The following is a 72,089-nucleotide window of genomic DNA, read 5'->3' on the forward strand; positions in this document are numbered from 1 at the left end:
AGCACCTTTAAATGCACCCAGTGATAACTGATAACTTTCAATTTAACTCCCACCTTGCCCCTCCTTTAAGCCATTCACCTCATGAAATAGTGGCTATAAATGAGCATTTTTACCTTAACGACTGGAGTGATTGAGACGTGCATCATCTCTCCAGACAGTCCTACAAAAGAAATGCAAATGACATTTTCTTCAATGTTTCCATAGTGTTAACCTAAAACCTGATCAATGTTTTGGCACAGTATTTCTATACAAATTGCTTGCAAATATAAGTTAAAACTTTTGTGTGTGGTATAATCTGCAGAAAAATATACCTCAACTTAGTAGCACTTTCTACATTTAATGTCTGAAGAAAGTTGCTAAAGTTGAAGTACACTTTTTACAGGATTCAAAACATAGTATCACCATTCCTCTAAGACAATTTCAACATGCCCCAAATTAATCTCAAACATGTATTATACAATTGATAAATATATCTGGTTGCATATGTCACTTATAACTACCATAACAAATAGCACTTACCAAATTTGAACTAAATTCCACATTGTTTGTTGCATGTGTCACTTATAACTACCTTAATAAATAGCAGTTACCAAATTTTGTTCAACAGGTCAGTGCATTTGTTAAGGTATATACTGTGACGTAGTTGGGAGCTGAATTCCTTGTGTCAATAATTAATTGCATGTAACTCAATTGAAACATTGCTTAAGAATAGCTAAAATGGTTAGAAATTACAATGATCTTTAGCTGAATCTGCAACAGAATCAAAGTCTGCAGAAAATGGAGATGCAAGACACAGATGAAAGTACCACAATTTGGAGCACTTATGGCTATATTTCACATCAGTGCTCCAATTTGAAGTAATCTCAGTGTACACTTCTTAGGGTCCATACTGCATGGTAATGGGAGATGAATTTCACATTGTTTTCAAATACATCTCTGGTAACTAGACTCACTCAGATCTATCTGGAAATCCAGCACTTACCTGGATCTGCCAACAGGTCAGAAGGCTTCTTAGGTCATAAACTGGGGTGATGCTGAATATCTTGCTCCTCTCTTTTTTGCTCAGAGAACAAATCTCCATGTTAATACCCAACCTCACATGTAAGGAAAACTTAAGAATATAATCTGTGTTGGAACAGATTCCTCCTGTATGTTGCATGATCAGAGGTGTAGCACCTTTAAATGCACCCAGTGATAACTGATAACTTTCAATTTAACTCCCACCTTGCCCCTCCTTTAAGCCATTCACCTCATGAAATAGTGGCTATAAATGAGCATTTTTACCTTAACGACTGGAGTGATTGAGACGTGCATCATCTCTCCAGACAGTCCTACAAAAGAAATGCAAATGACATTTTCTTCAATGTTTCCATAGTGTTAACCTAAAACCTGATCAATGTTTTGGCACAGTATTTCTATACAAATTGCTTGCAAATATAAGTTAAAACTTTTGTGTGTGGTATAATCTGCAGAAAAATATACCTCAACTTAGTAGCACTTTCTACATTTAATGTCTGAAGAAAGTTGCTAAAGTTGAAGTACACTTTTTATAGGATTCAAAACATAGTATCACCATTCCTCTAAGACAATTTCAACATGCCCCAAATTAATCTCAAACATGTATTATACAATTGATAAATATATCTGGTTGCATATGTCACTTATAACTACCATAACAAATAGCACTTACCAAATTTGAACTAAATTCCACATTGTTTGTTGCATGTGTCACTTATAACTACCTTAATAAATAGCAGTTACCAAATTTTGTTCAACAGGTCAGTGCATTTGTTAAGGTATATACTGTGACGTAGTTGGGAGCTGAATTCCTTGTGTCAATAATTAATTGCATGTAACTCAATTGAAACATTGCTTAAGAATAGCTAAAATGGTTAGAAATTACAATGATCTTTAGCTGAATCTGCAACAGAATCAAAGTCTGCAGAAAATGGAGATGCAAGACACAGATGAAAGTACCACAATTTGGAGCACTTATGGCTATATTTCACATCAGTGCTCCAATTTGAAGTAATCTCAGTGTACACTTATTAGGGTCCATACTGCATGGTAATGGGAGATGAATTTCACATTGTTTTCAAATACATCTCTGGTAACTAGACTCACTCAGATCTATCTGGGAATCCAGCACTTACCTGGATCTGCCAACAGGTCAGAAGGCTTCTTAGGTCATAAACTGGGGTGATGCTGAATATCTTGCTCCTCTCTTTTTTGCTCAGAGAACAAATCTCCATGTTAATACCCAACCTCACATGTAAGGAAAACTTAAGAATATAATCTGTGTTGGAACAGATTCCTCCTGTATGTTGCATGATCAGAGGTGTAGCACCTTTAAATGCACCCAGTGATAACTGATAACTTTCAATTTAACTCCCACCTTGCCCCTCCTTTAAGCCATTCACCTCATGAAATAGTGGCTATAAATGAGCATTTTTACCTTAACGACTGGAGTGATTGAGACGTGCATCATCTCTCCAGACAGTCCTACAAAAGAAATGCAAATGACATTTTCTTCAATGTTTCCATAGTGTTAACCTAAAACCTGATCAATGTTTTGGCACAGTATTTCTATACAAATTGCTTGCAAATATAAGTTAAAACTTTTGTGTGTGGTATAATCTGCAGAAAAATATACCTCAACTTAGTAGCACTTTCTACATTTAATGTCTGAAGAAAGTTGCTAAAGTTGAAGTACACTTTTTATAGGATTCAAAACATAGTATCACCATTCCTCTAAGACAATTTCAACATGCCCCAAATTAATCTCAAACATGTATTATACAATTGATAAATATATCTGGTTGCATATGTCACTTATAACTACCATAACAAATAGCACTTACCAAATTTGAACTAAATTCCACATTGTTTGTTGCATGTGTCACTTATAACTACCTTAATAAATAGCAGTTACCAAATTTTGTTCAACAGGTCAGTGCATTTGTTAAGGTATATACTGTGACGTAGTTGGGAGCTGAATTCCTTGTGTCAATAATTAATTGCATGTAACTCAATTGAAACATTGCTTAAGAATAGCTAAAATGGTTAGAAATTACAATGATCTTTAGCTGAATCTGCAACAGAATCAAAGTCTGCAGAAAATGGAGATGCAAGACACAGATGAAAGTACCACAATTTGGAGCACTTATGGCTATATTTCACATCAGTGCTCCAATTTGAAGTAATCTCAGTGTACACTTATTAGGGTCCATACTGCATGGTAATGGGAGATGAATTTCACATTGTTTTCAAATACATCTCTGGTAACTAGACTCACTCAGATCTATCTGGGAATCCAGCACTTACCTGGATCTGCCAACAGGTCAGAAGGCTTCTTAGGTCATAAACTGGGATGATGCTGAATATCTTGCTCCTCTCTTTTTTGCTCAGAGAACAAATCTCCATGTTAATACCCAACCTCACATGTAAGGAAAACTTAAGAATGTAGTCTGTGTTGGAACAGATTCCTCCTGTATGTTGCATGATCAGAGGTGTAGCACCTTTAATTGCACCCAGTGATAACTGATAACTTTCAATTTAAATCCCACCTTGCCCCTCCTTTAAGCCATTCACCTCATGAAATAGTGGCTATAAATGAGCATACCTTAACGACTGGAGTGATTGAGACGTGCATCATCTTTCCAGACAGTCCTACAAAAGTAATGCAAATGACATTTTCTTCAATGTTTCCATAGTGTTAACCTAAAACCTTATCAATGTTTTGGCACAGTATTTCTATACAAATTGCTTGCAAATATAAGTTTAAACTTTTGTGTGTGGTATAATCTGCAGAAAAATATACCTCAACTTAGTAGCACTTTCTACATTTAATGTCTGAAGAAAGTTGCTAAAGTTGAAGTACACTTTTTACAGGATTCAAAACATAGTATCACCATTCCTCTAAGACAATTTCAACATGCCCCAAATTAATCTCAAACATGTATTATACAATTGATAAATATATCTGGTTGCATATGTCACTTATAACTACCATAACAAATAGCACTTACCAAATTTGAACTAAATTCCACATTGTTTGTTGCATGTGTCACTTATAACTACCTTAATAAATAGCAGTTACCAAATTTTGTTCAACAGGTCAGTGCATTTGTTAAGGTATATACTGTGACGTAGTTGGGAGCTGAATTCCTTGTGTCAATAATTAATTGCATGTAACTCAATTGAAACATTGCTTAAGAATAGCTAAAATGGTTAGAAATTACAATGATCTTTAGCTGAATCTGCAACAGAATCAAAGTCTGCAGAAAATGGAGATGCAAGACACAGATGAAAGTACCACAATTTGGAGCACTTATGGCTATATTTCACATCAGTGCTCCAATTTGAAGTAATCTCAGTGTACACTTCTTAGGGTCCATACTGCATGGTAATGGGAGATGAATTTCACATTGTTTTCAAATACATCTCTGGTAACTAGACTCACTCAGATCTATCTGGAAATCCAGCACTTACCTGGATCTGCCAACAGGTCAGAAGGCTTCTTAGGTCATAAACTGGGGTGATGCTGAATATCTTGCTCCTCTCTTTTTTGCTCAGAGAACAAATCTCCATGTTAATACCCAACCTCACATGTAAGGAAAACTTAAAAATGTAGTCTGTGTTGGAACAGATTCCTCCTGTATGTTGCATGATCAGAGGTGTAGCACCTTTAAATGCACCCAGTGATAACTGATAACTTTCAATTTAACTCCCACCTTGCCCCTCCTTTAAGCCATTCACCTCATGAAATAGTGGCTATAAATGAGCATTTTTACCTTAACGACTGGAGTGATTGAGACGTGCATCATCTCTCCAGACAGTCCTACAAAAGAAATGCAAATGACATTTTCTTCAATGTTTCCATAGTGTTAACCTAAAACCTGATCAATGTTTTGGCACAGTATTTCTATACAAATTGCTTGCAAATATAAGTTAAAACTTTTGTGTGTGGTATAATCTGCAGAAAAATATACCTCAACTTGGTAGCACTTTCTACATTTAATGTCTGAAGAAAGTTGCTAAAGTTGAAGTACACCTTTTACAGGATTCAAAACATAGTATCACCATTCCTCTAAGACAATTTCAACATGCCCCAAATTAATCTCAAACATGTATTATACAATTGATAAATATATCTGGTTGCATATGTCACTTATAACTACCATAACAAATAGCACTTACCAAATTTGAACTAAATTCCACATTGTTTGTTGCATGTGTCACTTATAACTACCTTAATAAATAGCAGTTACCAAATTTTGTTCAACAGGTCAGTGCATTTGTTAAGGTATATACTGTGACGTAGTTGGGAGCTGAATTCCTTGTGTCAATAATTAATTGCATGTAACTCAATTGAAACATTGCTTAAGAATAGCTAAAATGGTTAGAAATTACAATGATCTTTAGCTGAATCTGCAACAGAATCAAAGTCTGCAGAAAATGGAGATGCAAGACACAGATGAAAGTACCACAATTTGGAGCACTTATGGCTATATTTCACATCAGTGCTCCAATTTGAAGTAATCTCAGTGTACACTTCTTAGGGTCCATACTGCATGGTAATGGGAGATGAATTTCACATTGTTTTCAAATACATCTCTGGTAACTAGACTCACTCAGATCTATCTGGAAATCCAGCACTTACCTGGATCTGCCAACAGGTCAGAAGGCTTCTTAGGTCATAAACTGGGGTGATGCTGAATATCTTGCTCCTCTCTTTTTTGCTCAGAGAACAAATCTCCATGTTAATACCCAACCTCACATGTAAGGAAAACTTAAGAATATAATCTGTGTTGGAACAGATTCCTCCTGTGTGTTGCATGATCAGAGGTGTAGCACCTTTAAATGCACCCAGTGATAATTGATAACTTTCAATTTAACTCCCACCTTGCCCCTCCTTTAAGCCATTCACCTCATGAAATAGTGGCTATAAATGAGCATTTTTACCTTAACGACTGGAGTGATTGAGACGTGCATCATCTCTCCAGACAGTCCTACAAAAGAAATGCAAATGACATTTTCTTCAATGTTTCCATAGTGTTAACCTAAAACCTGATCAATGTTTTGGCACAGTATTTCTATACAAATTGCTTGCAAATATAAGTTAAAACTTTTGTGTGTGGTATAATCTGCAGAAAAATATACCTCAACTTAGTAGCACTTTCTACATTTAATGTCTGAAGAAAGTTGCTAAAGTTGAAGTACACTTTTTACAGGATTCAAAACATAGTATCACCATTCCTCTAAGACAATTTCAACATGCCCCAAATTAATCTCAAACATGTATTATACAATTGATAAATATATCTGGTTGCATATGTCACTTATAACCAGAGGTGGGGACTCGAGTCACATGACTTGGACTCGAGTCAGACTCGAGTCATTAATATTAAGACTTTTGACTTGACTTGAAAAAATATTCAGAGACTTAGACTTGACTTGGACTTTTACACCAATAACTTGGGACTTGAATTGGACTTGAACCTGTTTACTTGCAAAGACTTGATTTTTTTTTACACCAAATCTAAATTTTAAAACGCATATTAATATTTATAAAGTGCGCCCCATTAATTTCATTTCCGTCCTTCTGACGCAGACCAGTCCTCTGCTTTTCCATACTCTGTACGTGTGTGTGCATGAGCTGCAGCACAACCAATCAAATGGGGGGTTGGCGAACGTAAATTTTTACCGGGCGGGGTGTAAAATGGACACAAATTAAGTATTATATCGCGATCGATCGATCGCCAGGGGTTGGTGCCAGAGCGAACTAGTAACTCATTGAATCATAGATGTGGATCAGAGGTAAATAAACTAGATTTTTTTCCGTCGTGAGAAATCGGACGTGTGGCGTGAGAGCGTGTGAAGACGGTCAAATGCGTGTGTCTCACGCTCAATGCGTGAGAGTTGGCAACCCTGGGTTCTGTATCTGAACTCGGGGAAGAGAGCCTCTCTCTGTCACCATCATAATATCCAGTTCTATCTCAGCATGGATTGTGTATTTGAAGACATCTACGTCGAGAAAAAAATATATTGACAAAAGTGGAGCGAGTTTTCAGCTATGGGGACATCATTCATCGTGCACAAATGACATACAGACTTTTGGCCAGGAAATGCAATGCAGAATAGTTTACTGAAATGTCTAAAGTTGCAGATTCCTGTTAATTGTTCAGTTCTTATATTTGTTTGTCTTGTGTCACTCACACATGTTCTCCAAGAAACCAGATAAGAGAAGAGAGGGAAAATGCTGTTATGGTTCTTTGTATTGTACTGTGAAAATATCAGCACTTTTTATTTGAACATGGAGTTCTACTTATGACTTTTTCACAGAATATTTATTTCTGGAAAATTGTAGTTTAAAGTATGAATATTTTTGCAGCTAAGTTTAACAAATTGAACTGTGCAATAAAGAGGTGTAATTTTAATTTTTTTTAATACTTCGTGTTTTCAGTTGCACATGTTTTATCAAGATTTGAGGAGAATACAGATTTTAAAAAGAACGCATGTCTATTATTTACATTTAAAATATACCTGCAACATTGGTAAAAAAAAAAAAAAAAAAAGACTCGAAAGGACTTGAAATTCCAAGTTTCAGACTTGGGACTTGACTTGACTGATGCCTGTCTTGACTCGAGACTTGACTTGACTTGAGTGTCTTTGCTTGAGACTTGACTCGGGACTTGAGGTATAAAGACTTGGACTTACTTGAGACTTGCAAAACACTGACTTGGTCCCACCTCTGCTTATAACTACCATAACAAATAGCACTTACCAAATTTGAACTAAATTCCACATTGTTTGTTGCATGTGTCACTTATAACTACCTTAATAAATAGCAGTTACCAAATTTTGTTCAACAGGTCAGTGCATTTGTTAAGGTATATACTGTGACGTAGTTGGGAGCTGAATTCCTTGTGTCAATAATTAATTGCATGTAACTCAATTGAAACATTGCTTAAGAATAGCTAAAATGGTTAGAAATTACAATGATCTTTAGCTGAATCTGCAACAGAATCAAAGTCTGCAGAAAATGGAGATGCAAGACACAGATGAAAGTACCACAATTTGGAGCACTTATGGCTATATTTCACATCAGTGCTCCAATTTGAAGTAATCTCAGTGTACACTTCTTAGGGTCCATACTGCATGGTAATGGGAGATGAATTTCACATTGTTTTCAAATACATCTCTGGTAACTAGACTCACTCAGATCTATCTGGGAATCCAGCACTTACCTGGATCTGCCAACAGGTCAGAAGGCTTCTTAGGTCATAAACTGGGGTGATGCTGAATATCTTGCTCCTCTCTTTTTTGCTCAGAGAACAAATCTCCATGTTAATACCCAACCTCACATGTAAGGAAAACTTAAGAATGTAGTCTGTGTTGGAACAGATTCCTCCTGTATGTTGCATGATCAGAGGTGTAGCACCTTTAATTGCACCCAGTGATAACTGATAACTTTCAATTTAAATCCCACCTTGCCCCTCCTTTAAGCCATTCACCTCATGAAATAGTGGCTATAAATGAGCATACCTTAACGACTAGAGTGATTGAGACGTGCATCATCTTTCCAGACAGTCCTACAAAAGTAATGCAAATGACATTTTCTTCAATGTTTCCATAGTGTTAACCTAAAACCTTATCAATGTTTTGGCACAGTATTTCTATACAAATTGCTTGCAAATATAAGTTAAAACTTTTGTGTGTGGTATAATCTGCAGAAAAATATACCTCAACTTAGTAGCACTTTCTACATTTAATGTCTGAAGAAAGTTGCTAAAGTTGAAGTACACTTTTTACAGGATTCAAAACATAGTATCACCATTCCTCTAAGACAATTTCAACATGCCCCAAATTAATCTCAAACATGTATTATACAATTGATAAATATATCTGGTTGCATATGTCACTTATAACTACCATAACAAATAGCACTTACCAAATTTGAACTAAATTCCACATTGTTTGTTGCATGTGTCACTTATAACTACCTTAATAAATAGCAGTTACCAAATTTTGTTCAACAGGTCAGTGCATTTGTTAAGGTATATACTGTGACGTAGTTGGGAGCTGAATTCCTTGTGTCAATAATTAATTGCATGTAACTCAATTGAAACATTGCTTAAGAATAGCTAAAATGGTTAGAAATTACAATGATCTTTAGCTGAATCTGCAACAGAATCAAAGTCTGCAGAAAATGGAGATGCAAGACACAGATGAAAGTACCACAATTTGGAGCACTTATGGCTATATTTCACATCAGTGCTCCAATTTGAAGTAATCTCAGTGTACACTTCTTAGGGTCCATACTGCATGGTAATGGGAGATGAATTTCACATTGTTTTCAAATACATCTCTGGTAACTAGACTCACTCAGATCTATCTGGAAATCCAGCACTTACCTGGATCTGCCAACAGGTCAGAAGGCTTCTTAGGTCATAAACTGGGGTGATGCTGAATATCTTGCTCCTCTCTTTTTTGCTCAGAGAACAAATCTCCATGTTAATACCCAACCTCACATGTAAGGAAAACTTAAGAATGTAGTCTGTGTTGGAACAGATTCCTCCTGTATGTTGCATGATCAGAGGTGTAGCACCTTTAAATGCACCCAGTGATAACTGATAACTTTCAATTTAACTCCCACCTTGCCCCTCCTTTAAGCCATTCACCTCATGAAATAGTGGCTATAAATGAGCATTTTTACCTTAACGACTGGAGTGATTGAGACGTGCATCATCTCTCCAGACAGTCCTACAAAAGAAATGCAAATGACATTTTCTTCAATGTTTCCATAGTGTTAACCTAAAACCTGATCAATGTTTTGGCACAGTATTTCTATACAAATTGCTTGCAAATATAAGTTAAAACTTTTGTGTGTGGTATAATCTGCAGAAAAATATACCTCAACTTGGTAGCACTTTCTACATTTAATGTCTGAAGAAAGTTGCTAAAGTTGAAGTACACCTTTTACAGGATTCAAAACATAGTATCACCATTCCTCTAAGACAATTTCAACATGCCCCAAATTAATCTCAAACATGTATTATACAATTGATAAATATATCTGGTTGCATATGTCACTTATAACTACCATAACAAATAGCACTTACCAAATTTGAACTAAATTCCACATTGTTTGTTGCATGTGTCACTTATAACTACCTTAATAAATAGCAGTTACCAAATTTTGTTCAACAGGTCAGTGCATTTGTTAAGGTATATACTGTGACGTAGTTGGGAGCTGAATTCCTTGTGTCAATAATTAATTGCATGTAACTCAATTGAAACATTGCTTAAGAATAGCTAAAATGGTTAGAAATTACAATGATCTTTAGCTGAATCTGCAACAGAATCAAAGTCTGCAGAAAATGGAGATGCAAGACACAGATGAAAGTACCACAATTTGGAGCACTTATGGCTATATTTCACATCAGTGCTCCAATTTGAAGTAATCTCAGTGTACACTTATTAGGGTCCATACTGCATGGTAATGGGAGATGAATTTCACATTGTTTTCAAATACATCTCTGGTAACTAGACTCACTCAGATCTATCTGGAAATCCAGCACTTACCTGGATCTGCCAACAGGTCAGAATGCTTCTTAGGTCATAAACTGGGGTGATGCTGAATATCTTGCTCCTCTCTTTTTTGCTCAGAGAACAAATCTCCATGTTAATACCCAACCTCACATGTAAGGAAAACTTAAGAATGTAGTCTGTGTTGGAACAGATTCCTCCTGTATGTTGCATGATCAGAGGTGTAGCACCTTTAATTGCACCCAGTGATAACTGATAACTTTCAATTTAAATCCCACCTTGCCCCTCCTTTAAGCCATTTACCTCATGAAATAGTGGCTATAAATGAGCATACCTTAACGACTGGAGTGATTGAGACGTGCATCATCTTTCCAGACAGTCCTACAAAAGTAATGCAAATGACATTTTCTTCAATGTTTCCATAGTGTTAACCTAAAACCTGATCAATGTTTTGGCACAGTATTTCTATACAAATTGCTTGCAAATATAAGTTAAAACTTTTGTGTGTGGTATAATCTGCAGAAAAATATACCTCAACTTGGTAGCACTTTCTACATTTAATGTCTGAAGAAAGTTGCTAAAGTTGAAGTACACCTTTTACAGGATTCAAAACATAGTATCACCATTCCTCTAAGACAATTTCAACATGCCCCAAATTAATCTCAAACATGTATTATACAATTGATAAATATATCTGGTTGCATATGTCACTTATAACTACCATAACAAATAGCACTTACCAAATTTGAACTAAATTCCACATTGTTTGTTGCATGTGTCACTTATAACTACCTTAATAAATAGCAGTTACCAAATTTTGTTCAACAGGTCAGTGCATTTGTTAAGGTATATACTGTGACGTAGTTGGGAGCTGAATTCCTTGTGTCAATAATTAATTGCATGTAACTCAATTGAAACATTGCTTAAGAATAGCTAAAATGGTTAGAAATTACAATGATCTTTAGCTGAATCTGCAACAGAATCAAAGTCTGCAGAAAATGGAGATGCAAGACACAGATGAAAGTACCACAATTTGGAGCACTTATGGCTATATTTCACATCAGTGCTCCAATTTGAAGTAATCTCAGTGTACACTTATTAGGGTCCATACTGCATGGTAATGGGAGATGAATTTCACATTGTTTTCAAATACATCTCTGGTAACTAGACTCACTCAGATCTATCTGGAAATCCAGCACTTACCTGGATCTGCCAACAGGTCAGAATGCTTCTTAGGTCATAAACTGGGGTGATGCTGAATATCTTGCTCCTCTCTTTTTTGCTCAGAGAACAAATCTCCATGTTAATACCCAACCTCACATGTAAGGAAAACTTAAGAATGTAGTCTGTGTTGGAACAGATTCCTCCTGTATGTTGCATGATCAGAGGTGTAGCACCTTTAATTGCACCCAGTGATAACTGATAACTTTCAATTTAAATCCCACCTTGCCCCTCCTTTAAGCCATTTACCTCATGAAATAGTGGCTATAAATGAGCATACCTTAACGACTGGAGTGATTGAGACGTGCATCATCTTTCCAGACAGTCCTACAAAAGTAATGCAAATGACATTTTCTTCAATGTTTCCATAGTGTTAACCTAAAACCTGATCAATGTTTGGGCACAGTATTTCTATACAAATTGCTTGCAAATATAAGTTAAAACTTTTGTGTGTGGTATAATCTGCAGAAAAATATACCTCAACTTGGTAGCACTTTCTACATTTAATGTCTGAAGAAAGTTGCTAAAGTTGAAGTACACTTTTTACAGGATTCAAAACATAGTATCACCATTCCTCTAAGACAATTTCAACATGCCCCAAATTAATCTCAAACATGTATTATACAATTGATAAATATATCTGGTTGCATATGTCACTTATAACTACCATAACAAATAGCACTTACCAAATTTGAACTAAATTCCACATTGTTTGTTGCATGTGTCACTTATAACTACCTTAATAAATAGCAGTTACCAAATTTTGTTCAACAGGTCAGTGCATTTGTTAAGGTATATACTGTGACGTAGTTGGGAGCTGAATTCCTTGTGTCAATAATTAATTGCATGTAACTCAATTGAAACATTGCTTAAGAATAGCTAAAATGGTTAGAAATTACAATGATCTTTAGCTGAATCTGCAACAGAATCAAAGTCTGCAGAAAATGGAGATGCAAGACACAGATGAAAGTACCACAATTTGGAGCACTTATGGCTATATTTCACATCAGTGCTCCAATTTGAAGTAATCTCAGTGTACACTTCTTAGGGTCCATACTGCATGGTAATGGGAGATGAATTTCACATTGTTTTCAAATACATCTCTGGTAACTAGACTCACTCAGATCTATCTGGGAATCCAGCACTTACCTGGATCTGCCAACAGGTCAGAAGGCTTCTTAGGTCATAAACTGGGGTGATGCTGAATATCTTGCTCCTCTCTTTTTTGCTCAGAGAACAAATCTCCATGTTAATACCCAACCTCACATGTAAGGAAAACTTAAGAATGTAGTCTGTGTTGGAACAGATTCCTCCTGTATGTTGCATGATCAGAGGTGTAGCACCTTTAATTGCACCCAGTGATAACTGATAACTTTCAATTTAAATCCCACCTTGCCCCTCCTTTAAGCCATTCACCTCATGAAATAGTGGCTATAAATGAGCATACCTTAACGACTGGAGTGATTGAGACGTGCATCATCTCTCCAGACAGTCCTACAAAAGAAATGCAAATGACATTTTCTTCAATGTTTCCATAGTGTTAACCTAAAACCTGATCAATGTTTTGGCACAGTATTTCTATACAAATTGCTTGCAAATATAAGTTAAAACTTTTGTGTGTGGTATAATCTGCAGAAAAATATACCTCAACTTGGTAGCACTTTCTACATTTAATGTCTGAAGAAAGTTGCTAAAGTTGAAGTACACCTTTTACAGGATTCAAAACATAGTATCACCATTCCTCTAAGACAATTTCAACATGCCCCAAATTAATCTCAAACATGTATTATACAATTGATAAATATATCTGGTTGCATATGTCACTTATAACTACCATAACAAATAGCACTTACCAAATTTGAACTAAATTCCACATTGTTTGTTGCATGTGTCACTTATAACTACCTTAATAAATAGCAGTTACCAAATTTTGTTCAACAGGTCAGTGCATTTGTTAAGGTATATACTGTGACGTAGTTGGGAGCTGAATTCCTTGTGTCAATAATTAATTGCATGTAACTCAATTGAAACATTGCTTAAGAATAGCTAAAATGGTTAGAAATTACAATGATCTTTAGCTGAATCTGCAACAGAATCAAAGTCTGCAGAAAATGGAGATGCAAGACACAGATGAAAGTACCACAATTTGGAGCACTTATGGCTATATTTCACATCAGTGCTCCAATTTGAAGTAATCTCAGTGTACACTTCTTAGGGTCCATACTGCATGGTAATGGGAGATGAATTTCACATTGTTTTCAAATACATCTCTGGTAACTAGACTCACTCAGATCTATCTGGAAATCCAGCACTTACCTGGTTCTGCCAACAGGTCAGAAGGCTTCTTAGGTCATAAACTGGGGTGATGCTGAATATCTTGCTCCTCTCTTTTTTGCTCAGAGAACAAATCTCCATGTTAATACCCAACCTCACATGTAAGGAAAACTTAAGAATGTAGTCTGTGTTGGAACAGATTCCTCCTGTATGTTGCATGATCAGAGGTGTAGCACCTTTAATTGCACCCAGTGATAACTGATAACTTTCAATTTAAATCCCACCTTGCCCCTCCTTTAAGCCATTCACCTCATGAAATAGTGGCTATAAATGAGCATACCTTAACGACTGGAGTGATTGAGACGTGCATCATCTTTCCAGACAGTCCTACAAAAGTAATGCAAATGACATTTTCTTCAATGTTTCCATAGTGTTAACCTAAAACCTGATCAATGTTTTGGCACAGTATTTCTATACAAATTGCTTGCAAATATAAGTTAAAACTTTTGTGTGTGGTATAATCTGCAGAAAAATATACCTCAACTTAGTAGCACTTTCTACATTTAATGTCTGAAGAAAGTTGCTAAAGTTGAAGTACACTTTTTACAGGATTCAAAACATAGTATCACCATTCCTCTAAGACAATTTCAACATGCCCCAAATTAATCTCAAACATGTATTATACAATTGATAAATATATCTGGTTGCATATGTCACTTATAACTACCATAACAAATAGCACTTACCAAATTTGAACTAAATTCCACATTGTTTGTTGCATGTGTCACTTATAACTACCTTAATAAATAGCAGTTACCAAATTTTGTTCAACAGGTCAGTGCATTTGTTAAGGTATATACTGTGACGTAGTTGGGAGCTGAATTCCTTGTGTCAATAATTAATTGCATGTAACTCAATTGAAACATTGCTTAAGAATAGCTAAAATGGTTAGAAATTACAATGATCTTTAGCTGAATCTGCAACAGAATCAAAGTCTGCAGAAAATGGAGATGCAAGACACAGATGAAAGTACCACAATTTGGAGCACTTATGGCTATATTTCACATCAGTGCTCCAATTTGAAGTAATCTCAGTGTACACTTCTTAGGGTCCATACTGCATGGTAATGGGAGATGAATTTCACATTGTTTTCAAATACATCTCTGGTAACTAGACTCACTCAGATCTATCTGGAAATCCAGCACTTACCTGGATCTGCCAACAGGTCAGAAGGCTTCTTAGGTCATAAACTGGGGTGATGCTGAATATCTTGCTCCTCTCTTTTTTGCTCAGAGAACAAATCTCCATGTTAATACCCAACCTCACATGTAAGGAAAACTTAAGAATGTAGTCTGTGTTGGAACAGATTCCTCCTGTATGTTGCATGATCAGAGGTGTAGCACCTTTAAATGCACCCAGTGATAACTGATAACTTTCAATTTAACTCCCACCTTGCCCCTCCTTTAAGCCATTCACCTCATGAAATAGTGGCTATAAATGAGCATTTTTACCTTAACGACTGGAGTGATTGAGACGTGCATCATCTCTCCAGACAGTCCTACAAAAGAAATGCAAATGACATTTTCTTCAATGTTTCCATAGTGTTAACCTAAAACCTGATCAATGTTTTGGCACAGTATTTCTATACAAATTGCTTGCAAATATAAGTTAAAACTTTTGTGTGTGGTATAATCTGCAGAAAAATATACCTCAACTTGGTAGCACTTTCTACATTTAATGTCTGAAGAAAGTTGCTAAAGTTGAAGTACACCTTTTACAGGATTCAAAACATAGTATCACCATTCCTCTAAGACAATTTCAACATGCCCCAAATTAATCTCAAACATGTATTATACAATTGATAAATATATCTGGTTGCATATGTCACTTATAACTACCATAACAAATAGCACTTACCAAATTTGAACTAAATTCCACATTGTTTGTTGCATGTGTCACTTATAACTACCTTAATAAATAGCAGTTACCAAATTTTGTTCAACAGGTCAGTGCATTTGTTAAGGTATATACTGTGACGTAGTTGGGAGCTGAATTCCTTGTGTCAATAATTAATTGCATGTAACTCAATTGAAACATTGCTTAAGAATAGCTAAAATGGTTAGAAATTACAATGATCTTTAGCTGAATCTGCAACAGAATCAAAGTCTGCAGAAAATGGAGATGCAAGACACAGATGAAAGTACCACAATTTGGAGCACTTATGGCTATATTTCACATCAGTGCTCCAATTTGAAGTAATCTCAGTGTACACTTCTTAGGGTCCATACTGCATGGTAATGGGAGATGAATTTCACATTGTTTTCAAATACATCTCTGGTAACTAGACTCACTCAGATCTATCTGGAAATCCAGCACTTACCTGGATCTGCCAACAGGTCAGAATGCTTCTTAGGTCATAAACTGGGGTGATGCTGAATATCTTGCTCCTCTCTTTTTTGCTCAGAGAACAAATCTCCATGTTAATACCCAACCTCACATGTAAGGAAAACTTAAGAATGTAGTCTGTGTTGGAACAGATTCCTCCTGTATGTTGCATGATCAGAGGTGTAGCACCTTTAATTGCACCCAGTGATAACTGATAACTTTCAATTTAAATCCCACCTTGCCCCTCCTTTAAGCCATTTACCTCATGAAATAGTGGCTATAAATGAGCATACCTTAACGACTGGAGTGATTGAGACGTGCATCATCTTTCCAGACAGTCCTACAAAAGTAATGCAAATGACATTTTCTTCAATGTTTCCATAGTGTTAACCTAAAACCTGATCAATGTTTGGGCACAGTATTTCTATACAAATTGCTTGCAAATATAAGTTAAAACTTTTGTGTGTGGTATAATCTGCAGAAAAATATACCTCAACTTGGTAGCACTTTCTACATTTAATGTCTGAAGAAAGTTGCTAAAGTTGAAGTACACTTTTTACAGGATTCAAAACATAGTATCACCATTCCTCTAAGACAATTTCAACATGCCCCAAATTAATCTCAAACATGTATTATACAATTGATAAATATATCTGGTTGCATATGTCACTTATAACTACCATAACAAATAGCACTTACCAAATTTGAACTAAATTCCACATTGTTTGTTGCATGTGTCACTTATAACTACCTTAATAAATAGCAGTTACCAAATTTTGTTCAACAGGTCAGTGCATTTGTTAAGGTATATACTGTGACGTAGTTGGGAGCTGAATTCCTTGTGTCAATAATTAATTGCATGTAACTCAATTGAAACATTGCTTAAGAATAGCTAAAATGGTTAGAAATTACAATGATCTTTAGCTGAATCTGCAACAGAATCAAAGTCTGCAGAAAATGGAGATGCAAGACACAGATGAAAGTACCACAATTTGGAGCACTTATGGCTATATTTCACATCAGTGCTCCAATTTGAAGTAATCTCAGTGTACACTTCTTAGGGTCCATACTGCATGGTAATGGGAGATGAATTTCACATTGTTTTCAAATACATCTCTGGTAACTAGACTCACTCAGATCTATCTGGGAATCCAGCACTTACCTGGATCTGCCAACAGGTCAGAAGGCTTCTTAGGTCATAAACTGGGGTGATGCTGAATATCTTGCTCCTCTCTTTTTTGCTCAGAGAACAAATCTCCATGTTAATACCCAACCTCACATGTAAGGAAAACTTAAGAATGTAGTCTGTGTTGGAACAGATTCCTCCTGTATGTTGCATGATCAGAGGTGTAGCACCTTTAATTGCACCCAGTGATAACTGATAACTTTCAATTTAAATCCCACCTTGCCCCTCCTTTAAGCCATTCACCTCATGAAATAGTGGCTATAAATGAGCATACCTTAACGACTGGAGTGATTGAGACGTGCATCATCTCTCCAGACAGTCCTACAAAAGAAATGCAAATGACATTTTCTTCAATGTTTCCATAGTGTTAACCTAAAACCTGATCAATGTTTTGGCACAGTATTTCTATACAAATTGCTTGCAAATATAAGTTAAAACTTTTGTGTGTGGTATAATCTGCAGAAAAATATACCTCAACTTGGTAGCACTTTCTACATTTAATGTCTGAAGAAAGTTGCTAAAGTTGAAGTACACCTTTTACAGGATTCAAAACATAGTATCACCATTCCTCTAAGACAATTTCAACATGCCCCAAATTAATCTCAAACATGTATTATACAATTGATAAATATATCTGGTTGCATATGTCACTTATAACTACCATAACAAATAGCACTTACCAAATTTGAACTAAATTCCACATTGTTTGTTGCATGTGTCACTTATAACTACCTTAATAAATAGCAGTTACCAAATTTTGTTCAACAGGTCAGTGCATTTGTTAAGGTATATACTGTGACGTAGTTGGGAGCTGAATTCCTTGTGTCAATAATTAATTGCATGTAACTCAATTGAAACATTGCTTAAGAATAGCTAAAATGGTTAGAAATTACAATGATCTTTAGCTGAATCTGCAACAGAATCAAAGTCTGCAGAAAATGGAGATGCAAGACACAGATGAAAGTACCACAATTTGGAGCACTTATGGCTATATTTCACATCAGTGCTCCAATTTGAAGTAATCTCAGTGTACACTTCTTAGGGTCCATACTGCATGGTAATGGGAGATGAATTTCACATTGTTTTCAAATACATCTCTGGTAACTAGACTCACTCAGATCTATCTGGAAATCCAGCACTTACCTGGTTCTGCCAACAGGTCAGAAGGCTTCTTAGGTCATAAACTGGGGTGATGCTGAATATCTTGCTCCTCTCTTTTTTGCTCAGAGAACAAATCTCCATGTTAATACCCAACCTCACATGTAAGGAAAACTTAAGAATGTAGTCTGTGTTGGAACAGATTCCTCCTGTATGTTGCATGATCAGAGGTGTAGCACCTTTAATTGCACCCAGTGATAACTGATAACTTTCAATTTAAATCCCACCTTGCCCCTCCTTTAAGCCATTCACCTCATGAAATAGTGGCTATAAATGAGCATACCTTAACGACTGGAGTGATTGAGACGTGCATCATCTTTCCAGACAGTCCTACAAAAGTAATGCAAATGACATTTTCTTCAATGTTTCCATAGTGTTAACCTAAAACCTGATCAATGTTTTGGCACAGTATTTCTATACAAATTGCTTGCAAATATAAGTTAAAACTTTTGTGTGTGGTATAATCTGCAGAAAAATATACCTCAACTTAGTAGCACTTTCTACATTTAATGTCTGAAGAAAGTTGCTAAAGTTGAAGTACACTTTTTACAGGATTCAAAACATAGTATCACCATTCCTCTAAGACAATTTCAACATGCCCCAAATTAATCTCAAACATGTATTATACAATTGATAAATATATCTGGTTGCATATGTCACTTATAACTACCATAACAAATAGCACTTACCAAATTTGAACTAAATTCCACATTGTTTGTTGCATGTGTCACTTATAACTACCTTAATAAATAGCAGTTACCAAATTTTGTTCAACAGGTCAGTGCATTTGTTAAGGTATATACTGTGACGTAGTTGGGAGCTGAATTCCTTGTGTCAATAATTAATTGCATGTAACTCAATTGAAACATTGCTTAAGAATAGCTAAAATGGTTAGAAATTACAATGATCTTTAGCTGAATCTGCAACAGAATCAAAGTCTGCAGAAAATGGAGATGCAAGACACAGATGAAAGTACCACAATTTGGAGCACTTATGGCTATATTTCACATCAGTGCTCCAATTTGAAGTAATCTCAGTGTACACTTCTTAGGGTCCATACTGCATGGTAATGGGAGATGAATTTCACATTGTTTTCAAATACATCTCTGGTAACTAGACTCACTCAGATCTATCTGGAAATCCAGCACTTACCTGGATCTGCCAACAGGTCAGAAGGCTTCTTAGGTCATAAACTGGGGTGATGCTGAATATCTTGCTCCTCTCTTTTTTGCTCAGAGAACAAATCTCCATGTTAATACCCAACCTCACATGTAAGGAAAACTTAAGAATGTAGTCTGTGTTGGAACAGATTCCTCCTGTATGTTGCATGATCAGAGGTGTAGCACCTTTAAATGCACCCAGTGATAACTGATAACTTTCAATTTAACTCCCACCTTGCCCCTCCTTTAAGCCATTCACCTCATGAAATAGTGGCTATAAATGAGCATTTTTACCTTAACGACTGGAGTGATTGAGACGTGCATCATCTCTCCAGACAGTCCTACAAAAGAAATGCAAATGACATTTTCTTCAATGTTTCCATAGTGTTAACCTAAAACCTGATCAATGTTTTGGCACAGTATTTCTATACAAATTGCTTGCAAATATAAGTTAAAACTTTTGTGTGTGGTATAATCTGCAGAAAAATATACCTCAACTTGGTAGCACTTTCTACATTTAATGTCTGAAGAAAGTTGCTAAAGTTGAAGTACACCTTTTACAGGATTCAAAACATAGTATCACCATTCCTCTAAGACAATTTCAACATGCCCCAAATTAATCTCAAACATGTATTATACAATTGATAAATATATCTGGTTGCATATGTCACTTATAACTACCATAACAAATAGCACTTACCAAATTTGAACTAAATTCCACATTGTTTGTTGCATGTGTCACTTATAACTACCTTAATAAATAGCAGTTACCAAATTTTGTTCAACAGGTCAGTGCATTTGTTAAGGTATATACTGTGACGTAGTTGGGAGCTGAATTCCTTGTGTCAATAATTAATTGCATGTAACTCAATTGAAACATTGCTTAAGAATAGCTAAAATGGTTAGAAATTACAATGATCTTTAGCTGAATCTGCAACAGAATCAAAGTCTGCAGAAAATGGAGATGCAAGACACAGATGAAAGTACCACAATTTGGAGCACTTATGGCTATATTTCACATCAGTGCTCCAATTTGAAGTAATCTCAGTGTACACTTCTTAGGGTCCATACTGCATGGTAATGGGAGATGAATTTCACATTGTTTTCAAATACATCTCTGGTAACTAGACTCACTCAGATCTATCTGGAAATCCAGCACTTACCTGGATCTGCCAACAGGTCAGAATGCTTCTTAGGTCATAAACTGGGGTGATGCTGAATATCTTGCTCCTCTCTTTTTTGCTCAGAGAACAAATCTCCATGTTAATACCCAACCTCACATGTAAGGAAAACTTAAGAATGTAGTCTGTGTTGGAACAGATTCCTCCTGTATGTTGCATGATCAGAGGTGTAGCACCTTTAATTGCACCCAGTGATAACTGATAACTTTCAATTTAAATCCCACCTTGCCCCTCCTTTAAGCCATTTACCTCATGAAATAGTGGCTATAAATGAGCATACCTTAACGACTGGAGTGATTGAGACGTGCATCATCTTTCCAGACAGTCCTACAAAAGTAATGCAAATGACATTTTCTTCAATGTTTCCATAGTGTTAACCTAAAACCTGATCAATGTTTGGGCACAGTATTTCTATACAAATTGCTTGCAAATATAAGTTAAAACTTTTGTGTGTGGTATAATCTGCAGAAAAATATACCTCAACTTGGTAGCACTTTCTACATTTAATGTCTGAAGAAAGTTGCTAAAGTTGAAGTACACTTTTTACAGGATTCAAAACATAGTATCACCATTCCTCTAAGACAATTTCAACATGCCCCAAATTAATCTCAAACATGTATTATACAATTGATAAATATATCTGGTTGCATATGTCACTTATAACTACCATAACAAATAGCACTTACCAAATTTGAACTAAATTCCACATTGTTTGTTGCATGTGTCACTTATAACTACCTTAATAAATAGCAGTTACCAAATTTTGTTCAACAGGTCAGTGCATTTGTTAAGGTATATACTGTGACGTAGTTGGGAGCTGAATTCCTTGTGTCAATAATTAATTGCATGTAACTCAATTGAAACATTGCTTAAGAATAGCTAAAATGGTTAGAAATTACAATGATCTTTAGCTGAATCTGCAACAGAATCAAAGTCTGCAGAAAATGGAGATGCAAGACACAGATGAAAGTACCACAATTTGGAGCACTTATGGCTATATTTCACATCAGTGCTCCAATTTGAAGTAATCTCAGTGTACACTTCTTAGGGTCCATACTGCATGGTAATGGGAGATGAATTTCACATTGTTTTCAAATACATCTCTGGTAACTAGACTCACTCAGATCTATCTGGGAATCCAGCACTTACCTGGATCTGCCAACAGGTCAGAAGGCTTCTTAGGTCATAAACTGGGGTGATGCTGAATATCTTGCTCCTCTCTTTTTTGCTCAGAGAACAAATCTCCATGTTAATACCCAACCTCACATGTAAGGAAAACTTAAGAATGTAGTCTGTGTTGGAACAGATTCCTCCTGTATGTTGCATGATCAGAGGTGTAGCACCTTTAATTGCACCCAGTGATAACTGATAACTTTCAATTTAAATCCCACCTTGCCCCTCCTTTAAGCCATTCACCTCATGAAATAGTGGCTATAAATGAGCATACCTTAACGACTGGAGTGATTGAGACGTGCATCATCTCTCCAGACAGTCCTACAAAAGAAATGCAAATGACATTTTCTTCAATGTTTCCATAGTGTTAACCTAAAACCTGATCAATGTTTTGGCACAGTATTTCTATACAAATTGCTTGCAAATATAAGTTAAAACTTTTGTGTGTGGTATAATCTGCAGAAAAATATACCTCAACTTGGTAGCACTTTCTACATTTAATGTCTGAAGAAAGTTGCTAAAGTTGAAGTACACCTTTTACAGGATTCAAAACATAGTATCACCATTCCTCTAAGACAATTTCAACATGCCCCAAATTAATCTCAAACATGTATTATACAATTGATAAATATATCTGGTTGCATATGTCACTTATAACTACCATAACAAATAGCACTTACCAAATTTGAACTAAATTCCACATTGTTTGTTGCATGTGTCACTTATAACTACCTTAATAAATAGCAGTTACCAAATTTTGTTCAACAGGTCAGTGCATTTGTTAAGGTATATACTGTGACGTAGTTGGGAGCTGAATTCCTTGTGTCAATAATTAATTGCATGTAACTCAATTGAAACATTGCTTAAGAATAGCTAAAATGGTTAGAAATTACAATGATCTTTAGCTGAATCTGCAACAGAATCAAAGTCTGCAGAAAATGGAGATGCAAGACACAGATGAAAGTACCACAATTTGGAGCACTTATGGCTATATTTCACATCAGTGCTCCAATTTGAAGTAATCTCAGTGTACACTTCTTAGGGTCCATACTGCATGGTAATGGGAGATGAATTTCACATTGTTTTCAAATACATCTCTGGTAACTAGACTCACTCAGATCTATCTGGAAATCCAGCACTTACCTGGTTCTGCCAACAGGTCAGAAGGCTTCTTAGGTCATAAACTGGGGTGATGCTGAATATCTTGCTCCTCTCTTTTTTGCTCAGAGAACAAATCTCCATGTTAATACCCAACCTCACATGTAAGGAAAACTTAAGAATGTAGTCTGTGTTGGAACAGATTCCTCCTGTATGTTGCATGATCAGAGGTGTAGCACCTTTAATTGCACCCAGTGATAACTGATAACTTTCAATTTAAATCCCACCTTGCCCCTCCTTTAAGCCATTCACCTCATGAAATAGTGGCTATAAATGAGCATACCTTAACGACTGGAGTGATTGAGACGTGCATCATCTTTCCAGACAGTCCTACAAAAGTAATGCAAATGACATTTTCTTCAATGTTTCCATAGTGTTAACCTAAAACCTGATCAATGTTTTGGCACAGTATTTCTATACAAATTGCTTGCAAATATAAGTTAAAACTTTTGTGTGTGGTATAATCTGCAGAAAAATATGCCTCAACTTAGTAGCACTTTCTACATTTAATGTCTGAAGAAACTTGCTAAAGTTGAAGTACACTTTTTACAGGATTCAAAACATAGTATCACCATTCCTCTAAGACAATTTCAACATGCCCCAAATTAATCTCAAACATGTATTATACAATTGATAAATATATCTGGTTGCATATGTCACTTATAACTACCATAACAAATAGCACTTACCAAATTTGAACTAAATTCCACATTGTTTGTTGCATGTGTCACTTATAACTACCTTAATAAATAGCAGTTACCAAATTTTGTTCAACAGGTCAGTGCATTTGTTAAGGTATATACTGTGACGTAGTTGGGAGCTGAATTCCTTGTGTCAATAATTAATTGCATGTAACTCAATTGAAACATTGCTTAAGAATAGCTAAAATGGTTAGAAATTACAATCATCTTTAGCTGAATCTGCAACAGAATCAAAGTCTGCAGAAAATGGAGATGCAAGACACAGATGAAAGTACCACAATTTGGAGCACTTATGGCTATATTTCACATCAGTGCTCCAATTTGAAGTAATCTCAGTGTACACTTCTTAGGGTCCATACTGCATGGTAATGGGAGATGAATTTCACATTGTTTTCAAATACATCTCTGGTAACTAGACTCACTCAGATCTATCTGGAAATCCAGCACTTACCTGGTTCTGCCAACAGGTCAGAAGGCTTCTTAGGTCATAAACTGGGGTGATGCTGAATATCTTGCTCCTCTCTTTTTTGCTCAGAGAACAAATCTCCATGTTAATACCCAACCTCACATGTAAGGAAAACTTAAGAATGTAGTCTGTGTTGGAACAGATTCCTCCTGTATGTTGCATGATCAGAGGTGTAGCACCTTTAATTGCACCCAGTGATAACTGATAACTTTCAATTTAAATCCCACCTTGCCCCTCCTTTAAGCCATTCACCTCATGAAATAGTGGCTATAAATGAGCATACCTTAACGACTGGAGTGATTGAGACGTGCATCATCTTTCCAGACAGTCCTACAAAAGTAATGCAAATGACATTTTCTTCAATGTTTCCATAGTGTTAACCTAAAACCTGATCAATGTTTTGGCACAGTATTTCTATACAAATTGCTTGCAAATATAAGTTAAAACTTTTGTGTGTGGTATAATCTGCAGAAAAATATGCCTCAACTTAGTAGCACTTTCTACATTTAATGTCTGAAGAAACTTGCTAAAGTTGAAGTACACTTTTTACAGGATTCAAAACATAGTATCACCATTCCTCTAAGACAATTTCAACATGCCCCAAATTAATCTCAAACATGTATTATACAATTGATAAATATATCTGGTTGCATATGTCACTTATAACTACCATAACAAATAGCACTTACCAAATTTGAACTAAATTCCACATTGTTTGTTGCATGTGTCACTTATAACTACCTTAATAAATAGCAGTTACCAAATTTTGTTCAACAGGTCAGTGCATTTGTTAAGGTATATACTGTGACGTAGTTGGGAGCTGAATTCCTTGTGTCAATAATTAATTGCATGTAACTCAATTGAAACATTGCTTAAGAATAGCTAAAATGGTTAGAAATTACAATCATCTTTAGCTGAATCTGCAACAGAATCAAAGTCTGCAGAAAATGGAGATGCAAGACACAGATGAAAGTACCACAATTTGGAGCACTTATGGCTATATTTCACATCAGTGCTCCAATTTGAAGTAATCTCAGTGTACACTTCTTAGGGTCCATACTGCATGGTAATGGGTGATGAATTTCACATTGTTTTCAAATACATCTCTGGTAACTAGACTCACTCAGATCTATCTGGAAATCCAGCACTTACCTGGATCTGCCAACAGGTCAGAAGGCTTCTTAGGTCATAAACTGGGGTGATGCTGAATATCTTGCTCCTCTCTTTTTTGCTCAGAGAACAAATCTCCATGTTAATACCCAACCTCACATGTAAGGAAAACTTAAGAATGTAGTCTGTGTTGGAACAGATTCCTCCTGTGTGTTGCATGATCAGAGGTGTAGCACCTTTAAATGCACCCAGTGATAACTGATAACTTTCAATTTAACTCCCACCTTGCCCCTCCTTTAAGCCATTCACCTCATGAAATAGTGGCTATAAATGAGCATTTTTACCTTAACGACTGGAGTGATTGAGACGTGCATCATCTCTCCAGACAGTCCTACAAAAGAAATGCAAATGACATTTTCTTCAATGTTTCCATAGTGTTAACCTAAAACCTGATCAATGTTTTGGCACAGTATTTCTATACAAATTGCTTGCAAATATAAGTTAAAACTTTTGTGTGTGGTATAATCTGCAGAAAAATATACCTCAACTTAGTAGCACTTTCTACATTTAATGTCTGAAGAAAGTTGCTAAAGTTGAAGTACACTTTTTACAGGATTCAAAACATAGTATCACCATTCCTCTAAGACAATTTAAACATGCCCCAAATTAATCTCAAACATGTATTATACAATTGATAAATATATCTGGTTGCATATGTCACTTATAACTACCATAACAAATAGCACTTACCAAATTTGAACTAAATTCCACATTGTTTGTTGCATGTGTCACTTATAACTACCTTAATAAATAGCAGTTACCAAATTTTGTTCAACAGGTCAGTGCATTTGTTAAGGTATATACTGTGACGTAGTTGGGAGCTGAAATCCTTGTGTCAATAATTAATTGCATGTAACTCAATTGAAACATTGCTTAAGAATAGCTAAAATGGTTAGAAATTACAATGATCTTTAGCTGAATCTGCAACAGAATCAAAGTCTGCAGAAAATGGAGATGCAAGACACAGATGAAAGTACCACAATTTGGAGCACTTATGGCTATATTTCACATCAGTGCTCCAATTTGAAGTAATCTCAGGGTACGCTTCTTACGTTCCATACTAAATGGAAAGGGGTGATGAATTTCACATTGTTTTCAAATACATATCTGGTAATTAGACTCACCTCAGATCTATCTGGAAATCCAGATCTTACCAGGATCTTCCAACATGCCAGATGGCTTCTTAGGGCTTCTTAAGTCATCAACTGGGATGATGCTGAATATCTTGTTCTTCCCTTTTTTGCTCAAAGAACAAAAGTCCATGTTAGTACACAACCTCACATGTAAGGAAGACTTGAGAATGGAGTCTGTGTTGGAACAGATTCTTACTGTGTCTTCCATGATCAGAGATGTAGCACTTTTAAATGCAGCCAGTGATGCCTGAAAATGGTTTCAATTTAAATCCTGCCTTGCCCCTTCTTTAGGCCATTCACATCATGTAGAAGTGGCTAAAAATTTGCATTTCTACCTTAACAATTGGAGTGATTGTGAGGTGCGAAAGCAATCGTCTTTCCAGACAGTCCTATTAAAGAAATGCAAATGAAATTTTCTTCAATGTTTCCATAGTGTTAACTTAAAACCTGATCAATGTTTTCTCACAGTATTTCTATAAAATTTGCTGGCAAATATAAGTTAAAAGTTTTGTCTGCTATAATCTGCACAAAAATATGCCCCAACTTAGTATCACTTTCTACATTTAATGTCTAAAGAAAGTTGCTAAATTTGAAGTACCCTTTTTACAGGATTCAAATCCTAGTAGGACCATTATTCTAAGACAATCTCAACATGCCCCAAATTAATCTCTAACATGTATCTGTTTGCATGTGTCACTTATAACTACCCCAATAAATAGCACTTAACAAATTTTGTTCAACAGGTCAGTGCATTTAATAAGGTATAAACTGTGAGGTTGTTAGGACCTGAAAAATTTGTGATAATAATTACTTTCATGTAATGCAATTGAAACATTGTTTTAGAAAAGGTCAAATAGAATTGACAATGATCTTTGGGTGAATCTGCAAAAGAATGAAAGTCTCCAGAATATGGACATGCAAGAAACTACTTCAACTTGGAGCACTTATGGTCATATTTCACATAAGCACTCCAATTTGAAGTAATCTCAGTGTACACTTTTTAGGCTCCATATAACTTGGAAAAAGATGATTAATTTCACATTGTTTTAAAATACATCTCTGGTAACAAGAATCACTTAAATCTACCTAAAATGCAGCACTTACAATCTTCTGCCAACAGGGCACTGGACTTCTAAGGGCATCAACTATGATGATGCTGAATTTCCTGTTCCTCTCTTTTTTTCCCCAATTAAATAACATCCACATTATTTGTTGCATGTGTCACTTATAACTACCCAAACAAATTGCACTTACCTAATTTTGTTCAACAGGTCAGGGCATATGTTAAGGTATATACTGTGACGTAGTTGGGAGCTGAAAACCGTGAATCAATAATTAATTGCATGTAATGCACTTGAAACATTGCTTACGAATAGCTCAAATGGTTAGAACTTACAATGATATTTAGCTGAATCTGCAACAGAATCAAAGTCTCTGGAAAATGGATCTGCAAAACACATGAAAATACCACAATTGTGAGCACTTTTGGTTATATTTCACATCAGTGCTCCAATTTCAAGTAATCTCAGGGTACGCTTCTTATGTTCCATACTAAATGGAAAGGGGTGATGAATTTCACATTGTTTTCAAATACATATCTAGTAACTAGACTCACTTTTGGGAAAGGGAGCAGTTTATTTAGATATACACTCTGGGGAGGGGGGTTGGGCTGTTGGATTGTGTTTGATGGTGCTGTTGGTCTGTTTGTTTGCTAAATGTTGTTATATTCAAAACTGAAATAAAAACACGTTTGAGAAAAAAAAAAAACTAGACTCACTCAGATCTATCTGGAAATCCAGCACTTACCAGGATCTTCCAACAGGTCAGATGGCTTCTTAGGGCTTCTTAAGTCATCAACTGGGATGATGCTGAATTTATTGTTCCTCTCTTTTTTGCTCAGAGAAGAAAATTCCATGTTAGTACACAACCTCACATGTAAGGAAGACTTGAGAATGGAGTTTGTGTTGGAATAGATTCTTACTGTGTGTTGCATGATCAGAGATGTAGCACTTTTAAATTGAGCCAGTGATGCTTGAAAACGGTTTAAATTTAAATCCAATCTTGTCCCTCCTTTTAAGCCATTCACATAATGTAAAAGTGGCTAAAAATTAGCAAGTCTACCTTAACATTTTGACTGATTGAGACGTGCGAAAGCAGTCGTCTTTCCAGACAGTCCTACAAAAGAAATGCAATTTACATTTTCTTTAATGTTTCCATAGTGTTAACTTAAAACCTGATCAATGTTTTCTCACAGTATTTCTATAAAATTTGCTGGCAAATATAAGTTAAAATTTTTGTGTCTGGTAAAATCTGCACAAAAATATACCCCAACTTAGTAGCACTTTATACATTTAATGTCTAAAGAAAGTTGCTAAATTTGAAGTACACTTTTTACAGGATTCAAATCCTAGTAGGACCATTACTCTAAGACAATCCAAACATGCCCCAAATTAATCTCAAACATGCATTACACAATGTATAATTATATCTGTTTGCATGTGCCACTTATAACTATCCCAACAAATAGCACTTACCAAATTTTGTTCAACAGGTCAGTGCATTTGATAAGTTATAAACAGTGAAGTTGCTGGGACCTGAAAAATTGTGATAATTAATTTAATGTAATGCAATTGAAACATTGTTTAAGAAAAGGTCAAATAAAATTGACAATGATCTTTGGGTAAATCTGCAAAAGAATCAAAGTCTCCAGAAAATGGACATGCAAGAAACAGATGAAAATACTTCAACTTGGAGCACTTATGGTTATATTTCACATCAGTGCTCCAATTTGAAGTAATCTCAGTGTACACTTTTTAGGCTCCATATAACTTGGAAAAAGATGATGAATTTCACATTGTTTTAAAATACATCTCTGGTAACAAGAATCACTTAAATCTACCTAAAATGCAGCACTTACAATCTTCTGCCAACAGGGCACTGGACTTCAAAGGGCATCAACTATGATGATGCTGAATTTCCTGTTCCTCTCTTTTTTTCCCCAATTAAATAACATCCACATTATTTGTTGCATGTGTCACTTATAACTACCCAAACAAATTGCACTTACCTAATTTTGTTCAACAGGTCAGGGCATATGTTAAGGTATATACTGTGACGTAGTTGGGAGCTGAAAACCGTGAATCAATAATTAATTGCATGTAATGCAATTGAAACATTGCTTAAGAATAGCTCAAATGGTTAGAACTTACAATGATATTTAGCTGAATCTGCAAAAGAATCAAAGTCTCTGGAAAATAGATGTGCAAAACACATGAAAATACCACAATTTTGAGCACTTTTGGTTATATTTCACATCAGTGCTCCAAATTGAAGTAATCTCAGGGTACGCTTCTTACGTTCCATACTAAATGGAAAGGGGTGATGAATTTCACATTGTTTTCAAATACATATCTGGTAATTAGACTCACCTCAGATCTATCTGGAAATCCAGATCTTACCAGGATCTTCCAACATGCCAGATGGCTTCTTAGGGCTTCTTAAGTCATCAACTGGGATGATGCTGAATATCTTGTTCTTCCCTTTTTTGCTCAGAGAACAAAAGTCCATGTTAGTACACAACCTCACATGTAAGGAAGACTTGAGAATGGAGTCTGTGTTGGAACAGATTCTTACTGTGTCTTCCATGATCAGAGATGTAGCACTTTTAAATGCAGCCAGTGATGCCTGAAAATGGTTTCAATTTAAATCCTGCCTTGCCCCTTCTTTAGGCCATTCACATCATGTAGAAGTGGCTAAAAATTTGCATTTCTACCTTAACAATTGGAGTGATTGTGAGGTGCGAAAGCAATCGTCTTTCCAGACAGTCCTATTAAAGAAATGCAAATGAAATTTTCTTCAATGTTTCCATAGTGTTAACTTAAAACCTGATCAATGTTTTCTCACAGTATTTCTATAAAATTTGCTGGCAAATATAAGTTAAAAGTTTTGTCTGCTATAATCTGCACAAAAATATGCCCCAACTTAGTATCACTTTCTACATTTAATGTCTAAAGAAAGTTGCTAAATTTGAAGTACCCTTTTTACAGGATTCAAATCCTAGTAGGACCATTATTCTAAGACAATCTCAACATGCCCCAAATTAATCTCTAACATGTATCTGTTTGCATATGTCACTTATAACTACCCCAATAAATAGCACTTAACAAATTTTGTTCAACAGGTCAGTGCATTTAATAAGGTATAAACTGTGAGGTTGTTAGGACCTGAAAAATTTGTGATAATAATTACTTTCATGTAATGCAATTGAAACATTGTTTTAGAAAAGGTCAAATAGAATTGATAATGATCTTTGGGTGAATCTGCAAAAGAATGAAAGTCTCCAGAATATGGACATGCAAGAAACTACTTCAACTTGGAGCACTTATGGTCATATTTCACATAAGCACTCCAATTTGAAGTAATCTCAGTGTACACTTTTTAGGCTCCATATAACTTGGAAAAAGATGATTAATTTCACATTGTTTTAAAATACATCTCTGGTAACAAGAATCACTTAAATCTACCTAAAATGCAGCACTTACAATCTTCTGCCAACAGGGCACTGGACTTCTAAGGGCATCAACTATGATGATGCTGAATTTCCTGTTCCTCTCTTTTTTTCCCCAATTAAATAACATCCACATTATTTGTTGCATGTGTCACTTATAACTACCCAAACAAATTGCACTTACCTAATTTTGTTCAACAGGTCAGGGCATATGTTAAGGTATATACTGTGACGTAGTTGGGAGCTGAAAACCTTGAATCAATAATTAATTGCATGTAATGCACTTGAAACATTGCTTACGAATAGCTCAAATGGTTAGAACTTACAATGATATTTAGCTGAATCTGCAACAGAATCAAAGTCTCTGGAAAATGGATCTGCAAAACACATGAAAATACCACAATTGTGAGCACTTTTGGTTATATTTCACATCAGTGCTCCAATTTCAAGTAATCTCAGGGTACGCTTCTTATGTTCCATACTAAATGGAAAGGGGTGATGAATTTCACATTGTTTTCAAATACATATCTAGTAACTAGACTCACTTTTGGGAAAGGGAGCAGTTTATTTAGATATACACTCTGGGGAGGGGGGTTGGGCTGTTGGATTGTGTTTGATGGTGCTGTTGGTCTGTTTGTTTGCTAAATGTTGTTATATTCAAAACTGAAATAAAAACACGTTTGAGAAAAAAAAAAAACTAGACTCACTCAGATCTATCTGGAAATCCAGCACTTACCAGGATCTTCCAACAGGTCAGATGGCTTCTTAGGGCTTCTTAAGTCATCAACTGGGATGATGCTGAATTTATTGTTCCTCTCTTTTTTGCTCAGAGAAGAAAATTCCATGTTAGTACACAACCTCACATGTAAGGAAGACTTGAGAATGGAGTTTGTGTTGGAATAGATTCTTACTGTGTGTTGCATGATCAGAGATGTAGCACTTTTAAATTGAGCCAGTGATGCTTGAAAACGGTTTAAATTTAAATCCAATCTTGTCCCTCCTTTTAAGCCATTCACATAATGTAAAAGTGGCTAAAAATTAGCAAGTCTACCTTAACATTTTGACTGATTGAGACGTGCGAAAGCAGTCGTCTTTCCAGACAGTCCTACAAAAGAAATGCAATTTACATTTTCTTTAATGTTTCCATAGTGTTAACTTAAAACCTGATCAATGTTTTCTCACAGTATTTCTATAAAATTTGCTGGCAAATATAAGTTAAAATTTTTGTGTCTGGTAAAATCTGCACAAAAATATACCCCAACTTAGTAGCACTTTATACATTTAATGTCTAAAGAAAGTTGCTAAATTTGAAGTACACTTTTTACAGGATTCAAATCCTAGTAGGACCATTACTCTAAGACAATCCAAACATGCCCCAAATTAATCTCAAACATGCATTACACAATGTATAATTATATCTGTTTGCATGTGCCACTTATAACTATCCCAACAAATAGCACTTACCAAATTTTGTTCAACAGGTCAGTGCATTTGATAAGTTATAAACAGTGAAGTTGCTGGGACCTGAAAAATTGTGATAATTAATTTAATGTAATGCAATTGAAACATTGTTTAAGAAAAGGTCAAATAAAATTGACAATGATCTTTGGGTAAATCTGCAAAAGAATCAAAGTCTCCAGAAAATGGACATGCAAGAAACAGATGAAAATACTTCAACTTGGAGCACTTATGGTTATATTTCACATCAGTGCTCCAATTTGAAGTAATCTCAGTGTACACTTTTTAGGCTCCATATAACTTGGAAAAAGATGATGAATTTCACATTGTTTTAAAATACATCTCTGGTAACAAGAATCACTTAAATCTACCTAAAATGCAGCACTTACAATCTTCTGCCAACAGGGCACTGGACTTCAAAGGGCATCAACTATGATGATGCTGAATTTCCTGTTCCTCTCTTTTTTTCCCCAATTAAATAACATCCACATTATTTGTTGCATGTGTCACTTATAACTACCCAAACAAATTGCACTTACCTAATTTTGTTCAACAGGTCAGGGCATATGTTAAGGTATATACTGTGACGTAGTTGGGAGCTGAAAACCGTGAATCAATAATTAATTGCATGTAATGCAATTGAAACATTGCTTAAGAATAGCTCAAATGGTTAGAACTTACAATGATATTTAGCTGAATCTGCAAAAGAATCAAAGTCTCTGGAAAATAGATGTGCAAAACACATGAAAATACCACAATTTTGAGCACTTTTGGTTATATTTCACATCAGTGCTCCAAATTGAAGTAATCTCAGGGTACGCTTCTTACGTTCCATACTAAATGGAAAGGGGTGATGAATTTCACATTGTTTTCAAATACATATCTGGTAATTAGACTCACCTCAGATCTATCTGGAAATCCAGATCTTACCAGGATCTTCCAACATGCCAGATGGCTTCTTAGGGCTTCTTAAGTCATCAACTGGGATGATGCTGAATATCTTGTTCTTCCCTTTTTTGCTCAGAGAACAAAAGTCCATGTTAGTACACAACCTCACATGTAAGGAAGACTTGAGAATGGAGTCTGTGTTGGAACAGATTCTTACTGTGTCTTCCATGATCAGAGATGTAGCACTTTTAAATGCAGCCAGTGATGCCTGAAAATGGTTTCAATTTAAATCCTGCCTTGCCCCTTCTTTAGGCCATTCACATCATGTAGAAGTGGCTAAAAATTTGCATTTCTACCTTAACAATTGGAGTGATTGTGAGGTGCGAAAGCAATCGTCTTTCCAGACAGTCCTATTAAAGAAATGCAAATGAAATTTTCTTCAATGTTTCCATAGTGTTAACTTAAAACCTGATCAATGTTTTCTCACAGTATTTCTATAAAATTTGCTGGCAAATATAAGTTAAAAGTTTTGTCTGCTATAATCTGCACAAAAATATGCCCCAACTTAGTATCACTTTCTACATTTAATGTCTAAAGAAAGTTGCTAAATTTGAAGTACCCTTTTTACAGGATTCAAATCCTAGTAGGACCATTATTCTAAGACAATCTCAACATGCCCCAAATTAATCTCTAACATGTATCTGTTTGCATATGTCACTTATAACTACCCCAATAAATAGCACTTAACAAATTTTGTTCAACAGGTCAGTGCATTTAATAAGGTATAAACTGTGAGGTTGTTAGGACCTGAAAAATTTGTGATAATAATTACTTTCATGTAATGCAATTGAAACATTGTTTTAGAAAAGGTCAAATAGAATTGACAATGATCTTTGGGTGAATCTGCAAAAGAATGAAAGTCTCCAGAATATGGACATGCAAGAAACTACTTCAACTTGGAGCACTTATGGTCATATTTCACATAAGCACTCCAATTTGAAGTAATCTCAGTGTACACTTTTTAGGCTCCATATAACTTGGAAAAAGATGATTAATTTCACATTGTTTTAAAATACATCTCTGGTAACAAGAATCACTTAAATCTACCTAAAATGCAGCACTTACAATCTTCTGCCAACAGGGCACTGGACTTCTAAGGGCATCAACTATGATGATGCTGAATTTCCTGTTCCTCTCTTTTTTTCCCCAATTAAATAACATCCACATTATTTGTTGCATGTGTCACTTATAACTACCCAAACAAATTGCACTTACCTAATTTTGTTCAACAGGTCAGGGCATATGTTAAGGTATATACTGTGACGTAGTTGGGAGCTGAAAACCTTGAATCAATAATTAATTGCATGTAATGCACTTGAAACATTGCTTACGAATAGCTCAAATGGTTAGAACTTACAATGATATTTAGCTGAATCTGCAACAGAATCAAAGTCTCTGGAAAATGGATCTGCAAAACACATGAAAATACCACAATTGTGAGCACTTTTGGTTATATTTCACATCAGTGCTCCAATTTCAAGTAATCTCAGGGTACGCTTCTTATGTTCCATACTAAATGGAAAGGGGTGATGAATTTCACATTGTTTTCAAATACATATCTAGTAACTAGACTCACTTTTGGGAAAGGGAGCAGTTTATTTAGATATACACTCTGGGGAGGGGGGTTGGGCTGTTGGATTGTGTTTGATGGTGCTGTTGGTCTGTTTGTTTGCTAAATGTTGTTATATTCAAAACTGAAATAAAAACACGTTTGAGAAAAAAAAAAAACTAGACTCACTCAGATCTATCTGGAAATCCAGCACTTACCAGGATCTTCCAACAGGTCAGATGGCTTCTTAGGGCTTCTTAAGTCATCAACTGGGATGATGCTGAATTTATTGTTCCTCTCTTTTTTGCTCAGAGAAGAAAATTCCATGTTAGTACACAACCTCACATGTAAGGAAGACTTGAGAATGGAGTTTGTGTTGGAATAGATTCTTACTGTGTGTTGCATGATCAGAGATGTAGCACTTTTAAATTGAGCCAGTGATGCTTGAAAACGGTTTAAATTTAAATCCAATCTTGTCCCTCCTTTTAAGCCATTCACATAATGTAAAAGTGGCTAAAAATTAGCAAGTCTACCTTAACATTTTGACTGATTGAGACGTGCGAAAGCAGTCGTCTTTCCAGACAGTCCTACAAAAGAAATGCAATTTACATTTTCTTTAATGTTTCCATAGTGTTAACTTAAAACCTGATCAATGTTTTCTCACAGTATTTCTATAAAATTTGCTGGCAAATATAAGTTAAAATTTTTGTGTCTGGTAAAATCTGCACAAAAATATACCCCAACTTAGTAGCACTTTATACATTTAATGTCTAAAGAAAGTTGCTAAATTTGAAGTACACTTTTTACAGGATTCAAATCCTAGTAGGACCATTACTCTAAGACAATCCAAACATGCCCCAAATTAATCTCAAACATGCATTACACAATGTATAATTATATCTGTTTGCATGTGCCACTTATAACTATCCCAACAAATAGCACTTACCAAATTTTGTTCAACAGGTCAGTGCATTTGATAAGTTATAAACAGTGAAGTTGCTGGGACCTGAAAAATTGTGATAATTAATTTAATGTAATGCAATTGAAACATTGTTTAAGAAAAGGTCAAATAAAATTGACAATGATCTTTGGGTAAATCTGCAAAAGAATCAAAGTCTCCAGAAAATGGACATGCAAGAAACAGATGAAAATACTTCAACTTGGAGCACTTATGGTTATATTTCACATCAGTGCTCCAATTTGAAGTAATCTCAGTGTACACTTTTTAGGCTCCATATAACTTGGAAAAAGATGATGAATTTCACATTGTTTTAAAATACATCTCTGGTAACAAGAATCACTTAAATCTACCTAAAATGCAGCACTTACAATCTTCTGCCAACAGGGCACTGGACTTCAAAGGGCATCAACTATGATGATGCTGAATTTCCTGTTCCTCTCTTTTTTTCCCCAATTAAATAACATCCACATTATTTGTTGCATGTGTCACTTATAACTACCCAAACAAATTGCACTTACCTAATTTTGTTCAACAGGTCAGGGCATATGTTAAGGTATATACTGTGACGTAGTTGGGAGCTGAAAACCGTGAATCAATAATTAATTGCATGTAATGCAATTGAAACATTGCTTAAGAATAGCTCAAATGGTTAGAACTTACAATGATATTTAGCTGAATCTGCAAAAGAATCAAAGTCTCTGGAAAATAGATGTGCAAAACACATGAAAATACCACAATTTTGAGCACTTTTGGTTATATTTCACATCAGTGCTCCAAATTGAAGTAATCTCAGGGTACGCTTCTTACGTTCCATACTAAATGGAAAGGGGTGATGAATTTCACATTGTTTTCAAATACATATCTGGTAATTAGACTCACCTCAGATCTATCTGGAAATCCAGATCTTACCAGGATCTTCCAACATGCCAGATGGCTTCTTAGGGCTTCTTAAGTCATCAACTGGGATGATGCTGAATATCTTGTTCTTCCCTTTTTTGCTCAGAGAACAAAAGTCCATGTTAGTACACAACCTCACATGTAAGGAAGACTTGAGAATGGAGTCTGTGTTGGAACAGATTCTTACTGTGTCTTCCATGATCAGAGATGTAGCACTTTTAAATGCAGCCAGTGATGCCTGAAAATGGTTTCAATTTAAATCCTGCCTTGCCCCTTCTTTAGGCCATTCACATCATGTAGAAGTGGCTAAAAATTTGCATTTCTACCTTAACAATTGGAGTGATTGTGAGGTGCGAAAGCAATCGTCTTTCCAGACAGTCCTATTAAAGAAATGCAAATGAAATTTTCTTCAATGTTTCCATAGTGTTAACTTAAAACCTGATCAATGTTTTCTCACAGTATTTCTATAAAATTTGCTGGCAAATATAAGTTAAAAGTTTTGTCTGCTATAATCTGCACAAAAATATGCCCCAACTTAGTATCACTTTCTACATTTAATGTCTAAAGAAAGTTGCTAAATTTGAAGTACCCTTTTTACAGGATTCAAATCCTAGTAGGACCATTATTCTAAGACAATCTCAACATGCCCCAAATTAATCTCTAACATGTATCTGTTTGCATATGTCACTTATAACTACCCCAATAAATAGCACTTAACAAATTTTGTTCAACAGGTCAGTGCATTTAATAAGGTATAAACTGTGAGGTTGTTAGGACCTGAAAAATTTGTGATAATAATTACTTTCATGTAATGCAATTGAAACATTGTTTTAGAAAAGGTCAAATAGAATTGATAATGATCTTTGGGTGAATCTGCAAAAGAATGAAAGTCTCCAGAATATGGACATGCAAGAAACTACTTCAACTTGGAGCACTTATGGTCATATTTCACATAAGCACTCCAATTTGAAGTAATCTCAGTGTACACTTTTTAGGCTCCATATAACTTGGAAAAAGATGATTAATTTCACATTGTTTTAAAATACATCTCTGGTAACAAGAATCACTTAAATCTACCTAAAATGCAGCACTTACAATCTTCTGCCAACAGGGCACTGGACTTCTAAGGGCATCAACTATGATGATGCTGAATTTCCTGTTCCTCTCTTTTTTTCCCCAATTAAATAACATCCACATTATTTGTTGCATGTGTCACTTATAACTACCCAAACAAATTGCACTTACCTAATTTTGTTCAACAGGTCAGGGCATATGTTAAGGTATATACTGTGACATAGTTGGGAGCTGAAAACCTTGAATCAATAATTAATTGCATGTAATGCAATTGAAACATTGCTTAAGAATAGCTCAAATGGTTAGAACTTACAATGATATTTAGCTGAATCTGCAGAAGAATCAAAGTCTCTGGAAAATAGATGTGCAAAACACATGAAAATACCACAATTTTGAGCACTTTTGGTTATATTTCACATCAGTGCTCCAAATTGAAGTAATCTCAGGGTACGCTTCTTACGTTCCATACTAAATGGAAAGGGGTGATGAATTTCACATTGTTTTCAAATACATATCTGGTAATTAGACTCACTCAGATCTATCTGGAAATCCAGATCTTACCAGGATCTTCCAACATGTCAGATGGCTTCTTAGGGCTTCTTAAGTCATCAACTGGGATGATGCTGAATATCTTGTTCTTCTCTTTTTTGCTCAGAGAACAAAAGTCCATGTTAGTACACAACCTCACATGTAAGGAAGACTTGAGAATGGAGTCTGTGTTGGAACAGATTCTTACTGTGTCTTCCATGATCAGAGATGTAGCACTTTTAAATGCAGCCAGTGATGCCTGAAAATGGTTTCAATTTAAATCCTGCCTTGCCCCTTCTTTAGGCCATTCACATCATGTAGTAGTGGCTAAAAATTTGCATTTCTACCTTAACAATTGGAGTGATTGTGAGGTGCGAAAGCAATCGTCTTTCCAGACAGTCCTATTAAAGAAATGCAAATGAAATTTTCTTCAGTGTTTCCATAGTGTTAACTTAAAACCTGATCAATGTTTTCTCACAGTATTTCTATAAAATTTGCTGGCAAAAATAAGTTAAAAGTTTTGTCTGCTATAATCTGCACAAAAATATGCCCCAACTTAGTATCACTTTCTACATTTAATGTCTAAAGAAAGTTGCTAAATTTGAAGTACCCTTTTTACAGGATTCAAATCCTAGTAGGACCATTATTCTAAGACAATCTCAACATGCCCCAAATTAATCTCTAACATGTATCTGTTTGCATGTGTCACTTATAACTACCCCAATAAATAGCACTTAACAAATTTTGTTCAACAGGTCATTGCATTTAATAGGGTATAAACTGTGAGGTTGTTAGGACCTGAAAAAATTGTGATAATAATTACTTTCATGTAATGCAATTGAAACATTGTTTAAGAAATAATAGCTCAAATGGTTAGAAATTACAATGATCTTTAGCTGAATTTGCAACAGAATCAAAGTCTCTGGATAAAGGATGTGCAAAACACACATAAAAATACCACAATTTGGAGCACTTTTGGTTATATTTCACATCAGTGCTCCAATTTGAAGTAATCTCAGGGTAGGCTTCTTAGGCACCATACTACATGGAAAAGGATGATGAAGTTCACATTGTTTTCAAATACATCTCTGGTAACTAGACTGACTCAAATCTACCTGGAAATCCAGAACTTACCAGCATTTTCCAACAGGTCACAGGGCCTCTTATGGCACCAACTGTGATGATGCTGAATATATTGTTCCTCTCTTTTCCCCCCAATGAACTGAAGTCCACATTATTTGTTGCATGTGAAACAATGAAAATTAAACACCTGGTTTTAGACCTCAATCATTTATTAGTATGGTGTAGGGCCTCTTTTTGCCACCAATACAGCATCAGTTTGTCTTGGGAATGACATATACAAGTCATGCACAGTGGTCAGAAGGATTTTAAGCTATTGTTCTTGCAGGACAGTCGCCAGGTCACTACATGATGCTGGTGAAGGAAAACGTTTCCTGACTCGCTCCTCCAAAACACCTCAAAGTGGCTCAATGACATTATCTATGTATCCCCTTCCGTGTTTAGTGTAATCCCTCTCTACCTTCTGTGTTGTAGTGTAGTGTTGTGTTGTTCCATTTTTAATAAATATTCATCGTCTTGCACTTGTGCCACCCCGTCTCTGATAAACGTTACAGAAATAATGTTCTGTAAGCATACTTATCACCTCCAATAAAATCTTATAAGGAACTTATAATGAACTGTAATTAATTATTTTGTAACTTATGAAGATGTCTTAATACAAGTGTCACTATTCATTATAATGCTGGTAACACTTTCTATAAAGCCTGCATTAAGAAGCCATTATAAATGTGATTATAAGTGTTTGCAACTTCGTATTAATGTTACAAACAGTTTATAATGGACTTACTACAAACCAGTCACATTTATAATGGACATCAGACAAGATTGCTGACAGATGGTTCTATCTCCTGAAGATATTTTAGGAATTAACATCTGTTGTCTATTCAGACTCCCTGTAATAATGCTTGCTGTATTAACAGCAGGTGTAGTATTCCAGAACTAATACCGAGTTTCACAGTTTTTGTCAGTCGCTTTATTTTAAAAAGTCAATTCTAATCTGGAAAACACGCCAACTATAAATTACACCACAAGAGGGAAGCAGAGTTACAAGATGACGTGGTCTTCTGAAAAGTCGAGGTTCGTTAGTGTAGCGCTATGAATCTTGCTTCTCGGCTCAAATCTCGGACGAACACTCCGAATGATAAATATTTCTAATCTTAAACTTACAGTTAGTAGGTACGCTATTCTTTCCTAGCAAAAGTAATAATGATTTTGTTAGTCGTCAGGTTGCTCTTGCACCTTTAATGAAGTGGCTGAAAGGTGTGGGGACTGCAAACGTCCTGAAATTATGCTGTCAATAAAAGATGTACTAGTATTTTTTACAATTCATAATTAGCAGTAAATTATGTTTGACCAACAGAAGTGGTACTGGAGGCGAAAGCCAAATAAAACTGAAGCGTTTCGTTCAGCAGCCACTAGAAGACAGCATAGGAGAAACTGCAACGTGGCAATTTCAAAAACCAAATAAATTACAACTCTTTGTCAAGGCTCGTTGGTCTAGGGGTATGATTCTCGCTTAGGGTGCGAGAGGTCCCGGGTTCAAATCCCGGACGAGCCCTTCTTTTAGCACACACAAACCACAATGCATGAGACATGTTCAATTAGATGTTAATAGGGAACTCACATTAAGTGAAAATGCAGTCCATAACAGGTACATTCAAACATGAAAAACAGTCAGTCTATATGTTAATATTACAAATAATTGTAGTGAAATTGTAAAAATCTGCCTTTCTGAGTTCAGTTAATGTTTGGTCTCATATAAATTAAAAAAACATACATCAGAACAATTTTGCAATACATATCCATTAGAAGTGAAAAGTGTTTGTAATGGCTTTAGTGATTAACTTCACAGCTTGTAACTATATTATATTCATACATTTGACACTGAACTTGGTGAAAACATTTTGTGCATTGACTTGATACAATATTGTTTTTATCATAGGAAAATGTGCAGAAATACTTATTTTTAAATGTTAACCAGAATGTTGACCCCAAACATTTGTAGTAAACACAAGTGATGCCATGCAAACTACACATATAAAAATATTTAATCTGCCATCTTTTCATGCTCTGCCTGCATAAACACTTATCCTGACATCACGACTCCCAGGTCTAGGGGGAAAATACTCCCTTCAGCTTCAAGAGATTTAAGGTCCTAAAACCGAACCTTAACTGTAACTCTAAGCCTGTGTGTTCTCATTTAGCAAGATGTAAAGCACGATAACTGGATTTTAAGTTATTGCAACAAAAAAGACATGGAGGCCCTCTAGTGGACAGACGCAGTTATTTTCCTCCTTGTCAATATCACTTAATGTACAACTTTAGCCAACTGCACCCAATAGATATAAATGTATTAAGTGCATTATATTATTAAATGTATTATAGTTAATAAATGTATTAACTTTTAAGATAGTTCAGTTCTGTAATTAGGAACCCTGTTTAGTTTGAGTCGTATTTTGCATCACAGGTCAGCACATCCTCCTTCATGTTGGTAACTTGAGGGTGCTGAAGCAAATTAACAAGAAATAAAAACAAGTTTATGGACATATAAAATAAATTTTATTATCCTTTTTTTCTTAATCTCTACAGTGTAATTGCTTCTCTAGACACCATCATAAAAGGACGCCGCTACATTATTAGCTGGACACAGAGACCACGTTTACCGCTATCCAAGAAGTGTCAGAATCTCAATATACAATTACCGAATGAAAAAACAAAACTAACAAAAAAAGAAAAACAAAAGCCCCCAAAACAAAACAGAAAAGGGGGAGGGGCTAATTTATCTCCTCAGTTCATGGTGCGCAGTGTAAAAATGAGGCCAGCAGATGAGCGAGGGAGAGGAGCTGTGGTCAGGGCTGCACACCGGCCGTCGCCGTGGGAACCTGCGCCACCAGCGCCCCGGGAGACGAGATGGCGGGAGAGCCGGCCATGCTGGTCATCGTCTGCGGCAACGGCAGGGACGTGATGGCTCCTGTAAGAGAGCGAACACAGCGGACCGATCACGTTCCCAGACGGCCAGAATCAGGTCCACACGTACGAGTTCCAGTGCAGAATACGCAGGACCCTCGTTTGGGATTAGGATTTATTTAAACTGTTTTGGGGTCACATGGGTGTGTGTGCGGGGACGCAGGGGCGCGCGTGTGGGTTTTACCAGTCGTCATCATGCTGGACGAGCTGACGGGGGAGGGCCCGGAGCACAGCCCTGATGGAGGACACACCCTGGTCTGATCCTTCACGATAGGATCTGAGAAAAGAAGACCACACTCAGATTACTCGTATTACTCTGGAGCTCTCATAGCAGGAGCTGGAGTTCAACACAGCTTTAAGAACTGCCAACCTTTAATTAATTTAACCTTAGCACAAACACCCCAGCCACATTCTAACACCACAACACAGGGCAAGTTCCACTACAACATGCATGAAGTCAACGCATACGTCATGTTATACATGATCACTTTGTGAGAAACCTCCTAGGTTGCCATTTACTTGGGATGGATCTAAGAATGCTGTTTGTATGCAAATGCAAGCAATGGAAAACATATGGTTGATCCAACTTAGTTAATTTATAAAGTAGCACTATAATTTTATACATTTCTTCATGTATTGCAAAAATGCACACACTTGAACTGGCAGGCATGCATCAGCACATGCACACTCAAGTGCACACCCACACCCATGTGCATGCACACGCTTGTGCCCCCATCCTCATGGGCCACTCCCAGAGCGAGCTGCAGATGTGAGCTTACAGAAGTAGGGATGCTCCATGGCTTCCCGGGCCGTCAGGCGGGCCTGGTGGTCGTAGCGCAGGAGCTTGTCCAGGAAGTCCAGCGCCTCACTGCTGACCAGGTGCTGGTTCTCACTGTGCACAAACCGCTCCCACCTCTTCCGAGAGTGCCTGCAGAGACAGACAGAGAAATCACAATCACGCACAGCAAACACACAAACAGAAAGACAACAAAAATGAAGAATACACGAGAAACTGCTCAGGAGATCAAAATCTCAAATAAGACTGGTGTTTAGAATGCACAAATGCACATGGACACAAACACAAAAGCAAAGATATCCAAGAAGTTGCTTAGATCAAAGTAATCTGAACCAAGACGTTTTGTCCAGGACGAACCTGCCCAGGATGTCGTTGAAGCGAGGATCCAGCTCTATGTTGTACCTGTCGATGTAGTCGTACAAGTCTTCTGTGCCCAGGACCTTGGCAATGCGGACGAGCTGTAACGACAGTTCTCACATGAACCAGAGCCGCTCTTTCGGACAGGAGTCCTGAACCAGAGCCGCTCCTTCTGACACGGGTTCTGAACCAGAGCCGCTCCTTCTGACACGGGTTCTGAACTAGAGCCGCTCCTTCTGACACGGGTTCTGAACCAGAGCCGCTCCTTCTGACACGGGTTCTGAACCAGAGCCGCTCCTTCTGACACGGGTTCTGAACCAGAGCCGCTCCTTCTGACATGTGTCAGCCACACATGAACTGAGACTGATGAGTGCTTATTTTTCCAAATCAATATGAACTTTCAAACTCAAAACTCTAATTTTGAGATAAGTTTAGCTTACAATTAGCCATGGAAAAACACATTATTATTAACAACAACAATAATAATAGCAGGCCCACTGAAGGTAAATGTTATTTCATACAATGTCAAACAAGGCTCCAAATTTGCATTTAAAATTTATACCAGTAATTCTTAAATGAATATTGTAATAAAAAACTCTTTTTTCAGAATTGCTCCAAAAGAGTCGTCATTCATTCAGGTTCATATCCAACAGCATAACACAAACACCCCACATCATCTTCTGTACTGTGGGTGAACAGCTGGTGAAACAGTCAATGATAATCTGCCTTACCAGTCACATGACAACAGTCCATTAGATGTATCGACTGTTTAAATAAATGATTCCTTAAACCTTTTTATGGCTAAAAAATAAATAAATAAAAAAAACAAACAAATGTGGACCGCATGGCTGGTCCCAGTTTAGCACTCACCTGGTCATAGTTGTCATGGCCGTGGAAGAAGGGCTCTTTCCTGAAGATCATACTAGCGAGCATGCAGCCCAGACTCCACATATCTAAACTGTAGTCATACATCTGTAAGACACAACACAACCTGTCACACAAGCTTCTTGGCTATTGATTCCTTTGTTTATTAAGCAGTTACATACAGGCATGGCACACAGCTACCAAAACAGTGGATATAAGTTTTGACATGTTATTCCCTGAAGATCCTGAAATATTTTAAAGTCTCCATTCGAATCTCGGAGCGGTCTAATGTTACTACAGCATGCTACCATATATATTAAAACATGGCAACATGTTAGGGTGTCTCCAGAGGGGGAGAGACGGCACGCTTCAGTGGGCATCACCCCCCAACGTGAACGCTCAGCAGGACCTCCACCCAGATGCCTCCAGGATGGTGTTTATTAGTGCGGTAAAAAGGTGTGCAGTCCTATTCCAAGAGGCTACCATGCACCTCGAAAGGCTGCCGCTGGCGAGAGGCCCAGCTGTGCTGAACCTGTGTGCCAGCAGGCACCCCCAGCCCAGATGGACCCTGAGCAGCCCCGCTACACTCCACCGTCTGTCTGCACCTTCACAGTGCCTCAGCTGGGTGGAGGTTTGCACATGCTACTGACAGCCCTGAGACGTACGCTGCAGCTGGGACACACATCGCCCACGCCGCCCCTTTAATGTCGTAACTCTACCACAACACTCAGTCCCACGCTGCCAATGCACTCTCCGCACACACACAAGTGGTGACCACTCGACACACAGACACGCATATAGACTCCAAATACCCCAGCTTAATTTCAGTTGCAAGTGTCCGAAAGCCAAGTCCCGCATAGACAAAAGTTCACTAACCTGGTAGTCCACCAGCAGCTCGGGACCTTTGAAGTAGCGTGACGCCACCCTGACATTGTACTCCTGGCTGGGGTGGTAGAACTCAGCCAAGCCCCAGTCTATGAGACGAAGCTGTGAAGCAAAGACACAGTCAACCGGGTCATTCAGGCCAGCAAGACATGCTGAACTAGATTGACAGACGAGAAAAAACGTAACTCTAAATGTCTCAGCATTGAGGGGATGTTTTTCTAATCTAACGTGTTCAGGGCCGGTTCAGGCCCGTGAACCAGTGAGGGGAGCAGCAGGAAGAGCAGTACCTTTCTGTGCTCATGGTCGATCATGACGTTGTGTGGTTTCACATCTCTGTGCATGATTCCCATACTGTGACAATAGTCCAAGGCCTAAAGAAAGAGGTGCCAGTTGGACACATTATTGGGGAATATTTTTAAGACACAACTGCTAAGAGTAAAACAACTGCATTAACAGATGATCACACAAAACTACCCAAGTGACCTTCTCAGAGAACATGGGGAGAGGAAGATGAGGACTATAAAGACAGAAGGAAAGAAATAGAGAAAGTATTAGAGAAAGAAAAAGACGGAGAGAAATTGAAAGAACGAGAGTGAAAGAGGCACGTGCACGCACGCACACGTGTACGGGCACACGGGGGTTGGATGCAAGGCACTGGGTTCAGGACCACCGTGTGAGTATGACGCGGTTCTTACAGACTTCCCACCACTCCAACACATCACAACATGGCACTGGGTTCAGGACCACCGTGTGAGTATGACACGGTTCTTACAGACTTCCCACCACTCCAACACATCACAACATGGCACTGGGTTCAGGACCACCGTGTGAGTATGACACGGTTCTTACAGACTTCCCACCACTCCCAACACATCACAACATGGCACTGGGGCCTGGTACAGCAACGTCACCTCACCAATAACACGAGAAACTCGGAGGACCATTTACGAGAGACCAACACACAGGACAGTAATAGCATCTTCAATCGTGACTGGACACTCCCACCAACCCATGAGCACATTCTCACGAAAGCAGCAAATATCAGTCATTTACTAATCCACCTGAAATTAGAGCAAGAAAAGGGGTAAGTAAGCAGGGATTCTGTGTGGCACGCTCATCATGAGTGGGGCGTGAGCTGGGCGTGGCCCCAGCCTCAAAAGCCTCCCCTTTGTGTGCAGTGTAAGCGATACAGGATGACTGGGGTGGTTTGAGCAGCTGGACGGGGCTGAGTCAGACAGAGAGAGCACAAAACCTCGGCTCTTCACTGCACATGCCACAGGAGGGCCTGCTGAAACACCCTGTGTGTGTGTGTGTGTGTGTGTGTGTGTGTGTGGGAGACACGCTGCCACAGATCTGATCAGCTCCCGGGAGGGCCAGTGACTCAGAGGCAGTGGTGGGTAGAGGTTGACCTTCCAACCCCAGAATATATAATAAAACACACGGATGATCATACATGTATAGATCAGCACTACGGATCCAGAACCGGGCCAGGTCTGGATGAGGAATATCTTTGCCAGTTCCATCAGCCTAAAAAACTAAATTCCCCATGAAACAACAAAACTTGGTATGGATCTGTGTAAAGTGTGGCTACGTGATTTGGAAACGTTTTATATTTTGATGGAATTACGATATATCGTTATGCTGATACCCACTGCCAAATATTTAAAATACACTTGTGGCTAGTTATCCTGACCCACATTAGGTTGACTCAAATTATTAAATTATTTTTTGATGGATCATGAGACAATGATTCACCAACACACAGGCCTCTGATTGGTCATGGAGCACACAGCACATGGTCAGCAATCCTTCTATTTCCCCAGATGCCCCACTCTGCCCCGAGACGCCCCACTCTGCCCCGAGACGCCCCACTCTGCCCCGAGACCATGGGTTAAAGCAAGAAATTTTCATTTGACTGAAAAAATTTTCCTGGCAAAAGACAATGCCAGCAATTACTGAAAATCTTTTGCCTAATTCTACACAATAAACACATTTATAAAGTATATTTATCTAAACAGCCTGTGTAAGGAGAGAAGAGAGAATGAACACCTGAGCAATAAATGTACATAAATGTGTATTTAATGGGAGTTATCTGGGGGTCCTCTTCCAGAAAATGATTTAAAGATCAAGTCAAATTTAGTGAATCCTGGTGAGAGGTATGAAGCTCTCTTGTTTTTATCAGATTCACCATCGCAAAAACATAAGCCGTAAGATTACATGCTTTAAGTAGGTATGTTACAAAAAAAATTAACACCACTGGATAGAGTTTTTAAAATACAAACAGAACAACACCATCCATGTTAAGCCTGGTTTAAGCCTTTATACTTGACGCAGCACGAGTGGCGTGAGCAGCGCGAGGGTCCGCACGCCGAAAATGACGTAATCGCGGTGGCTCCACCCGTGCGCGAGAGCCTCGCAGTTTTGTAACTTCGCGCGCACAGCGCTTCAGCGCTGTGAACCAAGTCATGTTTGCCGGGTTCATACACCTTTATAAGGTGGAATTAAAGCACTTGTACGTCACTTTCAAGGTCCATTTCAACGCGTTCTCAACGTTAAATTTAAGTTAAATATTTATACATATACTCGAAATGATTCGAAATAATTCGCTTTTTATCACATTATTTAATGGTGGTTTATTTTCAAAACGCCCAATCTTAACGACTTCACGTTCTCTCATGTTTCGTCCTGGAATTACAAGAGGCTCGTATTTGTTAACGTAATAACTGTTCAGTCAGACAGATATTTGTTGTGAAACGAAGTAGTTACATTTTCAAGCATTTTAAAGTACTTTAGCCTAAATTCCAGCACTAATGCAACATTACAATTGGTCAGGTAAATGTTCATTCCCCTGTTTTTGAGGGGTGTTTCTTTATACTACCACATATTGCTTCGGACTACACTGCAAAAAGAATGTGACGCAGCAAGTAGCCTCCGCCGTTCGCGCAGGTGTACAGAGTCGCGCGCTACGGTCACGCCAGGCAGGAGGGGTGTAAAAACTTTTCTACATAACATCCGCAAATCTGAAGGCGGAATGAACCGCAAGTCAATCAAATGACACCGCCGTCATCAGTGATGGCTAAGTTACCTTGAGAAAGTAATCCGATTACTGATTACTGATTACTCCTTTTAAAAGTAACTTAGTTACGTTACATATTACTTGATTTTAAAAGTAACTAAGTTAGATTACAAGTTACTTTAGTAGTTACATTCAGCAGCAAAATAAAATTTTCCAATACTCACTTTATTGGAAGTGCATTTTTAACAGTAACAATGTATTGAAGCAGGTTCGGTAACCGAGGCAGAAACTGCTTAATCCAAAAATCCCGAGGAGGGAAACCCCCCCCCCCCCCCCCCCCCCCCCCCCCAGTGTCACTTAAAGGGCAAGACTCTCCTGACATTACGTTTGTGTAGCTGCGCGGTATTATTTGTAAATTTATTTGTAAACGTAATACAAGCGAACTGGGGTGGGTTTCCCGAAACGTTCGTAGCGCCAAGTACTTCGTAACCTCGTATGAAACGTACGAGGTTAAGAAGTACTTAGCGCTACGAACGTTTCGGGAAACCCACCCCTGTTCAGTCAGACAGCTTGTGAAACAAAATACCATTACAACTTCAAGCATTTTAAAGTAGGTGACGTTAGTCAAAATTCCAGCACTTTTCAAACGTGGAACACAGTGCAACATTAAAATTCTTCAGGTAAATGTTCCTTCCCCTGTTTTTGATGGGTGTTTCTTTATACTACCTACCACATATCGTTACGGGAGGACACTGCAAAAAATGACTTGTAAAACGCGCTCGCGCTCTCACAGGGTCGCGCGCAGCGTGCGGAGTCGAGCGCTACGGTCAGACGCAAAAGTAGAACTGAGCCAAGAAGAAAGCAAAAATATATATTTTTAATAGGGAAAATAAAAATAGTAACGCACAGTTATTTGGATAAGTAACGTTAATCTGATTACTGGACTGGAAATAGTAGCGCGTTATATTACTAAGTAACGCGTTACTGACATCACTGGCCGTCATCCATCCAGCGCTGATGAGCGCCAGTGAGAATCATATTTCGGCCACAAAACAGATAGCACGCGCGTGTGTTGTTTATTATGATTTGACGGATTTTTTCCCCAAAAAAATCAAATGACGGAAATCCGTCGTAGTGACGGAGAACTTTAACCCATGCCCGAGACGCCCCACTCTCCCATGTTGTGCTTTTATTCTTTGTAGCTCAGAGCTGGACATGGGTCCCCAACACTGCAGCAGTTCAGCGTGTACGTTAGCAGAGCCCTGACCTCACTCCCAGCATGCAACACTGCACCACAGCCATATCTATGGTAGCCTGTAGGACTCCGGAGGATAGAGCTTCTGTAAGGGAACAATGGCTGTGGAAGCACTCACCATCAGCCACGTTTAACCAGTTCAGCCAGTATGAGTGTGTGTCGAGGTGAACATCCTGCTATGATTACTAACATGATGTGATGCACCATACTGGACTTCTGGAAGCTGACAGCAACACTTTTGTTTTTACTGAACACAAGCTCCAATGAACTTTCACATCAACCTCAACCTCACAAAACGTCTGGAATGCAGCAGTTCTGAAGACGACCATTTAGGCTGCGTCTGCGTGACAGACATCAACCCTTCAGAACCGTCACGTTCTCTGTGCCCGTCTTGACTCATGGCTCCCTAAACTCCAGAAGGGGTTTCTCAACAGCACTGCAGCAAATACTCTTGAGGTTGAATTACACCCACACTAGACCAGTATCACACTAGACCAAAGTCTGTACAGCACATCATACTAGACCAACATCACACCAGTCTGAGCTCTGTAAACCCCACAATAAAATCACATAACACATGACATTTTACCAACATGTAAATGCTGTGTGTTTATATTATCAGTCAGCTATTTGCTGCCTTGTTTAAATGGTAATGTAGAATTAAGAACAAGAACATACCTTTAAGATCTCATACATGTAGAACCGGATGTCATAATCTGATAGCGTTTGATACAATTGCTGCAAGAAAATAAATTGAAAGCCCATATCATATTATGTAGAAGATGTGTGATGTATGGTTGTTTTATATGTGGGAGCAGAACACTGAATTTCACCTTGAAATCTGTGTTATTAACATGTTCAAAAACCAGTGCAGGTGTTCGTGACTTGAAGGAAAAAGAAAGAAACTGGTCAGATAATATCAGTAGCCATAATCCATATGTAATCCAAACACTCACTTTGCACCCATATAAAACCTGCCATTGTTTTCAGTAATACTAACAAAAGTGAGTGAAAGCCCTAAAACACCAGGCTGTCTGATCTTTTTTATATGTCTAAACACCTGTGGATCAACTACAGAGAGGCAGGTTTGCGTGACCATGAAGCTACTGGAGGGAAAACAATACCATGCTGTTTGTTTGGAACAGGAAGCTGCACTACTGACCACTGGGTCCTTAACGATGTCTAAGAGTGTGATGATGTTGGGCCCACCACGCAGGTTCTCCAGGATCTTTATTTCTCTCTTGATTTTCTTCTTCTTTACTGGCTGTGGACAGACAGAGAAGGAGACACCAACTTTAAAAAGACTTTCAATTCCAACAAGTTTGGAAATGAAGCCATCCAAAGCAACGTGGGCACCTTTATCTGATCGGTCCCCAGGACAGCGTGTGTGCCACTGACGCCCCAGCCTGTCTCCAGCAAGGGGAAGCTCAAAACAAACCCCTGACTGCATTAAGACAGCATGCTGCTAATCTTCACAAGCATTTATCACATAGCATGAAAGAAAGCTCTCAGCTCCCAGAATGTTATCCAGTCGATCTGGTGCCACGTTAATCTGAGTACGAGGAATTCATTAGTCGGCCCTGCTCACTGGACCCCAGCCAAAGGGATTTAGTTACAATACTTTTTTTTATGTTAAAGTCCATAATACAAACAAGCTTTTCTGGCAAAAGTGCTCACTGGTGACTCGGAAAATTAAGAGTTTTGAAGGCATGTAAGGTAAGAGGTTTAGTCTTTAATTTAGATAAGTTGTCTTCCAATAAACAGAAATAAAACACCAGCTTTACTTAAAGTCTTCCTATGGCAATACTGGTGCTCAAAAACCACTACATGCAATCTACACAAACATACATCCTACCAATAGATGTCTCAAAAATCCCTCCATCTATCTGTGCAAACATTGATACCACCAAAATACGTCTCACTAATCCATCCATCCATGTAAACATCTATCCATCTATGGATCTATCTATCTTACCTACAAATGTCTCTCTAATCCCCATCCATCCTCAAAAACATCCATCTTATCTACGTATATCACTAATCTCTCCATCCATCCACACATGCACGCACAAATCAAACCATCAATTAAAGAACAACGTCCATTTTTTTTATGTGACAATCTGCCATAAAACAAATGTGTCACTTGTAGGTAAACACATGGATTTCACCCAGTCTAACGTTCTCACCTTAAGTATTTTTACAACTACTTTCTCGTTGTTTGTGATGTTGATGGCTTCAAACACTTCACTGTATTTGCCACGACCTAATTTTCGCACAAGTTGGTAGTCATCCTGATTCCTAAAGAAAAAGATGAATACGCTTTTATTCCAAGCCATGCTTTCATAGGAAACAGCAGTGTCACATTTAAAACAAAATTTCACACAATTCTTTTAAAAATTAACAAAACTCTGCGACTCTCAGAATGACCACTCTGGGCACTTATTTAAAGTTAAGTTATTCCTATTTTGAAGCCTGCTGAAATGGTCTACAAATGAGTGCAACTATAAGAATGTTTGTTGAAGTGAATGAAGGAGCAAGTCTTGAGCACGTCTCTTTGATCCATTGTCCCGTGTCCTGGTTGCCACACACGGGACCTCGATGCTCACCCCCACTCCACAACATGGGACTCATAGTCCCAGTATTCCCTGGGCCTCTGTGTGTTGACGTCTGGGTAAACCCGGGACCGGCTGGTGACTGGGCCGGACATGATTGGGGTGTGCGGTTGTTTTTAGGCCTGTGAGAAAGAGAAAAGGCAAACCAAGGTTAAGAACAAAAAAAGAACCATTTGGGTCAGACATGATGCATCGTGTTATACCGAGAGGACACCGGAGCGTGTGTGTGTCTTTAAAAGGTCCATTACCATCTTACAGCCTCTTCACTATTTAATTGGATCAAGGTACTGAAACTCAGCCCAGATGGGGAAAGTTTTAATCGAAATGCAAGCAGAGCGAAGCAGAGCAGATCACAGTGGCACGCGAAGTGAACTCCTGGTCTCCCACTGCTGGCTGCCTACGCAAACACGTGCACACGCGCACACACACACACACACACCATACACAACTGGTTCTCAGAACCAGCTCCGTTTATTTTTACATTTGCTTAAGCCTCAATCAGACATACTTGCTTGGTATGACTTAATACTAAAGCTAATTCTGCAAATAAAAATTCTAAAACTAAAATACTAAGTACTGATCTAAAACTAATGATCAGTACTTAACACATGTACAGTAGTCTAATAAGTAGAATGCCCAATACAAACGCCAGAGCACACTCATATCAGCCCGAGGGCGACGCCCCTTTGGCTCTCGGGTTACCAGACTGGGCCTGGAGAATGTGATGGTGGGCCCTGTCTGACACACAGATGACCATAACGGACACGACCTCTTAAATGGAGCTCCTTGTAAAGCATGTAAAGGTGCTCCATAGAAAGGGCAGGATGCTAGCTGTTGCACTGCCAGTTCTGATTCTTTACTGCACCTCAAACGCTTGTCTGAAAACATGGAAGACCAAGAAGAGCTACAGTGAGGCTGGAGCAAGGTGTGGGGCGAGCCAAGCTAGAGCTGACATTCAGCACTTCACTTGACCTTGTAGATGGCTCACATCTCTAAGCTGTATTCTACTAGAAACAGCTCTGATCCATCTGATTAACAGCAACAATAAAAAATGAAATCCTCAATCACTGGACATGAACGTTTAACTATTATTGACAAACAGGATGACGACCAAACCATCAGAAAGAGGAAAACGCTAAGGCCAAAGAGCTCAGGAGTGTAAGACCAGATACAATAGACACTTGTATTTCGCTACACATATGGCTCAGATGAGTAATTCCAGGCATTCCTGGGTCTCCACTTCCGACACTCTTGGAAGCTGAACAGTCGCGTGCAGTAGCACAACTGAACCTGATATCACACGCCATGTGGACGACAAAAAAAAGTGGACATCGCGAGCGTATTGGTAGCTGTTGGGCAACTGTAATACTAAATTCTATACTCAAGATGCTATAACCGATACTAGATACCTTACTATACACTGGACCAGATACAATACTATACCCAAAACTAGATACTATATGACAAAAAAAATGTTTTAAAAATGTGAAAGATCATCTCTAATTGTCCTGGCACATATGTTCAAAACAAACATTAAAGTAGGTGAAATTAAACAAACCCTTTATGATCCCCTTAGTAAAATCGTTCAGAATTTTCCTATTAGGCCACTATTGTTAGTAATGCTGGAGAGGCAATCATGAGCCAACCTGTTTCCTGGTTCCAAGTCAAAGTCTTTTGCATATCCTAGATGTGTCTAGATAGTTACTGTGCAGACGGTATCATGTCACTGAACAACACTTTATTGTTAATTAAAACAGAATAAACAATTACATTAAGTAAAGCTACAGGAGCAGATTTCCAAGCAAGAACTCCAAAGTACACCCTGGATTGTTTGAAGTTGTCACGATCACACACACAAGACAGTCTGGCCCTTCACACAGTGGTTTCACCTGAACGCTGTAAAGAATGCCACAACACCGTACCAAAAAACAACCGGTGGTTTTCTGCAGCCTAGTGACAAAATAAAAGTCTGTAACTTGACTGCACTGACAAGGCCATGATATTACCAAATATATAATAATAATATAAATATAATTATAGTTGGTTCAGTCTTTCTAAAGCAGGTGCATACCATTGCTGACCATTTGAGACCTGGTAAATATTATGCACTAAAACATGATGGAACTACACACTACTATCAAACAAAAAGTAGATTTAACTAGGGTGAAAGCCTGTGTATTTTACATGTGTGCTGGAAAGCACTAACTAAATTCCATCCCTACTCCTGTAATTAAAAATGCAAGAGTTTAGCTTACTGGTCTGTGAAGCATTAACAAAACGTTAGAACTCCAATTCATATAGTTACAATGTTATTACTCATAGAACTGATGAATGTGATACAGCCAGACAGCCAAGAAGATGAGGAGGCAGACGTTTATACTGGGAGGACCTACAACGAGTGGTTAGTTAACTATGGCTAGCATTCACACTTCATTATTCACTGGATTTTTCAGTTGCTCAGAGAACGAACAAAATAATTGAAATACCAAATGTGTCTAAGAGGAAGACCCGACACTCACTCACCTGAGGGCCTTTTACCGAACTGGGGCTTTCTTTAGCTCTCTGAAAGAATAAAACTCACATAATTTTACCTACTGCTCACCTATGTATTAGATAAACATTAGCTACTAACTTCTTCTGTTCTAAGGGTTAAAGTGGCTTTTAAATCCACACTCCAGTTAGTTATTAAAAGTACTGTTTTACACAAGTCAAGTCACCAGGTCAGATATCTGATTGTTTCTTAAATGAAAGTCTTGATTTTTAAGTATTTTATAAAAACTACAAAGGGTACGAAGCAAACAGAACACACACGCAGTAATCGTCTCTTAACTGAGATTCATTAGGAAACCAAATTTCTTAAGTAGGTAACGCTAGCAAGTTTTCTCACTATACAATTGACCGGGCAGCAAAACTTAACCCAGCTAGCAGTATTAAATCAGCACAGACAGCTAGCTCCTCATTCACTAGACTTCCTAGCTGGTAAAATAGTTCACCATATACAGGCAGCCAGGTACAACCTTTTGAGTGCACAGCCAAAAGACGTAGGCATTTACTCAACGACCCAGCTACCGACCACTTTATGTAGTTAGCTGGCGAGCTAACGAGTTAAGATTGCCAACAAGTGACGGGAGTAGCCAACTCTGCTTGAGTAGTCGAAACATGACTGAAGTTTCCGCTCGGTACAGATGACCGTACTTATTCCCCACACACATTTTGCTACACTACTGGACTCGTTGGACACGAACAAAGAAGCCGCATTAAGGCGGCTGGAACCATGTAGCTAGCGACTGTTGTGTGTGAGTGTGTGCGCTGCTACAGCTGCTGCTAGCGACAATGCTAGTTCTGAAGAGCCGCTCGCGCGCCCCCGGCGCGAGGGGGAAGACTCCTCAGCTTTCGCGGTCGTTAGCTTTTTTACACTAGCCCAGCCAGCTACATCATCATTTTTACTGGTGGAAAACGTACCCAAAATGTGTCCAAATAAAAAAAACAGATGAATCTGTGCCAATTCTGTAAGAAATGGCTATTTTATAAATTAAAGTTTAGTATTAGACAATAAATAAATATTTCAAACGGGCTGCATTATTACCTCTTGGCTCGTCAGGGGTGACAATATGGCGGCTCTCGCAGATAGTGGGCTCTGGCAAACAAGTTTAGCCGGAGAATAGACGGTGAAGTCCTCCGCACCTGCGGGGGCGCTAACACAAATCCGGCGTCAGAAAAAAGGGTGTGGTGTCAATCAACATCTGCTAAATCAAATATTTCAACTCAATTTGGACGCTACATATCAGACAATTAGCAGGGAATAAAAATAATATAGACTATTCGGTCTACGGTCACTAATAAATTGTTCTTTATAAACTTTCTTTAAAAGTATAGTCTGAAAATATTAACGGTCCTTTCTTCAGTTTTTGCTTAATTTATTCATTAGCTTATTTTTGTCAATACAATTCTTCCCAATGACGTAATCAGATAATATTAGGCTAAGCTATTTTTCTCTGGAAACCACAACACACTGCTCCACACCTATAATAACGTGCCGTATAAATGTCTACATCACACTCAGCTCTATACATATGCAATGATGTCAGCACTACCACACATGCTGACACTTTAGGCTATGTATATTGTACATTGTTCGTCTTGAACATTATCTGTATATTATATTGTGCATTGTGTTTATTTTATGTATTGCTGAAAAGTTACCAACTGCCAGATCCAATAAACACATTTGGAATACAGATACCAAGATAATAACATGGCATGCAACCAAACAAATTATGTATAAATTGAAATAAATATAATAACACCTGATTCACATTTTGGTCCCTGTGCACCTAAGCCTTCTTAGAACTTTGTGTGTGTTCTGTGAGCACCATGAGCAATTTCTAGATGAGTCAGATGAGACTAACTGGTCAGGGTCAGGGTCTATCTGTCAGGGTTTAGGGTTACAATCTATCTGTATCTGGTCAGGGTCCAGGAGGATCTTAATCAATCTAACCATGTCACATATATCACTATTGCCACATGCAATAGGCATAGGCATAGGTGGACACACGAATGAGATGTTGTGTTAAATTCAGGACCCCTAAAATTCATGTTGCCCTTAATAAAGTAAGCATTGGGGCACACAGGTTTACTGTAACTGAACGGAAGATGTTCACGTACGGGTTAGTGTTACATCAGTCAAGTCTATCCATGAGCACATACACAGGTGTCAGCACAGTGATATTACACTGTTTGAAGTGCAATTGTTTTCTATTCATTTTGATTACATTTATTTTTCTTTCACAAAATGTCAGTAGTGTCATCTTTATTTTGTCAGCATAATGTGGTGAAACTCTGTGCTTATGTCATTGACAATATATATTTATGGATAGTTTGTATTGTTATATGTTATATAAAATATATTCAGTGGTGAGGACAAAATAACCCATTTCAGACAGTGGTGTGTATACGTACTCAGTGTGATTTACATCTGTGACCTCAAGCACTTTCTTTGTAATGAGTTTCACTATTGTCCTCTTGGTGGTGCTGTAGAGCCCACGAAGTAAGACATTATAGCAAAGGTTCTACATTTTTACTCCATTCTCGGGGAGCAGTGTTGTTAAAATATTACACATGACTTCACATGTCCAAGAAGTATTATGTGGTCTGAATGAAATAATACAACAATTCAACATTCTGTGGGCTTTTTTGTTACAGAAAACAAGGATGTAAACTATATTGTAAACTATACTGGATGCATTTTGGAGCTTGTGTAACACCCAGTAATTGGTGTGCAGTTATTTGGACAACTTCAAACTGCAACTGAAAAAATCTAGAAAAAGTAACAGTTTTAAATCAGACTACGTTTACTAGTTCTTACTAATGTTCATTCAACATCTCTGTAACTGACTTATGAAAAATCATTGTCTTTTATTGATGTTAAGGAAGCCATTGAATAATGTGGCAAAATGTAGGATGTAGGGTATAAGATGTAGGGTGTATGTGAGGGAGCCTCAAAGCACGTGGGACCCCCACATTTCAATCTAGAGCACGTGTCATGAATTAGAGAATGTTGCATGAATTTCAGTCTACAAAGATGTTGGATGTAAGATGTGGGGAGTAGAGTGCAGGATGCAGGGTGTAGGACATAGGATGTAGAGTGCAGGATGTAGGGTGCAGTGGCGGATGCAGCCGGCAGTTTTTGGATGGGCCAGTGTGTAATGAAAGTTGTTGACGGGGGTGGCGAACGTAACTTGTTGACGGGGGGGGTAGGCAAACGAAAGTTGTTCGGGGTGGGCAGGGTATATGATCATTAAATGACTCCTGCCAATCCTGCAGCAATTATAGTTTATTTTCATTAATTTTCATAAATTGTATTCTGAGCTTGTGATTAGGTGGGCCCAGCTGCCAATCAGGGTGGGCCAGGCCCACCCGTAGATCCGCCCTTGGTAGGGTGTAGGATGTAGGATGTAGAATGTGGGGTGTAGAGTTCAGGATGTAGGATGTAGGGTGTAGGGTGTAGGATGTAGGATCTAGGATGTGGGGAGTAGAGTTCAGGATGCAGGGTGTAGGACAGGATGTAGAGTGCAGGATGTAGGATGTAGGGTGTAGGACGTGGGGAGTAGAGCGCAGGATGCAGGGTGTATGACATAGGATGTAGGGTGTAGGGTGTAGGATGTAGGATGTAGGACGTGGGGAGTAGAGCGCAGGATGCAGGGTGTATGACATAGGATGTAGGATGTAGGGTGTAGAGTGCAGGATGTAGGGTGTAGGATGTAGGGTGTAGGGTGTAGAGTGCAGGATGTAGGGTGTAGGATGTAGGATGTGGGGTGTAGAGTGCAGGATGTAGAGTGTAGGTTGTAGGTTCAAGGGTGTAGGGTAATTGCCTACAGATAATTTTCTCAGTGTGCAAGCAAAAGATCATCCTCATGTGATACTTTATCTATATTAAAAAGCCATTGAGCATTATTAACTTCTTAATAAATCCCGTCTGGTATGTGCTGATCAACAGAGTGTCATTTGTCATGATGATGGAAGGCACTCAAGATTGGATCTAAATTATGTTACTTCATTTACTAGGTTGGCTCCTAAACGATCCAGTGGTGCTTCAGAGAGGTCACGAATTCCACATAACTGAGAATAGTAGTCACACATAATGTGTAGACTGCAGTAAGCTGACTTTGAGGATGTTCCTCTGAATATCAGTATTCATGTTAATCACAGAGGGGGTGCGTGGGGGGTTATGGAGTTCAGTATTGTGTGCACTATAGTGTGGTCCCTGGTGAATTACAGTGCATAATGCTTAGTAATATAAATCATCCTTTATGATACATTTATATTTACCATACAATTAAGTATGCTAAGTATGAATTCAAGTTTCATATTATTATATTATATTATATTATTCACACTCTAGGTTAAATTCTTGAAGTATGATGTAGACTGAAATTCATGCAACATTCTCTAATTCATGACACGTGCTCTAGATTGAAATGTGGGGGTCCCACGTGCTTTGAGGCTCCCTCACATACACATGTAAATATGACCTTACCGACTTTCAAAGACTTCTCTCACCAATGTGCGCCATGAAAAGACAGCTAAGTGGCCATGATGTGAGGTAGTGAGGTTAATTATCCTTTTACACTTAAAGAGAGAAATCCTTTTAGAGTGCAGACAGAGAGCTCCTTTGAGAGAGGACCAGGCCGGCCTTAAATACCAGAGCGAGGGACGTGTGAGATGTAACTTTAATACAGAGGACCACTTTCTCCCATTATCACCACTCTAACCTCTGTTCTGCTCGAGAGGGCCCTGTTCCATTTTGCCACAGGCACCCATACAAATCCAGGAAACGTAAAACCCTGATGGGTCGACTTCCTGTCTTGTCTGGAGACGGCCCATTCACTTCCACTGGCATTCGTTTGGTCTGATAAAAGGCAAAAAAAAACCCAACAGATTGAATGACCAGGACGGATGAGATCCTGGTAGAGACGTACAAGGGTATTAGTCTTAGACGCATGAGTCCATGGAAAGAGTCACATCTATTCTGCGTGTATGGAATTTCCACATTTTTTCCAAAAAGATCCCACATGCCAATCCCACTTGGACTGAGAACAATTTGTTGACCTTTTTTGATCTCTGTTACTTCTTTTTGGTTGTTTGTTTTTGAAGCACATAAAGTATCAGTGGTATTGTAATTTTTGTCTGTCTAATTCTTGTGTAAATCATCACATTTTCTCCAAGAACAGTCTGCATTTTGTATGAAAATCTTCTGTGTGTCTGTGACATAGCATGTGCTTTAATGAAGGATAAAATTTATTCTCCATCCCGAATACAGTAAACCCCCATTATATAATTTACTGCCAGCTACTGTTGTCCTACTAGAAAATGCTGTCAAATGCAAGCAGCAACCACATGTCACATGATGGGTTTTCTAGAAATAGTAATTTAACATGGCCAAGAGTCAGTGACTCCTGAAAATAAATCTTAAAGAAAGGTAGAAGTTCCTGAGAATAAATCCTCTACTTTTTCCCAATGCCTCCATCAGTGACCTGGAACATTATGTCGGGCACTTGGACAGCAAGAAGCAAAAACAAGTTCCATTTCCTCAACACCAGCCTTCTGAGAGAGTAGAAATGTTACATATCCTGTGCCAGATTGCTCTTGCTTTACAGAGTAATTAGGTTTTTCTCCAAATACACCTGCCCCTGGTGACCTAGGGAATCCCCCCTCACAAATGAAACAGAGAAAACTACACGGGCCTCTTGGGAGACTGAACGCATTCACAGTGGACCAAGAGGTTCAGTTCAAAGCTTGCTGTCATCAGCCCCAGCTCAGAAAGGGCAGTTATGACCTTGGTCCCTGGCACCCACTCTAAACACCATCTCAGCTAACGTAACGTAGACACTGGAGTTTCCCCCAACCACAAACCCACTCATACACAGTCCTCACTGAGGGAGGCAGAGAGAGAGAGAGAGAGAGAGAGAGAGAGAGAGAGAGAGAGAGAGAGAGAGAGAGAAAGAGAGAGAGAGAGATTTTGTGGGGGACTTTTTGTGAGGGAGAACAGTGGTATAACATGTGATGTTAAATAAGGGACAGGTAACAAAGGTTTACTGTGAGGTAAAGATTTTCCTCTGAGTGTAATGGAGAATCTTTTAGGAAACACGTAGGGAGGAAAGGGAATCCTTACATTAACCCACGCAATTAATGTAATCCAAGATGTATCTGATCCCTCCCCCTCCTCCTCCCCTTCATAGTAAGCTCCACCCCTACATATTCCCTGCGGTTTGTGGATACATATAAAAACCCACGAGACTTTTGAGTCCTTAGAAGTAGTGAACGTGCAATATTACAGTCTTACAGTGCAACATAGGATCCCAAACCTGACCTCCAAACATGCTGACCAGGTAAGAAACTTTCCAATATTATTTTGACATGTTCTGATTTATCTTTTTATATTATGCAGACTAAACAATGATATATTAAGATCCTATCATAACGTTATATAATAATGTTTCAGGGTGTCATGGTAATTTAAGTTAATAAATTCAGAGTGTGGTTTACTTTTTGACTGACATTCAAAATTCTGTGTTTATTTTATGTTATGTTACATTACCTTAGTCATTCAACCACAGAATATTATTATAATATTATCTCATGTTGAGACCTAACAATTAAATCAAAACAATTAATGCAGTCATATGGCTAAGTAAATTAATGATGTTCATTACAAAAATGTAGACAAAACACGTGATCCTAATGGTGATGATTCTACAGTGGAGGTCTGTCAGCTCAGCCAGCACATGCCCTGTGTTCATGCAGTTGTTCTGTGTACTGTGTTCAGTAGTGAGGGGTGTTTTCTCAACACACCCACTCCTCTAGGGATCACAGCATGGCGAGCTTGACAAAATCCACAAGAGGACGGTTTCGGTCTTATATCTTATGAGACATGTACTGCCCTAATTCTATAATATTGGCTACATGGTTGTATAATGATTATGATCTCAGATATAGTCTCCAAATAAAAATTATGATCTCAGATCTCAGATCCTAACTGCATTCTATTCAATACTCCAGGAATATCCTGATCTTCAGTACATTGGCAGTGCTGCTGGCTGAAGCAGACCATGATGCAGGTGGGTCAGTCTCTCAGTACAAACACCATCACATAATCTGATTACCCAATCAGATTACCCAATAAGGTTAGCATTCCATAACCAACCAATAAACTCTTTCACAGCCTCTTTTCACCCTGTAATGACCAGTGGTCTTGTACCAAGAAAGAAAAGAGAACTTAGTAAATTATGGAAAATGTTTTTAACAGTATCATTTGATCTTAGCTGCTGATAAATGTATTAAAATGTATCAATATTGTTTTAGCATTGATCTACACTTTTTACACTAACACTACACTTTTTGTTGATGTATATTACTGAATTTGTTTTTCTTGCTAGTTAATGGAGGTCCCCAAGCCATGTCCACAGGTATGTGTATGAGTTCCCAAAATATCTCATTTGATATTAGAAATGAACAGCAGTGCTAGAAATGTAAAAGTGTATTTACAGTATATTATCAATGCTGCAAACGAAACTGATCCTAATCCACTCATGTGCCTCAGATCAGGATTCCACGTCTGACGAGGCACCTACAGGTGAGCCTGCCAGCCCACCTGCTGCACGTTTAATCACTCCCTGATCAGCAGGCTGTTTGTATGGTTGAATCTCAGTTATGTCTTTTATGATTATCTTCACAGAAAGCATGAACTCTGTCTCACCTCACCGGCCCAATGGTGAGTTTGTCAGCTCACTCTGTGGTTCTCATGGTGGTAGTTTGTGTGTGTGTGTGTGTGTGTGTGTGTGTGTGTGTGTGTGTGTGTGGCTGGTAGCTGACATTCTCTGGTGGGACATGGGTATGTGTATGTCTCACCTCAGCAACCCAATGATGGGATCATCAGATCACTGTAGCTGTCTGATTTTGATCCAGGGTGATCAGGCCTTTCTCTGCACAGTTGCTTCTCTGAAAGGCTGTTTAGAATGTTGAGTGTCTACTGTGAGTGAACCGCTAGTGTTAGGAGAGGGAATACCAAGGCAAGCATCCCAGCCCAGCACAGCACAACATAGCACAACCCAGCCCAGCACAGCAAGCATCATAACCCTGACAGACCTGTTGCCACACACAGCAACTTCAAAGCACTTGCAACAATATTCCAAGATAATTAGCATATTAATACATGCACTTGAAAGCTTATTTTGGGAAATAATTTGATAAGTGGTCACAGAATACTATATACAGGAATTCTCATTCCTTTGTGTAGCTTCTCAAACACTGTGGTCAGTTCCTGAAATAGTCTAGAAGCTATGCGCCATCTAGTGGGAGAAGCAGTCTGTCACACTCAACCTGCTCACTGACAACACCTTCTTTCTCATTAGTGTTTGGAAAGCTAACAGACATTCAGTGTGTGAAAAATACTTAAATAGCTAAATGTTGGTGTGACCAATCATTTTTACAATTTCCACTAACAAATTCTGTTATCAGTCTAAAAATGGGATTTACAGAACACAGCATGTCATCAGCTTAACTTTTGTTTTAATGTACAGAGGAAGCACAGAGTCATGACAGAGCTACTGCAGGTGAGAATGATGGTGGTTGCATTATGCATTGGTTAAGCAGATAATATGAAACTAGCACAACTGTGTAAATAATTCAGTTTTAAAATGTAATTTGGCAAATCAGTATTTCATTTATTCAGGAAATATGGGTTGTATTCTAATGATAGTGTGGCATGTGTCTTGTTGAATAAAGATGCAGGAAGCACAAGTGTGGAAGCAGCTCAGGATCATGGTGAATAAACACATTCATATTTTTACATTTTATGCTGAGTTAACAAATGACTGTGTACTAGAAGTCCAACATCCATCTGTCTAACATCCATTTGTCTAATATTTTTGTCTCAGGACCTCAGATCAACAGTGTGACTGCTGGTGAGTGCCTTCACAACACAGATCACTCTCAGGGAGTCTCAGTACTTAAGACATCATAGACGCATTATTTATATTTTCAATACAACATGAATGGAAGACAGTGATCATTGATAAAATGTGGTATTAGGTAGAAATGATTATAAGTCAGAAAAAATTATAGTTCAATTAAATAGTATCTAAAATCCATCCTGAAGTGAGAAGAAGCAGAGAACATGTGGAGAGGTGTGTGTGTGGCAGTCAGGTGTGTGTGGGGCAGTCAGGTGTGTGTGTGGCAGTCAGGTGTGTGTGGGGCAGTCAGGTGTGTGTGTGGCAGTCAGGTGTGTGTGGGGCAGTCAGGTGTGTGTGGGGGGCAGTCAGGTGTGTGTGGGGCAGTCAGGTGTGTGTGGGGCAGTCAGGTGTGTGTGTGGCAGTCAGGTGTGTGTGGGGCAGTCAGGTGTGTGTGTGGCAGTCAGGTGTGTGTGGGGCAGTCAGGTGTGTGTGGGGCAGTCAGGTGTGTGTGGGGGCAGTCAGGTGTGTGTGGGGCAGTCAGGTGTGTGTGTGGCAGTCAGGTGTGTGTGGGGCAGTCAGGTGTGTGTGGGGCAGTCAGGTGTGTGTGTGGGTCTTTCCCTTAAAAACCTGTACTGAGGAATAAAAACCATTTCTTATTTCATAGATGGCACCACCTCCAGCAATGAAGAACAGGATGGTAACTGAGCCCTAGATCACCAGCTCTTACTGGTTCAGATGAGAAACGCTAAAACACTCAAACACATTAAAAGCTTTTCAATAGCATCTTTCATTTAGAAACTGTGCTGAACTGAATAATCTCTTTAAACCAGTGAGTTAGGGATGTATGTGAAAGAACAAAATAAACACCACTGACTGGAAACCTGCCTCTCCCAGAGAACGAGAGCCCGGAGTCTGAGGAGGTGGTGAAGGCAGCCCCGGTTCAGCGTGCGACAAAGACACGCAGCGCCAGCTCCCGCAAAAGAAGCAAACCCACCGGCAACTCCAAGAAGAGGACGAGACCATCACGCCCCTGAAGCAGCCCATAAAGCACATGCAGGATGGAGTGAGGCGTGGCCTACTAACGCCAACACGACGGAAACGGGGGAAAGAAATCCATCTGTATTCAGTGCCATCTTTGTTTTGTATCGTTTTGGTTTGGTTTTATTTTGTTTTAACTCAGTACTCACACATTAGTTCTGATTCTGTTGTCATGTACTGTACTGAGTGGACTGTCTGTCTGTGCGGTTATGTGTCCTGTGGCTGTGTCTTTCAGCACAGATTCTACAGTCTCAAGGACCACAAAGCACTTCATGTGGTCAACCTTCCAGTTGGGCCTCACAAAAAGCCAGTGGAAATCTGGACTGAGTCACAGTCTTGTTGACATGGCCAAAGTTACCCTGCAGTCCTCAATCCTGCAGACATCCTGAGGGCCTTCAGGATCTCCACTGCCTGACTCGGTTTCTGGGAGTGATGTGACTTCTTCCTGACAGGAACCCAAATTGTGACATAATTACACTTTCAATTACAATGGACAATATTTCATATTTTCATGGTAGGTATTTATTTCAGAGTTGACAGTACTCTTCACTGGTGCTGGCTAGCTGAACATGCTGTGTTCAGACCTGCCATAGCGTTTAGACGAGCTGAAGCTTTGCTCTCAAAACAAAGTCAGTGTTTAAATCAAAAGTGTTTCTACAAGTTTTGTCATTGATTACTTTTTATACACAGTATTTAACATTATTGACTATCATTATCAAATATCAAAATCAAATTGTGTCATTCTTAAACATTTCTTTCTTTATATTGTATGTCAAAAATAAACATCAAGCAAATGAACGTCCCTTCATTCTGCATTCTGCACTCTACATATATGTGTGTGTGTGTGTGTGTATGTGTGTATGTGTGTATGAGCGTGTGTGTGTGTGTGTGTGTGCGTGTGTGCGTGTGTGTGTGCGTGTGTGTGTGTGTGTATGAGCGTGTGTGTGTGTGTGTGTGTGTGCGTGTGTGTGTGTGCGTGTGTGTGTGTGTGTTCTATTACTGTAAATTATAGCCTATGAAAGTTTTCATAAAACACCAACATCATTGTGATAATAATAATAATAATAATAATAATAATAATAATAATAATAATAATAATAATAATAATAACAATGACAACAATATTACAATTTCATCATTTTCTGTAGCCAAAAACCACAAATAACATGTACATACAACAGATACTGTATGTTAGCATTTATGAATCAGGTCATTCAAGGACTAAGAAATAAATATTTTCTCATAAATGAGAAATGTTGAAGCTTTCACTTGGTTGTCTCCAAAGCAGCACCAATGTTTACTTCCCTTCCGTCCAGCAGCTGAGATCCTTTCACACAATACAGCCTCTAAAGTTTCAGCACATTTGCTACACATCACTGCCCAAGTGAGCCCCAGAAAGAAGGTAGTGGCTGTTTAGCTGCTGTTTCAGTGACCACACTCTATACCGCTCGCACTCTCACACAGAATCTATACCCCTCTCTTTCTCTCTGCCACACACACTATAGGCCGTCTCACTGCCATTACCGCCAGAGACTGAGAAAGGTCACTCCTTTCTCTCACACTGAAGCTGATACCTGTTTGGTGTCTGGGCCTCTCCTCTGACTCCCCAGTGATGTGACACTCACACTGCACTGGCAAGTAAAGCTCTGAGCTCAAATGTGCTGTGTTGATCCCACTTTTAAGTTTACGTTCAGCATTTTGTAATTAGAAGCCTGAAAAGTTCATTCCTCTTCTTTCTATCTTTTCATAATCTCTCAGCTTTCTCAGTGTGGAGAAACACTGCTTAGACTTCCCAGGACATTGGTGCTGTTGTCTCGGGGTGTCCTTTACCTCCAGGTGATGTGTCTAAAGTCCCATAAGACAGACCAGCACCTCTGTATGCATTTGGTTGTGTTAATTTTGATGTCTGACTTGACTAATTGGCAGCTTTTCATCTCTAGGTCCCAGTGATCCCTTCTGTCAGAGCCTTCAGTGCCAGCATGCGGTGCATAAGGACACAAACATGCCCCTCTTCCATTTGTCTCCATGCTTTAGGACTTTGAAAACTAACTCCTGACCTTAAGTCAAAGATATATAAATCCATTATTAATAAATATGAGGTTTTCAGGCCCAGATATTGGAATGTTCTGATTAAGAAAGCAGCTGTCTTGAAAACCATGGAGCATGAATCCCATGTGAAAACAGGAGGAACCAAATGAACCAGCTGAAAGTGGCTGGATTACAAACTTCACAAAGCACCAGCAGGGGTGGAGCCAATGTTTGGTAAGGAGAGCACAAGTGGGGGTGGAGCCAAGGTCTGAGGAGGCGGCCAGCACCAGCAGGGGCGGAGCCCGTGTCTGGCAAGATGGCTGGGCGCCCAATTTCAGGCAGACATCAACTGCCCAGGATTTGTGACAATGTTCTAGACGTGAGAGCTTTGTTGAAGATTTTGTTTATTTGTGCTGGTAACTATGGTGCTCTGTAATGTGTGAATTAAAATAAAAAAGCAGGAACTTCACCCAGTACACTTGTAAACATGAAACATGCTCTGCATTTTAAACACACAGTCTTGTTGTTTTTCCAAATGAAGCATGAGTGCAGAGTATCAGAGTTTCCCCGAGTTTCACTTCAGGAGTGCAGCAGCTTGTAAAAGAGGCCTGCGTGTCTGAGACAGGGAGGTGGAGACGTCCATGTCAGAACGATGGTGCAGATTGCTGACACCTTTGAAGGGTGAAGTCGTCTCACACTAAGCACAGACCCAGCAGTGTGCTCATGAAGGAGGTCAGATGTCACGTAAGCCGCCTTCAAGTCACCCATGCTAGCACAGACACTGAAATCTCATTTCAGTCCATTTCTAAGATCTTAATCTTTGGGTTTAATTCTCATTTTTGGAGGAAAACTCTTTTTCAAAGATCTCTTTTCCAGAGGTTATTAACGAGTTAACAGACTGACTGCATTTAACAAATGCTCATCTGAAACCCCGCTGGACATGAGCAACAAGTGTTTGCTAAGTACTCAGGAGCACTGTTATCTCAGCAGGGTGTGGTCTAGTGCAGGACTTTCACTTTGAGGCAAACGCATCCAAGTAACAAAGTCTCTCTGTCTCACAGGACTGCAGGGCCTTCAGTGCTTCACCACCAGCTGTGCCAGTGTGTGAGATGTTTAAAGTGTTAATGTTGCCCTCCATACTGCATGTTGTCACCTTCACTGCTTCCTGTGCCGGTGCTACCGTGGCTCAGGAACCCATATAATTCACAACAAACTGAAGAGTCCCGCACTGGTTCTCATTTGCTGAGTCATTTTCAGAAGTGAAGATATTTCATTTGCATTCATTATTCTAGTTAAAAAATTTATATAATACTATAGTTAAATAGTATAGACATAGTTATATAGTATAAAAATAGTTGTCATTTATTATCACTACAACCTCCTTGTGCAGCTGCACCTGGATTTCCTGACGTGCAGGCCACAGTGTCAGGATTAATAACAACATATTGTCCACCATCATCCTGAACACTTGTTCATCCTCCACCATCATCCTGAACACTTCCTGCTGGGTTGTGTACACTGTACACACTGATGACCCATGACAGAGCTCACTTCAAGAACAATGTTGTCGTGAAGTTCACAGATGATACAGTGGTGGCTGGTCTCATCTCTCATGGAGATGAGTCAGCATACACGCAGGAAATAGAGGACCTGACTCAGTGGTGCAGAGGCAACAACCTCATCCTCAACATCCAGAAGACCAAGGAGATGTTTGTGTTCTTCCCCAGAACTGGTACAGCCCCTTCTCCTCTACACTGAGGGAACAGCTGTGGAAAAGGTCTCCACCATCAGGTACCTCAGGGTGCACCTGAGCGACGCCCCTCCTCTGGAGAAACAACATCATGGCAGATGTAAAAATGTCCCACCAGCAGATATATTTCCTGAGGAAGCTAAAGATCTGGTGGGCCGCATTAAAGATGCCCAGGTGCTTTCACAATGTTCTGCAGAGTGGTCACGTCTGCACAGATGCTCATCGGGTACAGCTTACCTACAATCAGTGACATCTACACCACCAGATGCAGGGAAAGAGGCACCTGCACTTTCCATGACCCCACCCACCATGCACATGACCCCACCCACCCTGCACATGACCACACCCACCCTGCACACAGACATTTCATCCCCCGTCCCTCTGGAAGTCCAGGCAAAAACATGTAGACTGCTGAACAGCTCCACCTCACACACACACACTACACTTATACACTTAGTCATTGCTGCTGCAGTACATTGTGCAATATTCTTAGTTTATATTTTCTTATATATTTTTTATTATATTGTATTACTTTCTCTTATATCTTAAATATTACTTCATTGTAGTACTTTGGTTTATTTCCTTATGGTTATATTTATCATAATATTTAGTAAATGCTATAGTCCTCCAAGCTGGAGTAACTTTGTTTCATTCTTACCATGTCTGAATGACATATATGATACGTGATATAACACAGCACTTAACACATTTTCAGATCACATTTTTGTTCTGTTGTGTGAATTAACAGTCATATTCCTGTAATAGTGAGGAAACCTGTTTTCCTCTGTGCATCTGACTTCAGTGGATGGAGATGTGGGCATCTCTCATGGGCTGAATAGATGTCGCACAGAGATGGATTTGTCCAAGACCTCAGCACAAACAGCCTTTTTCACCGCTGAGCCAAGACACATTCTTACATTTCAAACATGGTTGCCATTGGCTCTGTCTTATAAAAGAGCGGCTAGCAGGGGAGGAGCAGACAGTTGGACAACATATGTGGCAGCATCTGAGGTGCTGAATTTAAAACTTGTGGAACACACTCAGTCTAACTTCACTTTAGTCTGATTTTACACTTCATTTTCCAAGGTAGAAGAAAGTAAGGTTTAATAACCTAGTGTGAGAAATTGTGACTATGCCAGAAAGTCAACTTTTGCATGAGCCTTACTTGATAAATGGAGACTAATATAAAGACACTTGAATATGAAACAACCACAGTAATCAACAGTTTGTCTACAGAATGTTCAGTTTGAGGAAGTTGCCCTTAGCTTTTAAAAGTCTTAACATCTTTTCTCTGTGTCTCAGAGAGGTCTAAACATCTGCTCCTTCTGGGAGGTTCTGTGCTCGTGTAACAAAAGAGCAAAACAAAGCCTCTTAAAAGTCAGGGACTTGATTTGGTCTTACAAGCCCAGATTTTCAATGCATGCGGGCCCCATCTTCCACTGAGGTGTCAAGTAAATTTACAGCTTGCACAACTGAACAGAACCATTTGTTTTAACTCTTGGTTCCTTAAACGGCCCTATTTTGCCCTCTGCCATGTCTCATTTGGCTTTGAAGCGGTTTTGACTCTGTGTTTTGGATTAAGTGATCTCATCTAGGCCAAATAAACAAGCACTTTGGTCAAATCACCACAAAGCCCAGAACTTTGTCATATCTCTGCTAAACCCAGAATATTCATAGATGATGAATCCTAATGAAAATTGGGATTGTTGTTGTGAGTTTTATCCTTTTGGTATGATCTTGATATTTTGACATTTAATGAGAATTAGGCTAGTGTTAGAGTTCCTATAATCTAGGGTTAGTGTTCCCATAATCCAGGGTTTGTGCTCCTATAATCTAGGGTTAGTGCTCCCATAATCTCCCTACCTGTAATCTACCTATAACTTGATCTTGGATTATTTTACAAACAATAAATACTGAACAGTTAAGATGAACTTGCTTTAACCAATGTTTTTAACTGTCAAGCCTCTTCATGCTGGCAGTCTGAAGGCTCTAGGGACAGTCTGGCCTATGGCTGCTGTGTACGTGAGATTTGACATTTCTGTTTGTCGATTGGCCAGCTTGTGCTACCAAGCACCAAACCCCTGTGTTATTTATACTGCTGAACACATGACAGTAGCTCTGCAGATGAGCAAATGCTGAAAACCCCATTCATTTGCTTGACTTTCTGAACCTCTGACAGCTCTCACAGGTTCTTCTACAGAAAACCTGGCAATTTCTACAAAAGCCACTCAGGTGTTTGTGTAGGTGTTTGTTCAGGTGTTTGTTGGGGTGTTTGTTCAGTGCCATGGCACCTCAAGACTGGATTCCTTCAGCGCCAGGCAGGCCCTCTCCTCTGTGTTATCAGACCTCTGCTCCCCTGTGTTATCAGACCCCTGCCCCTCTGTGTTATCAGACCCCTGCGCCCCTGTGTTATCAGACCCCTGCCCCTCTGTGTTATCAGACCCCTGCTCCTCTGTATTATCAGACCCCTGCCCCTCTGTGTTATCAGACCCCTGCTCCCCTGTATTATCAGACCCCTGCCCCTCTGTGTTATCAGACCCCTGCTCCCCTGTATTATCAGACCCCTGCCCCTCTGTGTTATCAGACCCCTGCTCCCCTGTGTCATCAGACTGCTGCCTCTGTAAGTTACTTTGACCAATGGTGTGTGCCTAATTATGCATATCTAAATGTAAGTATAAATGTAAATGTATGTAGAAATGAAGTTTTGGAGACACAGAAGACTGCACTCTTATGACATAACCCTCCATTCAACCACAATGGGGAAACCCAGCAGAGATTCATTCTTAATGGCTTTATTGGTCACAAACAGTTCAATGCACTCCTGCATTTGGCAAAGGGCAGATCTAGAGGAAAGGGTGCTGTGCTCAATCTACATACAAATAGCTGAACCCATTTCTGAATGTGGCTTTTTAAGCAGACCCAAAACTACATACAGTATATGCATGATAACAGAAGTAGAGCAGACTGCAGAACAGGCAGTCCAGCCCACATATGTATCCTAACCTCTGTTCTAGTGGAAATGAAGAGAGCAAATCAAATACAATATGACAAATGATGGCTCAATAGTCTGTACAAAAATATTAAAACTTTGTCATTCGTGAATCAAAACTGTTAGCCTGTAGTCAGTGTTACCCAAGCTCCTGATCTGTGCT

General features: G+C 38.5%; 2 protein-coding genes and 1 non-coding gene across 7 annotated transcripts; 2 read left to right on the forward strand and 1 right to left on the reverse strand.

The window, feature by feature from the left end:
* Positions 1 to 41,405: 41,405 nt before the first annotated feature.
* trnap-agg (transfer RNA proline (anticodon AGG)) lies at positions 41,406 to 41,477 on the forward strand. The gene has a single exon. It is a non-coding gene; the product is annotated as a tRNA-Pro (tRNA).
* A 978-nt stretch (positions 41,478 to 42,455) lies between these two features.
* Positions 42,456 to 56,392, reverse strand: LOC143499400 (casein kinase II subunit alpha). Of its 2 annotated transcripts, none has more exons than XM_076994027.1 (13): positions 56,258 to 56,392; positions 52,666 to 52,793; positions 52,246 to 52,357; positions 51,222 to 51,323; positions 50,893 to 50,943; positions 50,738 to 50,797; positions 46,076 to 46,159; positions 45,780 to 45,890; positions 44,910 to 45,011; positions 44,040 to 44,140; positions 43,666 to 43,814; positions 43,071 to 43,163; positions 42,456 to 42,890 (listed from the first exon to the last, which is right to left on the reverse strand). In XM_076994027.1, the coding sequence occupies exons 2-13, from the start codon at positions 52,764 to 52,766 to the stop codon at positions 42,769 to 42,771; spliced, it is 1,188 nt and encodes a 395-aa protein (XP_076850142.1). In that variant the 5' UTR covers positions 52,767 to 52,793; positions 56,258 to 56,392; the 3' UTR covers positions 42,456 to 42,768. The 2 variants fall into 2 exon arrangements, with proteins under 2 accessions (XP_076850142.1, XP_076850143.1); XM_076994028.1 differs by lacking the exon at positions 56,258 to 56,392 and adding an exon at positions 55,195 to 55,354.
* A 5,085-nt stretch (positions 56,393 to 61,477) lies between these two features.
* Positions 61,478 to 65,952, forward strand: LOC143499402 (uncharacterized). 4 transcript variants are annotated; one of them, XM_076994031.1, is made up of 10 exons: positions 61,478 to 61,559; positions 62,230 to 62,288; positions 62,607 to 62,636; positions 62,771 to 62,803; positions 62,879 to 62,941; positions 63,750 to 63,782; positions 63,955 to 63,993; positions 64,107 to 64,133; positions 64,786 to 64,818; positions 65,016 to 65,952. In XM_076994031.1, exons 1-10 carry the CDS (start codon positions 61,549 to 61,551, stop codon positions 65,153 to 65,155), a joined length of 468 nt encoding a protein of 155 aa, XP_076850146.1. In that variant the 5' UTR covers positions 61,478 to 61,548; the 3' UTR covers positions 65,156 to 65,952. The 4 variants fall into 4 exon arrangements, with proteins under 4 accessions (XP_076850146.1, XP_076850147.1, XP_076850149.1 ...); XM_076994032.1 differs by having other exon boundaries at positions 62,906 to 62,941; XM_076994034.1 differs by lacking the exon at positions 62,879 to 62,941.
* The last annotated feature ends 6,137 nt before the right edge of the window (positions 65,953 to 72,089 follow it).

The sequence above is a fragment of the Brachyhypopomus gauderio genome, unplaced genomic scaffold, assembly GCF_052324685.1.
Source record: "Brachyhypopomus gauderio isolate BG-103 unplaced genomic scaffold, BGAUD_0.2 sc132, whole genome shotgun sequence".
Taxonomy (NCBI): domain Eukaryota; kingdom Metazoa; phylum Chordata; class Actinopteri; order Gymnotiformes; family Hypopomidae; genus Brachyhypopomus; species Brachyhypopomus gauderio.

Excerpts from the sequence above, each read along its gene's own strand:
- LOC143499402 (XM_076994031.1), top strand. Across the intron at positions 63,783-63,954 it reads TCATGACAGAGCTACTGCAG|ATGCAGGAAGCACAAGTGTG; the intron begins GTGAGAATGATG and ends TGTTGAATAAAG. Across the intron at positions 63,994-64,106 it reads GGAAGCAGCTCAGGATCATG|GACCTCAGATCAACAGTGTG; the intron begins GTGAATAAACAC and ends TTTTTGTCTCAG.
- LOC143499400 (XM_076994027.1), bottom strand. The coding sequence starts at position 52,766 with ATGTCCGGCCCAGTCACCAGCCGGTCCCGGGTTTACCCAGACGTCAAC. Across the intron at positions 51,324-52,245 it reads TAGTTGTAAAAATACTTAAG|CCAGTAAAGAAGAAGAAAAT; the intron begins GTGAGAACGTTA and ends GTCTGTCCACAG. Across the intron at positions 43,164-43,665 it reads CATGGAGCATCCCTACTTCT|ATCCTATCGTGAAGGATCAG; the intron begins GTAAGCTCACAT and ends TTCTTTTCTCAG.